The 72089-nt window shown below is 40.6% G+C and overlaps 1 protein-coding gene across 1 annotated transcript; it reads right to left on the bottom strand.

The window, feature by feature from the left end:
- Positions 1-17989: 17989 nt before the first annotated feature.
- LOC146625822 (uncharacterized) lies at positions 17990-44819 on the bottom strand. Its single transcript, XM_085363005.1, has 3 exons — positions 44743-44819; positions 42289-42885; positions 17990-18679 (listed from the first exon to the last, which is right to left on the bottom strand). Exons 1-3 carry the CDS (start codon positions 44758-44760, stop codon positions 17990-17992), a joined length of 1305 nt encoding a protein of 434 aa, XP_085219131.1. The 5' UTR covers positions 44761-44819.
- Between the last annotated feature and the right edge of the window lie 27270 nt (positions 44820-72089).

Below are 72089 nucleotides of genomic sequence, written 5' to 3'. Positions count from 1 at the left end.
CATGAATGTGGCAGAAACTCTTGGAACATTACACTGTCTTGAATTAAAGGTGGATGTTGGTTAGTTAACAGTTTGATTTTGGTCCTTTTCTCTCAGTTGAATTGATAAACGGCTTTCGTCTTAAAATCTACTACTCGTTGTCAGTTTCTTTGTCTCTCGCCACGGCATCTGACAAAGAGATGCTCTACAGTAGGGGTAGGGAACTCCAGGCCTCAAGAGCTGGTTTCCTGCAGATTTTAGATGTGTCCTTGATCCAACAAGGCTGAAATAAATGGCTAAATTAGCTGCTCAACATGTCTTGAAGTTCTCCAGAGGCTGGTAATGACCTAATCATTTGATTCAGGTGTGGTGAACCAGGATGAGATCTAAAACCTGCAGGACACCGGCTCTGGAGGACTAAGGTTCCCTACCCCTGCTCTACAGCCACAGACTCTGGTCAGGAGAAGAGATTTTCCAGTGCCTACTCTCCTGGGTTCAGGTGGGTGAAGTGGAACAGGTACATCCTAATGCAGTTTATGAACACATGACTGGTTATCATGTCTTCAACTCGCACTGAGCCTGACATCAGTGTGGTTGTTAATGCTGCAAAACAGGATGGTTTAAACAGATGCTTCGAAACCTCTGCAACAAACCACCTGCTCCAGCAGAGATACTTAAACCAGTTTTGTGTTCCAGTCTGTGAAGCTGCAAAAATGGCAGACTGGAAGACTCTGATGGCTTTCATCAATCAGAATCTCAACAGGTATGTACTCAGCATTGTTGCCCAATGAGCAATGTTCAAGTGAAATCTGGTGGCAAATTGTAGGAATGCAGCCAACGTGCAGAGTGTTTGTGTGATGCTATTCTGTATAAGAGTGAGCAATTTAGCCATTATTTAATTACTTTTTTGGTATCATTCAATGTTCTAAAGTGACTTGTGCCAAAGCATAACGGTAAATATTCTGACCCATGTGGACCATATAGTTATAATCATCCCTCCTTTTTCTCTTGTCGTTTTTTTTGTTTTTTTGTTTTTTTGTTTAGGCGAAGACTTGTTGTCAGAACTGAAGGAGGAAGTTTAGGAAAACCAGCACATGATGTAGAGAAATTTCAGCACTGTGGCTTGACAGGAGCAGGTCCTGCCTTACCTGAACACCTTTTTCAGTGATGGAGCTTCCTGTTTGTATCCAAACACTGGGTCAGTTAAAGAGGGTGGGGGGGTAGAGAAAGGCCACTTCCTCCCTTGTGTTGGTGTAGCTGAAGTTGTAGAAGTTAAATATTGCACAGTACTGTGTCAATATTTTCTCCTCTTGCCTTTGGTGCAGTTTATCCATCTAGATTATTTTGGTATGGACAACCCACTTTTGTAGTTTTTGCTGAGCTCTGTCTCTGAAAAGTAACGTTTCCATCCTAAAGAAATCCAGACTGTGTTACAGATCTACTGACCTTGTAGGAATTCTTTTCTTTCCTCTGAACTACATCTGCTAACCATATCAGTGTCCTAGAGGAAGCACGTAAAGGCTTTGAACAAGAAGCTTGACTTCATGACAGGCTTCATGCTTCTTTGTAGTTGGCAGGTGTAGACACTGCACCAGATTTCTGAGTTTCAACAAATTCATGCATTTCAATAATATTTGGTACTAGAAAAGGTGGCAGTCAAGAAACAGGCAGTGCTTCATTTAACAAAGTCAATATTTACAGCAGAAAAGATGCAGGTCTAGATCATTGGCTTTAAATATTTATTAAAAACCCTGGACTAACCTCCAGCCTTAAAACATGTTTAGCATAAAAATATTAACAGGTGTAATTAAGACATGTGTGCACAAAGTCTTTCAAATACAGCCTCTGTCATGTCAAGAAACATGAACAGAACATTTAAAATGGCTGTCAGATAAAATCCACAGCAAACCTGATATGCTGCCAGTGCCAGCTAGCTTCCATGTTGGAAAAACACAGATGATGTGGAAGTGCTTTAAATTTCTCTGAAAACCACCAGCATGTGGTTTCATAATCAGACCTCCACACATATTTCTGCCATGTTGTTTTTGAGACCAGTATAGCAAAAATCCTCATCTTGAGGCTCCAGAATGAGAATTCACAAATAAAAGGGGCAGTAACAGCAGCTACAGCCATCTCTATGCTGTTAGCAAGGCTCTCCACTTTGTGTAGAAACTTGCACTGTGAAGTCCGGGGTTGTTTACATTCAATGCGGTGCTGAAGACACTGGTGTTGCAATCATCATCTACATTATTTCTACAATTATTGGAAAATGAAACAACACATTTTCATCTCTTAATGTTATATAAAAAAACCTGTGATGGTGCTCTCTCTGATTTTCCAGTTTGTGTTTTGGATAGACTAAAATGTATTTACAATAGCCAGAGCCGACTGAATTCAAATATTTCTAAAATCTAATGGATTAAAAATAAAGGACCTAAAATTTACCCTGACTTCTATTTACTAAAAGAGATCAAATCTGAGACTCTGCTATGTTGAGCTACATAAAAGCAGAAATAGTAAAATTTAATACAAAAAAGCTGATATACATTAGTGTCTGTAATTAAAGGAGCATTAGCAGCTGGCAAGGCTCTCCACTTGCTCCTTCAAAACTTGTATTGTGAAGCCCGAATTTGTTTACATTCATACCAGTGTTTAAAACAACAGGGTTGAATTCATATCAGTTGTCCAGTGGCATCGACCAGCCAAACATCTGGTATGTTGTTGGTTTTTTTTGTTTGTTTGTTGTTGTTTTTTTTTTTTTTTTTTTTTTTTTTTTTGTGGAGGGTCCATTGAGGTCCAGGCACAACCTTGCCCACAGGATGATGATAGGGGCCCTGATAATTTGCACCCTTTGTGATTGAGTTTACCTCCAGGTGTTGGGTGTACTCCCTGAAACTGAATCACTGAAAGATGCAGTCAGTTCTTGTGTAATTATAGTCAATACATTTCACCAAATGCAATTAATTCCCAAGATAATGACTGAATTAAAAACAGTTCTGTTTAATAATTGGAGATACTGGCATGAAGTGGGACGCCCTGATTGAGATGCTGAGAATCTGGACTCCTCCTAAACTTTCTCCTTCTGTTTTGAACCAAGTCTTCACCTAAAGATGGAAGAAAACAGAAAATATTTAATGAGTACAATAGACCCAAAATTCAAAATGAATTCAGTTTCTCATGTTCTAGTAACCTTGAAAAACACTCACCTGTTTGTAGGTCAGTCCTGTCACCTCTGTCATCTCCCATGGGTCATGGTAACATTTTTGGTTAAAGTGATGGACAAGAGGTTTTTATCTGGCTGTCTGAGAACAGCCCCCGGGTCCTTCCTTTGACCACCTGGGTCTTTTCTTCATTCTCTCACACAGTGCTTTTGACATTCTGGTTCTGTGGGACAGCAAAACTGTTCCTCTGTGACAGAGCTGGAAACAGCTTCAGCAGCCTCAAAGATGTTGTTCCTCGTCTCCTTATTGAGAGCACTCCCCACCCATGCAGTGAGCTCTGCCATGGGGAGACTTCCTTCAAGGCTGCTGCCAGAACTCCACAAGTCTATATGGTCCACATGGCTCAGCTCATCTGTGGTGCCATGACTCACTGTAGAAAAGCCAATTATACCAGGGTAAACTGCTGAGTGGATTTTAAGGCCTAGAGTTGGTGTAGGCAAGAATGCACAGGACTGAAAAAATCATTTTTCCCTCATTGATCCGCATTCATTGATTCATTGTTTAGAAAACTTAAAAAAAAAAAAAAAAAAAAAAACATTTAGAAAGTGGTCAAATAAATGAGCTCTCCTAAAACCTTCCACCTTATCTTTCTGAATATTCATATTTGTTTGCAATTTATCATTTTAACCACTGATGTCTGAAGAAAAAGTGTAATCTCACAGATAATGACCTGTTTGTAGTATTGGGCGGCAGGATTTCAGTTTCTTTATACCAGTGATATCAAAGTGATGCTGCAAGAGGTCGTTTATAAATTTGTAATCAGCTGTGTAAGATGGTAGCCTGGTATCACCTGCATATTAACTCACCTCCACATTTACTGTGGGAAATGGCCACTGATGTGTGAGTGGGTTTGTTTCACAACTGCTGTGAGCCAGTGGCTGTGATTGGGCTGGGTTCACTGAAGGCAGGTGTATTTGATTGCACTCTAGTCTAGTCTACTTATACTCCAGACTACAAGTACTGCTGTTAGTGATGGCCAAATGAAGCTTTCTGAAGTGTTGAAGCTTGTATTGGCCAAAAGTATGAAGAGCAGCTTGAATCTACAACTTTGAAATGAACTGCTTCATTATCATTGCCCAGTCACAGCTTCTGTTTAACATCATGTGATAATTCTGTCTGATATCAGGCTAACGTTGTGGTGCTTTGAACCTGTATTTTTCTCTGTGTGACACAATTTTATGTCTGTCTCATGAATAAATTAGAGATGGCACGATACCACTTTATGTCCGATACCGATATCATAAATTTGGATATCTGCCGATACCGATATGAATCCGATATAGTGTTTTTTAATCAACAAAACTGTTTTTTAAAATATCTTGCTGCATTTTGCAAGTCTGCAAGTTCATACTCAAGTTTAAAACAACAACTACACTAAGGCTATTCTGTTATACCTGTATACAAAAAAAAATATTTCATAGTTCAGCAATACTGATCAATCTAACAAACTTAGACCTACACCATCCTCCCTATTCTGGTATTTTAAAGAGTACTTAGCGTAAATATTAAGCAACCTAACTAATAGGGTTCCAACTCCCAGCAACAACAAAAAGAAATAAATAAAAAATAAGGAACCACCCCTCACGCTCCACCTCATGATGCTTAATCGACGTAATCAACCTTAATTTGATGCAGTGTGAAAAAAAAAAAATGCACAGAAATCAATTATTTTTCAAGAAATATTAAATAGATTCAACATCTTTCTTCAACAAAATTGCAGACTGCACAGATGGTACCTTCCCAAAGTAAAAAGTACTATAGCTTACTAGGGTATATATTAGACTTAATAGTCACTATATACAGTAATTGACTTCTATTCATTTTACATCAAATTAAAACTTTGGGTGTCAGATAATTATTTATTAAAAGCTCGACATTTTAAATGAGAATAAGAAAGAAAAGTATGTCTTTGTGCCCCCTTTTCCCTGTTAATGCCCTATCGGCCCCCCTGGCTAAACTTTGCTAGATGCGCCCCTGCACAGTTACCAGCCTCAGCTACGTAGAAAAAGATCCTGGTGTAGAAAGAAATATTAAATAAATTCAAACAACAGCTTATCAAGCTTAAACGTTCTGCTGTTGTTCAGCCGCTGGTTTCCTCTTTCTGGTGCAAAGTGGGCCAAAAACAAACAAGAGACACGGACTCGCGACAGAAAAGCCGATCAGCTGATCATTTAAGCAGTTTCACGATTGAAGTAGCAGCCGGAGAGCGAGAGGCAGTCGCTTGTTAAGCTTAACGTGGGAATGCTTTACAAACATTCAGAGATGGACTTACACACTTGCTTTACTTCTCTCGGGGATAACTTTGTCGGAGATGAAATGCCAGGTTGCTAGCGAAGCTCCACATGCTATCCAGACCACCGACAGGTCCGGCATGCCACAGCTGCTCTATCACGTGATGCATACTGCTCCGACTGCTAACGTTCTGAGGTGAGTTACGGCGTGTTGCAAGTTTTGCGAGGTGCTTTCGTGATATTTAATGGATCGGATTACATTTTTTATTTTTCTCCGATATCCGATCCAGTAATTTAGGTCAGTATCGGACCGATACCGATACGTAATATCGGATCGGTCCATCTCTAGAATAAATGTGATGAATAAATTTGTTTAAACATGAACAATGGTGTGGTCTCCCTTTACTAGTAATTTAACATTTGTAAACATAACAGACCAAAAACATACAAGAATTTGCCTCCACTTAGACTTCTTCTGTTCTTTGGATTCATCATCAAACCATAAAGTGCTCTGCTGTGAGAATAATCTCTGAAGACTTGGTTTAACTACAATTGAATATAATAAACATACAATATTTGGGCCTTTGTAAAATTCAATCGCTAGTAAACTGATGATAAATAACATGGAAAAATATTTTTCTTTAATCCCTTGAACGGTTTTTATTTATTATCAAATGATGATGATATAGGAACCAAAATTGATTCAGCTAATAAAAGTGAATCTCATCCCATACCATTACCTGCTGGAATTAAGTTATACGGGAGCTTAAAAATGTGATTTATTAAAATAAATTATGGATTTTTTAGCAAACAAAACAGAATGCAATTAAACTACATTTTGGCTCCTGTTTAACTAATATTTGCATTACTTCTAAGACTTTTCCTGTAATATCAGTGCAAAGATGACAGTGTTAAAAGTGCAGAACTGTAATTTTGATTGGACGTGATGTAATTGTCTCAAACTGTACAATTCTGTGAGCAACAGCAGTTAATGATGGTCCGTTTGAAGCTGAAGACCGCATCACTGTGCTGCAGAAATACTGTGTCGGGGCTTGGTACGTCTGAAGTTTAATTCAGTACGTCACTGCTTTAGTCCTTGACTCAATGGTTTATAAGGAAGTGAATCACTGGTGGGATTTGTGGTGTGTGTTAGTGATTTTGTGCAAGAGATCAGTGTGCAACATATTGAAATACATTATTGGTCCAAGCCGTCATAAATAGTAAGTAGTGGGAAGAAAATGACCTTCAATGTTAAGCTTTTTGTTGACGTGTACAGTGTAGTATAAGCATTAGAAGATCTTAAATAAAACGGTAACAATTATGTAAAAGTCATTTTAATGAAAATGAACAGGAACTTTATAGATTTTCAAAGAAAGAATATGAAAACAACACTTTTTTTTTTAAAAACGGTGCTCATCAAAATAGAAAACTGAACTTTTAACTTCCATCCATCTGTTCATTTAACTTAGAAGGAAGAAATGTCCTGCTGGTTAGGTGCATGTGCTCCCCTGTTATCTTTAACTAAGTGAGTTCACTTTGTGGCTGGGTGTTGTCTCAGTGTTCTCTCAGTATTCTCTCATCACAAACCTGTTTTATTTGACATTTCTCTTGTGCGTGAGTTTAAAGCTGGTGCTCCACCCCGCCGCTGCTCTCTTCTCCTCCAGTGTCACAAGGTGTGCCACAGGCTTCATTCTAGTCCTGAGATGTGACATTGGATAATGGCCAGAAAAGAGTTTTACAGATTGTGATTTTTCCTGAGTGAAGTGAAATGGACTGGCATTTATGTAGCACTTTTCTAGTTTTGCTCTTAACTCATGACACTTTTTCATATATATTCATTCAGCACTTTCATAAATGTAAGCGCTTTAGTCGACTTAAATTAGGAGCTCTGGCACATTTTGAATAACCTTTTAACCCTTTAAAACCAGTCAGAGCGGGCACGCTCCGTTTTGCGTAACTATTTTTAAATCCCGGTAGCACTGCAACCACGTAAGCTAGCGAAAAAATTGTTTTTGCATATGAAACCGAAGGAGTTGTACTTACATCTTATGCCATCAGCTTGTCCTAAGTCAGTTTCCTTCCACATAAAGCTTTGCAAAAACTGCATAAAAAGCACTTGCAGCAACAAAAACATAATATTCCAGAAACACGCTTTGCCGATCCGATCAGCTGTTTGTAACACTTCCTACGTCCATCAGCGCGAACTATCGCATGTCCGCCATGACCTGCCCGAAACCGGAAGTGACGTCATTTTCGCGGAAATGTAGTTTTTTACCATCAAGGCCTCATGAGCCTATACTTGTGTCTTTAAAAGTTATCTTTGACTTTATGACTTTCCGTGTCGTTTCTGGGATGCTCAGGACTCATATTGCACTGCTGGAAATAGTTTATTTTGATGCACATGCTGTTTTTTTTGCAAATTTGGATTATAATATTTATTTTTTGTTTTTCCTGCAGTATATAAAAATTGGTGTATTTCAAAAATAAAACTATGAAGACACTTAAAATTTCCTGTGGTGGGAAACTGTTTTGTGCAACTTTTTTGTATTTACAGTTTTGAGGGATAAGCCTCTTAAATTTCTCTAACTAGAAATATATGTTAAAAAGACAAAAACGATTTTATATTTCGTTGTAGTTTATTGCACTTTTTTGCAATTTATGCAATTACTATTTATGCAATTACCATCAGACTGTTTAACTCCTCTCTGGAGGGGAGAGGGAGGGGAAACAGGAGGACAAAGGAGGGGGGAACAACTAAGCTGTAGTGCCTCTGCACCTCACTGTACAATACCTTTTGTGCAATACTTTTTGTAAATAGTCAACAGTGCAATAGACTCAATACTTGAAATGTGCAATTCACTTGTATTTTTATTTTTTATTCCTATTTATTCTATTTATCCCCTTTGTATATTTTATTTATATTTGTCTCTGTATTTATGTGTGTGTGTGTGTGTGTGTGTGTGTGTGTGTGTGTGTGTGTGTGTGTGTGTGTGTGTGTGTATATATGTGTGTATAACAGTTCTGTAACTGTAACTTTGGTCGTTGCTGTGCTTTTTTTGGAAGTCGAATTTCCCAGAGGAACCCACCCGAGGGATTAATAAAGTTCTATCTTATCTTATATTATTAAAGTTTAGGCTATAATGGTTGTATTGATGTATATCAACTTGAAATGCTCCCAAAAATGGCACTACAGCTGAAGGCTGTAAAATATAATATAAGCGCTGGCGGACTTGGTTCTATGGTAGGTCTTAAAGGGTTAATTAAAACCCAGTTAAAAACACATGAACTCATATAGCCCCTCTGACACCCTGTGTGTTTCCACACATAAACACGCATACCCCCGAGCACACCTGAACGCACATGCGCACACGCACGAAATCTGTCAAACAGGTTGTCAAACCGGTTTGGTTGGCCGCCATATTGGACAGGTAGCAACGTATTACTACTCATGGCCTAAATTTCTTCCCCGACTTCTTATTCCAAAGCCTTTGTCTGCTGGTTTGAAGACAATAAATAGCTGGATGAACATGAAAAACATGTCCATCACTGCGACTGGGGAGAGTGCCCACCCTATGGAAGACGTCCTGCATCGTCCCGGTCCCCAAAAAGAACCAGCCCAATGAGCTGAATGACTTCCGACCGGTGGCACTGACGTCACATCTTATGAAGACTCTAGAGCGGCTCTTCCTCAACCTCCTCCGACCACAGGTACAACATGCCCAGGACCCACTACAGTTTGCATACAAGGCGGGTGTCGGAGTGGAGGATGCCATCCTGTACCTCCTACACAGAGCCCACTCACACCTGGATGGGGGAAAAGGCACGGTCAGGATCCTGTTTCTTGACTTTTCCAGTCCCTTTAATACCATCCGGCCCTGTATGCTTCAAGAAAAACTGAACAGGATGGAGGTGGACCCCTGCCTGGTGGCTTGGATCTCCGACTACCTCACCGACAGACCACAGTACGTCAGGCTGAAGGACATCACGTCTGACACAGTGGTCAGCAGCACAGGAGCACCACAGGGAACTGTGCTGTCCCCTCTTCTCTTCACCCTGTACACCTCTGACTTCTGCTACAACTCTGAATTATGCCAATATTCAGAAGTTTGCAGACGACACAGCCATCATGGGGTGTATCTGGGATGATCAGGAAGAGGAGTACAGAAGTCTGGTGAGGAACTTTGTCGCATGGAGTCACACAAACCACCTGCAACTCAACACCTCAAAGACTAAGGAACTGGTTGTGGACTTCGGGAGGTCTAGAGCAGGTCCACTGCCGGTTCAGATAGAGGGGGAGGAGGTGGAGGTGGTCAACAAGTACAAGTACCTCGGGCTGTGGGTGGACAATAAACTGGACTGGTCATGCAACACAGAGCACCTGTATAAAAAAGCCCAAAGCCGACTGTACTTCCTCAGGAGGCTGAGGTCTTTTAACATCTGCAGGAAGCTCCTGAGGATGTTTTACCAGTCGGTGGTTGCTGGAGTACTTTTCTATGCTGTGGTGTGCTGGGGGAGCAGCACAGCAAAGAAGGACTCATCCAGGCTGGAGAAACTGATCAGGAGGGCTAGCTCTGTGGTCGGCATGAAGCTGGACACTCTGGTGACAGTGGCAGAGAAAAGGACATTAAAGAAACTGCTGGACATTATGAACAATGCTGGGCATCCTCTGCACACGGCCATTAACAACCAGAAGAGTCTGTTCAGTGACAGGTTGCTTCTCCCAAAGACAAGAACTAACAGACTTAAAAACTCCTTTGTCCCACACGCCATCAGACTGTTTAACTCCTCTCTGGAGGGGAGAGGGAGGGGAAACAGGAGGACAAAGGAGGGGGGAACAACTAAGCTGTAGTGCCTCTTCACCTCACTGTGCAATACCTTTTGTGCAATACTTTTGTAAATAGTCAACGGTGCAATAGACTCAATACTTGAAATGTGCAATTCACTTGTATTTTTATTTTTATTCCTATTTATTCTATTTATCCCCTTCGTATATTTTATTTATATTGTCTCTGTATGTATGTGTGTGTGTGTGTGTGTGTGTGTGTGTGTATTCTGTAACTTCTGTCGGTGCTGTGCTTTTTTGGAAATCGAATTTCCCAGAGGAACCCACCCGAGGGATTAATAAAGTTCTATCTAATCTAAATCTTCTTGAGAGTCACTAGAATAAATTCAACTAGACACACAAGACAAAGGCTACTTTCACACTGCAGGTCTTAATGCTCAATTCCGATTTTTTGATCAAATACGATTTTTTTTGTCTTCGTGTTCACACTACAAATAAAATGCGACAGCAAACGTGCTCTAGTGTGAACGCTCAAAGCGGCCCGCATGCGCAAAAGAAGACTTCACACACAACACGCTCTGCTTAGACCCAGAGCAAACAGTATTGTTTGACAGATGGCTGTTAATATAAAGACTTCGGACTTTACATTTCTCAATTTTTGCTTTAAGTTATTTTGTTATTTACATAATAATGTAAATAACCTAATAATTATCCTTATTGCTGTTTAAGAGAGGAGCGGTGCTTCAAAGGATAGCTGCAGATTTCTGTCAGAATCTGCAGATTATACAGTACAAATAAAATGTTCACATTTCTCCAACGTTGTCTTCCCAACAGTTTCACTGACATCTACACGGGATGGCCAGGAAGCGTTCGCGATGTCTTCTCGGGCGCTTCTCTGGCACTGATAATTGGCGTCTGTCTTGTGTCGGTGACGTAAAAGACGGATTTAATGCGACCTGACCGTTCAAACAGCAGTCGCTTTCTAAAACATAGGATATGTATCGGATTCAGTACCACATACGAAAGTGACCCAGATCGGATTTGAAAATATCGGATTTGCGCCGTTCACACTGTCATAGCATGATCGGATATGCGCTTTCTCCTGCAGTGTGAACGTAGCCAAAATACGTCCTTAAATGTCCTTTAAGTGGCAGAATAAATGAACAAACAGTTCCTCACTTACTTGAGATGAAATCAGCTCAGCTACTTTGAAAATAGCTTCTAATTGGTTCCTCCTTTAACAGGAAGGCTTCTCGGGGGTAAGGCCATCATACAGTCCAGCAGCCTTTATGGTTCTTCTTTGATTCAACAGGAACTGTGAGGAGAAAATTGTTTAGAAGATAAAGAAACTCACAACTCAGATATCTATTTTTTACATGCGCATGGGCGGTCCCGGTCCGATCTGCCTTGCACTGGCTTGCACAACAGATGTGACACAGAAAAACTGCCCAGGGCTTTCAGAGTATTCTTTATTTATACTTCAAGCAAGTTTCCACAGCAGTAGGAGTGGCATGTATGGAACTGATCATATCTCCTTAAAAGGAGAGACCTTTAGCTTGTCCGTTGAAACAGGAGATAACTTGGTATGTATAGAAAACAAAACATTCCCTTATAAGGAGAGAAAGAGAGAGAGAGACAGTTAACTTGTCTGTTAACACAGGAAGTAATATCGTATGTCACAGCATTCCTCTGCACATATGTTTTCACTCCCTTTCTCTGTGGTGGTTCCAATTCACAAGCTCTTCTTCCTTTAAATGAAGCTACAAATAAACATAATCTCAAAACTCAAAAATCTTTCATCAGGAACTGATAGAAAAGCCTTTCAGTGCCTCCAGCCTCCACTGAAAGACACAGGCATAAACACAAACATGAAGCTTAAAGCTGCCTTACCTTTTCTTCAATGGCCGCTCCAGATGGTTATGGTCCTTTCTGTCACATCCAAAGGCGTCTCCTGGATCCTGTTTTCTCCTGTCTGGTTCCTGTTGTGGGCTGAGGTGTCCATAACCCTGCTCGCCACTGTTTTTTGCATCTTGAGAGTCGTTGAATAAACCTTTTGAATTTCCACACATTAACGTGGGCTACACAGACAACTTCTACTCAGGCTCCAGCTCCAACAAGGGTGGCTCTGATAAATGTGAGGTTTTAGCAAATAAAGAGTTCATTATAAACAATTTTTTTTCTTCCAGTGGATTGGATCTGCTGTTTGTGACTGAGACACAGATGAGAGTGGGTGAGCCTAGCTTTATTTCTGAACTGTTACCCTCCGACTGCTCATTTCTTAATGCTCCAAGGAGATCAGGTAGAGGAGGAGGAATATTGACTGTTTTTAAGAAAAGAACTTTCACTACAAACAACTCCATGTACTGGTTTCCCCTCCAGTGTTGAACTTCTCATATCTGACCTTTGACGCTCTCAACCGGTTGTGTGTGCAGTAATCTATCAGCGCCTAACTTTAACAAAGATTTTTAAATGACTTTTCATGTTTTGGGCTGAAATTGTACCGAAACAGGATCGGATTATAATAGTTGGTGATTTTAATATTAATGTCTGTTGCCCTGATGGACTGCTTGCTCAGGAGTTTTTAAATCTTATTCAGTGTTTTGACCTTGTACAGTTTGTAGAAGGCCCTACACACCAGCAGGAGCAGACTCTTGACCTGGTGTTATCATATGGTTTATCTGTTTTATATTTGGAAATGTGGGATTCAGTGTTCTCTCATCACAAACCTGTTTTATTTGACATTTCTCTTGTGCATGAGTTTAAAGCTCGCGCTCCACCCCGCCGCTGCTCTCTTCTCCTCCACTTTTATAAAGAAAATCTTTACCGATCCCGAGATTACTTATTGGGCCCACCCCAGATGAGCTGCTTTTGCAGTTCCAGGAAACCTGTACTCAGACCCTAAACACTGTGAACCCATTAAAAACCAGGCTCTCAAAATGTGTTCCTCAGCCCTGGTTAAATGAATCCACCCGAGCAGTCAGGCGTCAGTGTAGGAGAGCAGAGTGAAAGTGGAAGAAAGACAAATGAAAATGAGAGAAACAGATATTTTTCTCAGATCATTGTGTTAAATTGTCATAATCGCCGTGTTCTCTTTAACACTATCAGCTCTACTCTAAACAACCCTGAAGCCTCCGCTGACACATGTAATCAGTTCCTTTATTTCTTTGTAAACAAGGTCGAGTCTGTCAGGTCAGCAATAGTACTTCCTACAAATGACCCATCAGTGTTTATTCTCTGCTCAGCTGTTTTACATTCGTTTGAGCCTGTTTCATTCACAGTTCTTAATGAGCTGGTTAGACAAATGAAACCCTCTGATTCTCCTGCAGATGTCAGGGCTCGCAAAATCGCTAGCCCTAGTGATATTTCCAGTCGGGCTACCAAAATCTATCTCAGCCCTGCCCGTCGGGCTATCATAGGAAGTAAAAATATATGACAATGCCTTTGCTTTCTTTTGCAAATGTAGCTGAGTAATTAGCTGAGTCCTCATCAAAGAACAGTGCTCTTTAATGAATGCAGCACATAACTTTACATCGTAGAGGTAACAGGGAGACATATCGAGTTATCATATAGCCGTCTTAACTATATTCTAACTCTACAATTTCCCGACTGCACTTTCCTCTTATTTCACGACACCACCCTCTAGTGGTGCAATATGGTATAGTCAGACAGGACACAACATCACTCACTAGCTTACTCTTCAAACGTGGCACGTGAAATCTTCCGCAGCAAGCTTAAACGTGCTAGAGGTTGACTGCGCAGAGAATTTAAAAAAAAAAAAAAAAAATCTCTGGCATGTGTAAAGACAGATGGATTTACGCAGGTATTTTAGTTCAGCTGAGCCAAAAAAGACAGGTCAGGATGAAGAAGGGACAGGCAAAGAAAGGCCTACCACAAAGCGGAAAAGTTATGATAAATCAGATTACGAGGCAAAAAGAAAGCGCAGTTTTTTGGATTCATGGACAAAAGAATTTCTGTGGCTGGAATATGACAAGGTAAATAACATGATGTTCTGCCGGGTGTGTCGTGAGTTTCCCTCTATTGCTGAGTCGACAAGCGCCTTTGTTACTGGGACCAGTAATTTTAGGAAAGACCCCATCAGAACTCATGAGAAATCTCTGCATCACAAGAAATGCATTGGCGCTCAGTCTGCAGCATCTGTCCCAGAACAAACACCAATTGCAAAAACCATACTAAAAATAAACCAAGCACAACAAGAAGTCCTGAAAAAGCTGTTTAGAACTGCGTACTATGTTGCAAAGAGTGAACTACCACTGGCAAAATTTAGCAGTCTTTGCAAACTTCAGAAAGCAAATGGCCTAGATCTTGGTTCCACTTACCTCAATGACCATGCTTGCAGAGAGTTTATTGGAACAATAGCACAAACTTCAAGAGACCAGATTGAAAAGGAAATTCAAGAAAGCAGGTTCTTATCCATTCTTGCAGATGGCAGTACAGACACTGGTATAATAGAACAGGAGTTGGTTCACGTCAGGTATGTGAGGGATAATGGTGACATAGCCACATACATGATCAAATGTCAGCCAGTCAAGAGTGCAAATCCTGCAGGTATTTTAGAGGCTATTGATGAAGCAGTGAACACCATGGGTATCAGAGAGGACACATGGAAAAAGAAAGTAGTTTGTGCAAATTTTGATGGTGCTGCAGTGATGATGGGTGAGAAAACAGGAGTAGCTGGGAGACTGAAACAGAGGATACCCCACATCATAACAATCCACTGTGTGGCACACAAACTAGAGCTAGCCGTGCTGGATAGCGTGAAAGGCTGTGAGTACCTGGTGAAATTTGAAGATACACTGAAAACCATCTTTAACCCTTGTATGGTGTTCGGGTCTGTGAGACCCGTGTTCAGTTTTTTTTCAAAAGAAAAATTAAACAATTAATTATTTTTTCACGTGTAAATGTGTTGTGTCTTTCCACTCACTCCACTTGATTATAACTGATTTATTTATAACATTTTATATAAAAGAAAAACGAGAAGCACATTAATTCATAAATGTGATCTAACAAAGGTAAAGGGAAAAAATTAACCATGTTTGCTGTTCATATGTCTTGTAATTGGGATGAAGTAAACATCTGTTGAGTAATTTAACATAAAATTGTTTGATAGTGTTAATTTGGAAAGCCAAAACTCTAGCGGGTCCACCAGACCCATAAACACTGGCTGAGTAACAAAAATACGAACACCACACAAGGGTTAAGATGTACTACTATTCCCCAAAGAAGCGAAGAGAGCTGACAGAAATAAGTGAACTGCTAAATGAGAGGCTGGCACATTTCAGTGGGCTGAAGAGCACACGGTGGCTTCTAAGCCGGCTGAGATGTCTAAAGGCTGTGGAAAAAAATTACACTCCCACTGTTGTTCATATGGAGAACATGGCAGAAGGAAGTGATGTCAAAGCCGAGGATGCAGCCAAGGCTAAGGGGGTGGTGCAGGAGATGAAGACTGAGAAATTTGTTCGCTTCCTGCATTTCATGTTGGACTACAGTACCATCTTATCCAAGTGCTCTACTGATTTTCAGCATGATAACCTAAACATCACACGAACAAATCAGTTAGTTGAGAGCACAACATCACGCTTACTCAGCCCAAAAACAAAACCAGGCGAATATCAGAAAACCTTGGACACAAAGTTCACAGCGAACCAGGATGGTAGCATTTGCTACTGTGGAACTCAGCTAACAAAAAGTCAGTGACCTGCTAGAAGAGGTGAGGGAACAGACAAAGACACCTTTGGTGCAGAGATCCAGAAGATTATTGACAACACAGTCAAGTACATGGACAACAGATTTAAAAATCTCCATGAAAAGCCTCTCTCTTGTTTCAAGGTTTTTGACCCTTCCACTCTTCCCTACCCCAGAGAAGAACTAGCAAATTATGGGGATGAAGAGGTGGATTATCTTGTCACACATTTTGCCTGTTTGCTAGATGCAGAAGAGAAAGAGAAAATTCCACAAGAATGGATGGATCTAAAAGTGTGGCTTGCAGAACGCCGGGGTCGCAAAGTAGATTGCTTGTACAGAGATCTCCTCTCTGAGAATCCAGAACACCTCTCTCATATCTTGTTGCTGGTGAAATTAATGTTGACACTTAGTCCATCGACAGCCATCTGTGAGAGAGGATTTTCTTGCATGAACCGAGTGAAGACAACACATCGTACCTCTCTACACCCTGAAACACTGAATGACTGCATGCAACTCTCCATTAATGGGGAAACAGTTGAATCTTTTTGCCCTGACAAGTCGATTCGTTTCTGGATGTTTTCTGGAAAAGGTTCAAGACACCTGGATCATAAAACCCCGACAAGAACAAAGAGCAGTGAAATGGAGGGCAATGCACAGGAAGAGAAAGCTGATGAAGGAGATGCTATGCCCTCAACGTCGAGTGGCATTTTCTCATCCGAGACTTCAGTGGAAATTTCAGATTCAGGATCTGACACAGACTAATTCATGTTCTACACAGTTCTAACAAGTTCACAGAAAATTCTGTTTAATTAGAACCAGATATTTGAGTTGATTGTAATGTTTACACAGTTGTTGTAATTTGTGTTTTAACAATTTTTTGATTGATGTTTTGTTTCCTTTACAATATTATACAATAAAAACAATCTTTTTTTATTCGGGCTACTCAAATTTATTTCGGGCTACCAAAAACTAAAGAGTGCCTGCCCGAAGGGCTACCAGGGATTTTAAAATTTTGCGAGCCCTGGATGTTATCCCTGCATGGCTCTTTAAAGAGGTTTTTCCCTCGATTGGAACCTCAGTCCTTGCTGTTATAAATAGCAGTATGACTTCCAGTGTGGTTCGCGATGGTTTTAAACATGCAATTGTACATCCTTTATTACAAAAAACTTTCCTTGAACCCTCAGTTTGCTCAAATTGTAGACCGATCTCAAAACTCCCAGAACATAGTATTTACCCAATTCAATACAATTTTGATACTAATGGTATTATGGAGGTTTTTTAATCTAGTTTTAAACATTTACATTCCACTGAAACAGCACTCTCACAGGTTTTTAATGACATTCTTATAGAAAATGAAATGATTTTTGAACTAAAGTGGACGATAGAAGATTGAAAAATGCTGCCTGGTCTGATGGGTCTCAATTTCTGCAACACTCAGATTTTAGTGCCAGAATTTGTCTTAAACAACAAAAGCATGGATCCATCCTGCCTTGTATCAGGAAACGCTGATAAATTGAGCAAGTGAAACCACAACTTTAAAAGATTATTCTCCAAAATGAATCTTTTTGACAGCTTAAACAGAAAATCAGAAGTTTTCATACCTACAGCAAGTTTGATAAAAGATAAAAGATTTTAAAGATCTTATTTTTCAGGACAGATTTTTCATAAGCTGCAGGAACCCTGTTCAGTGTGAGTAGAGAACAGCCAAGTCTCCTCCTCTGATAAACCTCCATCTGTGCCACTGAAAACAGATCATCAGACTCTGACTGTAAACATGTTTCCATTTGTCACTTCAGTCTTTACTCTGAAATACAGGAAATGACATCATGGCTCAAAATCTTTGTCATTAAATTATTCCTTTATTTAACATTTTTTAACTTCATTTAACTTTATTTAACAAAATTAATTCAATAAAAACTTAAGAACAGGGAACTGATTTTTCATTGAACTTTTGAGAAAGAAAACGGAAATCACTGAAAAAAAAGGTAACCACTGAACACAAACACCACAGAAGAACAGTTTACAAAGATTCAAATGGAACTACGGGAACATTTTCATTCATAGCTGCCTCATTAGATCTTTACAGCAGAGTCTATCTGAACTCTGTGGAGCCTGATCTCCAGGGTTTTAAGTTGGACTCTGAAACCAGAAGAGGATGTTTCTCTCTCTTCAGATTCACTCTGATCCTGTGATGGGAACGATTTCAGCCCTGCGTGATCCCGCTGATGTTTGCACAGAGCAGATAATGAAGTGAATGTTTTGGCACATTGGTAACAGTGAAACAGTTTATTAGTAACGTGGGATCGTTTGTGTGCAGAGTATGAACTGAGATTTTTGAAGCTCTTGTCACACTGCTCACAGCTGTAGTTTCCTTCCATGTGTGTACGTTCATGCTCGTTACAATTATCTGAACGTGAGAAGCTTTTGTCACAGTGTCTGCACATGTATGGTTTCTCTCCTGTGTGGACTCGTTTGTGTGTTTTAAGGTGACCTGCAGTGGTGAAGGATGACCCACACTGATCACAGAGGTGCTTTTTGACACCACTGTGAAAGAGTTTGTGTCGTTTTAAGTCACCTGATGTGGGGAAGCTTCTCCCACATTCTTTGCAGTATTTCAGTTTGTCTCCAGTGTGTTTACGTTGATGTATTTTTAGGCCGGCTTGCTGACTGAAAGTTTTTCCACAGATGTCACAACGAAAGTCTTTCCCACCACCACAGCGATGACAAGGTTGAGAAGTGGATCCATCTGTGTCGCTCTGCTTCTAAACAAAGACACAAAGACAGTGTAAGTCAGTCCTTCAACACTTTTATCCTGAACGTCGCCTGAAATAAAGAGCATCTCTGCAGACGTCCAATTATATTTAATTGTTTCAATTAACACACTCAGTTTACTGGGCTACGATAACTACAATACTACCACCATAATACTACAGTAATACTTCTTTAATATTATAGTAACATCTGACTTATGTGGGACTCATGTAATGGGTGGGCACAGATGGAAGTATTGTAATAGATATTGCCCCCCCTCCATAATCTCATGCATTCTTATCATTGTTATGTTATGCGTTCAGTTCTGTATTACTATTTCTGACACATACTGTGATAACTGGCAATATAGCTAGGATACTCTGATCAATGATGATTCCCACGGGTGGTGCTCACGCAGGCACTGAAACGGGCAGCTTCGGGCTCACGCAGGCACTGAATCGGGCAGCCTTGGGGTCCTGTGTGTTCTACTGCACAGATAGCCTGCAGAGCGCAGCTACGCTGAACTGAAGTGCTTGTGTTTTGTATTTGCAGGTGAGCACAAGTTATGTGTTGATAAACGGAATGATGTTGACGTATGAGAAATGTATTAGAGTATGGTACTGTCATTAATGGAACACACCGCTAATGTCGGAGTTTGTGATTTACATGATGTACCTGAACTGGTGTTAAACGGGATGTCACATCGCAAATGAGGGGATCGAGAGGGTAGTCTCCATGCGCAACAATACTAGTTGGAGGAGCATACGAGTGTGCAGAATATTGTAATATGAACATTGGTGGGAAAATACTGAGTAAATGAGTACTTTGTTAACACGTGTTCAGTAGTTATATGTAAAATGGTCGCGTGTGTTCTACTGCACAGATAGCCTGCAGAGCGCAGCTACGCTGAACTGAAGTGCTTGTGTTTTGTATTTGCAGTTGCAAAAGAGCAAGTAAAGAGAACGATTCTGAACTCATGCACGCCTGGAAGTGTCATTTGTCCAAGTGTGCAACACTTACACTTAAGTACTACCACACTAATGTTTTTAGGGTACCCACTAGAGGTGGGAATCACCATAAACCCCACGATACGATATTATCACAATACTTAACTCACGATACGATATTATTGCGATTTTTTTTTTAATATATATTTTTGCAATATTCTGGGTATTGCAATACGATATTTTGTGATTTATCACATATTTTTTTCTACTGCAGATTTTGTCCATAAAGGTAAACTTTATCCATATTCATTTTATCTAATAATAAAGTCTCACACTCAGTCTTTCATGTCAGTCAGTTTTATTGCTGACAAAGTGAACGGTTTGTATAACAGTCTAGTAACTAACTTAACTGAACGTAAATATCTGGTACAATTATAGCTTAAAACAAAATATAATTTTACATTAAATAAAAAAGTTTTAAATTTAAATAAAATAAAACATTTCTTAAATTAAAATAAGTAAACTGTCCTGTTTGTTGCTGCCCTAAAAAGTTAAACACATTTGGACAGTGAAGCAATGTCAGCATTCTTGCTCAGAAAAAGGAGCTGATCAACATGCTCTGAAGTCAGAGTGCTCCGTTTTGCTGTGATGATGTCTCCAGCGGTTGAGAAGACTCTTTCAGCCGAGACACTAGTACCTGGGATACAAAGGTATCTTTTTGCCAGCGTGGCCAGGAAAGGATAGACTTCCTCATGGGATTTCCACCAGCTTAGTGGGTCTTCTGTGAGTGCAAGTGACATGACCTCCTGGTATCTTTTCACCTCCTCCTCAGCTGTGGCAGATAATGATTTTGGTGGGGCTCCAACATCACCATAAGTCTGACCAAGCAAGTCTGTTAACCCACAAAACTTCCTCATCTTGGCTGGTATGAGAGGGGGTCTGGGATTTTGTTCAGTCTCGTCAGGTTTCTCATGATGTTCATGGGCTGCTGCCTCTTTTCTTCCTGTAGAAAACCCACACACATACAGAGAGAGGGAGAAAATAAATATTTCATATCTTTTAGTATGCAGTAATATGTTAGCAAATTATAATTAATGTATTTAATTGTTAAATAGAATATTACCAATATGACAAAAATATCACAGATCTACTAATATTGTACGTAAGTTATTTAAATTATAACACCAGAATGTTTGCTTACCTGAAGGGTTATAGCCTCAGCAACCACTCTTGCATAGGTTTCCTGTCTTTCCTCCAGTGACAGGAACGGCAGGGTTTTAAAGCGTGGGTCAAGAGCTGATGCTGTGTAGAGGGTGTTCCTCTCGACTATGCTGGCATATCTCTTCTTAAGATCTTGACTGATACTTTGCTTGATGTTTCTGACCAGCGCTGTGTCACCAATGTTGTCTTGGGTGTCGTGCAACAGCTGTGCTAGCAGCGGTGCTACGAGAGACAGAGTAGGATTCTTTTCCTCAGACATCACAGTAGTCACGACTTGCATTGACTTCAAGGCCCGGACAATTTCTTCAGTGTTCCCAATATCCGTCTCGTTTAGAGCAAAGATATCTGTGCTACTCTTTCTGACTTCAGGAGACAGCAGCACTGCACAAATCGCAGGTTGTTGTTCAAGGAAACGCTGGAGCATGTCATAAGCACTGTTCCATCTTGTGCAGACGTCAGGCTTGAGCTTGTGAGTCGGGAGCTGTAATATTTTCTGTTTTTGCTCCAGAGCGTGGTTTGCCACTGTGCTTCTATTGAAAAACCCAGTTATGCGCCGCACTCTCCCCAAGACCCTGGCTACTGCAGGCAGGTTTAAGGCTCGTTGTGATGCCTGGTTGAGCATATGGGCGAAACACTTCACATGCAGGTATCCCGCTAGCTGAGTGGCAATTGTCATATTAGAAGCATTGTCGGTGACAACCACCAGATTTTTGTCGGCAATCCCCCATTCCTGTGCTGCATTTTGCAGGAGATTTGCAATGTTCGCTCCGGTGTGACTTTCATGTAATGTTCGAGTTTGGAGAACGTAAGACAGCAGTTGCCAGTCCGCTGTGAGATAATGAGCTGTTATAGTCACATATGAATCCACAGCCCGCGAGGTCCATGCGTCGCAAGTTAATGCAACCCTTTCTGCTGTGCTCAAACTTTCCTCAACTTTATGCTTCACATCTATGTAGAGATTGGGTACGGCTGTGTCCATGAAAAAACGTCGTGATGGTATCACATACCTGGGTTCCAGCGTCTTGATCATGTAAGAAAAGCCCTCGTTTTCCACAATGTTGTAAGGACGCAGGTCTTTGCAGATGAAGTACGTGATAGATTGTGTTCTTTTCTTAGCTCGCTCTGAATTGGGAGATAGCTTTGCTAAGCTAAGAGTGTCCAGCGTTGGTTGATTTTTCAGTGGAGCTGATTCAAAGCTAGCTTTCCCGTCCGCGGTTAATGCTATTTTTGGATGGTGCCGTGTAAGATCGGCCCTCATGTTCGTAGTATTCCCAGAGCTTTATTTTCATACGACACACCTTGCAAATCCTGTGTGTCATATCCATCTCATTTGTTCCATCCTTGTTAGTGCTGGGCGATATATCGATTTTTTTTTTTTAAAAATATCGATATATTATACAAGACATAAGCTGTGACAATATCGTTTATATCGATATAGTCTATGTTGGTTATAATTACACTTGTGGAGCCGCTATTTTGCCTCTCTCTCGTCTGGGTTTGTTTGCCCCGCCTCTCACCCTCACTGAACACAAACCCCCTCCCCCATCGCTACACCTCCAGTTGGCAACAAGATGGACACAGGAGCTAGCGAAGAGGAGCTCGTCGGAAAAAAGAAATCCAATGGCTCAATTATTTGGAGATGGTTCGGGTTCAAAGTGTCAGATGAGCAGCAGAATACAGGGAGTGCAGAATTATTAGGCAAATGAGTATTTTGTCCACATCATCCTCTTCATGCATGTTGTCTTACTCCAAGCTGTATAGGCTCGAAAGCCTACTACCAATTAAGCATATTAGGTGATGTGCATCTCTGTAATGAGAAGGGGTGTGGTCTAATGACATCAACACCCTATATCAGGTGTGCATAATTATTAGGCAACTTCCTTTCCTTTGGCAAAACGGGTCAAAAGAAGGACTTGACAGGCTCAGAAAAGTTAAAAATAGTGAGATATCTTGCAGAGGGATGCAGCAGTCTCAAAATTGCAAAGCTTCTGAAGCGTGATCATCGAACAATCAAGCGTTTCATTCAAAATAGTCAACAGGGTCGCAAGAAGCGTGTGGAAAAACCAAGGCGCAAAATAACTGCCCATGAACTGAGAAAAGTCAAGCGTGCAGCTGCCAAGATGCCACTTGCCACCAGTTTGGCCATATTTCAGAGCTGCAACATCACTGGAGTGCCCAAAAGCACAAGGTGTGCAATACTCAGAGACATGGCCAAGGTAAGAAAGGCTGAAAGACGACCACCACTGAACAAGACACACAAGCTGAAACGTCAAGACTGGGCCAAGAAATATCTCAAGACTGATTTTTCTAAGGTTTTATGGACTGATGAAATGAGAGTGAGTCTTGATGGGCCAGATGGATGGGCCCGTGGCTGGATTGGTAAAGGGAAGAGAGCTCCAGTCCGACTCAGATGCCAGCAAGGTGGAGGTGGAGTACTGGTCCATCATCAAATGTGAGATTTACAAGGAGGGAAAACAGTACACCTCTCTGAACAGTGTCTGGGAGGCTGTGGTTGCTGCTGCACGCAATGTTGATGGTGAACAGATCAAAACACTGACAGAATCCATGGATGGCAGGCTTTTGGGTGTCCTTGCAAAGAAAGGTGGCTATATTGGTCGCTGATTTGTTTTTGTTTTGTTTTTGAATGTCAGAAATGTATATTTGTGAATGTGGAGTTGTTATATTGGTTTCACTGGTAAAAATAAATAATTGAAATGGGTATATTTTTGTTTTTGTTTTTTTGTTTTGTTTTGTTTTTTGCCTGTCCCATTTGGTTCTTTAGCCATCAGAATTGTTGTCTGAAGACCAACAAGGATACCCAATGGATTTACTTTGCCAAATGGATCATCGTGGCATTGCCGTATTGGTCCATTTGATCGACCTTTGTTTTTATTATTTATTATATTTTATTTTCAGATGTTACAGACGGGAGAGACATGAGTGAGGGATAGGAAAGGGAGAGAGAAAGAGGAAGGAAAAGAAAAACGGAAGGGGAGAGGGACAGTGAGAAAGGGGGGGAGGAAAAAAAATCTCCTGGATCACCTGTTGAGAGAAGAAGAATAGAAAACAAGCAAAAAAAAAAAAAAAAACCAAAGCAACATACTAAACACAACACCATCGCATTAATCTAGCTAAGTGTAAACAGCAGTAAATACTAAATATTCAATGTTGTTGTGCAGCACGCAGGACAGACAGCGCACAATGTGCTTTGAAGTAGCAGCCAAGAAAGGTGTAATTTAAGTCTACGAGCAGTGAACATCCGTGTGCATACCTGTGTGGATCAGCGCGCTTGTATTCAAATGGTTTCCACATGTAATGGTCTGCAAGATGATGTAGCGAGCCATAGCCCCGTCCCCCAGGGCATGAAGCAGGCATGGAGGAGATCCAGGCCCCAGACATCCAGAGGCCTCAGAGTGCGAGAGCCCAAGGAGGACCACCGGAGGGGCATCTGTGCCACCCTCATGGGAAGGGCTGAGGATCCCCAGACGAGGCGTCACCCAGTAGCCACCAAGCAGAAGCTAGAGGGGGCTGCACCGGCGTGCCCGCCGGCTCTGCCGGCAGCCAGCTGTGCCAGAGTGAACCGAGCTGCAGGCCCAGAGGCCGGAGGCCCGAGGGCCCCCCGCACCCCGGAGGAGGCCTGACCGAGCAACAGGCGCCAGGCCCCGCCAGGTAGCCACCGGGAGTGAGCCAGTACATACTTGAGTGCCCAGCCCCGGACACCAAGAACCACCAATGCACCGACCCCTGAGGGCATCAGTCACCGGCAGGGAGTGTGGTGAGGGGAGATAGGCCTTGGAGGGCCTGGGAGTTCCCAGAGAGGTGGAGTCTAAGACCCGACCTGACATATAGACACAGACAAACAAGCACACACAGACACAAACATGCATTCCCACCCTCATGCACACATATACAAACACTCAGCACTCACCCAACGTAAGGAACCCAGACCCAAGAGATGTTACCCTTCCCCCCGGGGTGGAGGCAAGCAGACCGTCCCAGGCTCCGCAGCAGCAGGGAGGCCAATCGGACAGCCAACATCTCCTCCCAGCCCCCCCGCCCCGATGACTAGCAGAGAACGGGGGTGTGTGAAGACCCCATACCTCCCTCCTCCCGCTCATGTGTAGTGTTGCTGCGTGTTGTTCTAAAGTGCATTTAAAACAAGGGAGAGCATGGTGCTGCTGCTAGAGTTAGCACGGCCCCTCCCGAGAACCCTCAATGTCTACATGGATTTAAAATTGAGAGGTGGGCACCAGCGCCAGAGGTAGGTTTGAGTACACAGACCGTCCACTGGAGGCCGTTAACGTGCCCACCCTCAAGGCCCTATATATATGTGTGTGTTATGAGAGTGTAAGTAATGTGGATGTCTAAGTTGTGAGATAAAATTGAGGCACAGGTGGCCAGAAGGGGACAGAGGGGGGGGGGGGGGAATGTCTCCCCTGCACCCTCGTGACACACCCGCACCCCAAGGCCCTACCTGTGTGGGTGAGTGTGGTGGAGCGGGAAGAGGGAGGTAGCCGGGGATGGGGAGGAAAAGGAGGGAGGGGAGGATGCCCCTCCCTAGGGCCAGCTCCCCCGCTGACCCCAGTAGGCACCCCCGTCCTCTGGTACCCACCAAGGCAAGGGAGCCCAGGTCCATCCAGACCGGGCCTACGGTAGCACTGCCAAGCCCCACAGGACCCGGGGCAGCCCACCCTACCCCACCGCAGAGGAAACTGTACGCACCCCAACATTCAATCGTCTCCCAGACTACACAAGACAACAGACACCCAGGTTAAGTTTATTCTCCACCTCTCCTATGTCTCTCCCCCACCTGCAACGGAACAACCTCCCCGCCAGTTGAAGAGCCCCCCAGTTAGGCCAATGCACAAGAGGCCCCCTGCGTCAGGGCTGAGCCCCCGTGCACCCACCCGCTCACAACCTCGGTGACACACCGACGAGGACCGAAGCCCCCAAGGCCCAGCCAGAGCCCCAGCACGGAGGCGAAGCACCCCCGAACCCCAAACCCCCACGCCTGCCCCGGATCCACTCAAGGGCAGCCAGGCCACCAGGCCAGTAACCTACGTCCACCAGTACAGACCATCCTCCAGCCCCGCTGCACGCAGCCACGAGGAGAACAACCTCTAAGAGTGACCAGAGCCACTAACCAGGTTATGAACAAAACCCCCGGGTTAAGCCCTCCAGGGATAACGTCTCTAGGGGTCCTCCAGGCACCCTAAGCCCGTCCCAACTCCATATCAACCACAGTAGCTAAGGCGGGACCAAACCACGACCCCCTACCCCCGCTAGGTGATGGAGCCGATCAAAGGAGCCCAGAGGGATTGATCTAATGTGGTGGCAGAGGCTATATCGAGACTAATGTGATCTATTAGAAGGTTTCTATATTGGCTAGAATTAAGATTATTTTTATTTTTCCAGTTCATGAGGACCGTTTTCTTGGCGATGCATAGGGCAGTAAAAACCATGTGGACTGTATTAGTTTCTGTAGTGACCTCATCCAGTTTTCCCAACAAGCATACTAAAGGGGAGGTTAGAATTTTACATTTCAGACACTTTGATAAGTCTTCACATATCTCGTGCCCAAACTTCTGCACTGGTGGACAGAACCAAAGAGCGTGAATGTAGTAATTGTCTGGTGTATTGCCTTGACAGTGTGAGCAGTTGTTGGAAGATGTAAAGCCCATCTTGAACATCCGATGACCTGTATAGTGCACTCTATGTAGTATTTTGTATTGTATTAATTGCAGACTGGGATTTTTAATCAATTTAAAGGTTTTTAAGCATACCTGAGACCAGAAGTTTTGGTCTAAGCTGACTGATAAATCTGCTTCCCACTTTGCAATAGGAAGGGATATTGATTCATCTAATTTAGAAAGTGTTCTGTATATATTAGATAATAATTTGGGGGATTTAAGAGTAAGGAAATGTGCCGCACTTGGTGGTGTTTGTAATTCAACTTGACTGAGGTTAAATTTCTTTTTTACTATGGATTTAATTTGTTGATATTCTAAAAATCTTTTCTTGTTGATCCCATATTGTGCAACTAGTCTGTCAAATGGAATAAATCCTGTTCCCTCTAATATATGTTCTAAGTATTTAATTCCTTTACAACTCCATTCTGGGAAATTAATCATATTATTGTTTTGTAATATGTCAGGGTTATTCCAGATAGGTGTACGTTTGCATGGGATTAATGAAGACTCCGTTATTTTTAGAAACTCCCACCATGCTGTCAGAGAAAAGCTGATGTTGATACTTTTAAAGCATTCATGTCTTTTGATGTTTGAGCTAATAAATGGTAGGTCTGAAATCTCTAGATCCTTGCATAGTGCCTGTTCAACATCTAGCCAGGGCTCATCTAAGAAGGTATGTTTTAACCATTCTGAGATGAACTGAAGCCTGTTGGCTAAGAAGTATTGGTGAAAATTAGGCAGATCTAATCGTCCTCTATCCTTGGTTCTTTGTAGCGTTTCTAAGCTGATACGCGGGGGTTTATCTTTCCAAAGGAATTTGGAAATATATGAATCCAGAGATCTGAACCAATCTTGTGATGGTTTGTTAGGGATCATCAAAAACAAGTAATTTATTTTTGGCAAGATCATCATTTTTATAGTGGCGACCCTTCCCATGGGTGATATGGGTAAAGATTTCCATCTAGTCAGATTGCCTTCTACTTTCTTTAGAAGTGGGATGTGGTTTAATTTAGTTAAGTCTGAAAGCTTAGGAGAAACATTAATACCTAAATATTTAATATTTCCGGATTGTAGTGGGGCAGAGGAAGAATTATGGAAGGAGCAGTTAATGGGGAGAACTGTAGATTTTGGTCAGTTAATTGAATAATCTGAAACTCTTGAAAACCAGTTTATTAGAGTAATTACCTCAGAGAGGTTGGTTTGTGTGTTTTGCAGAAAAAGCAACACATCATCCGCATAGACTGATTTTATGTTCTATGTTCTTACATTTTACATATTTGTTTTTTGTTAAGTTGCCTAATAATTATGCACAGTAATAGTCACCTGCACACACAGATATCCCCCTAAAATAGCTAAAACTACAAACAAACTAAAAACTACTTCCAAAAACATTCAGCTTTGATATTAATGAGTTTTTTTGGGTTCATTGAGAACATGGTTGTTGTTCAATAATAAAATTATTCCTCAAAAATACAACTTGCCTAATAATTCTGCACTCCCTGTAATGTATTCTGTAGAGAATGTCGAAAAAGCGTCGCAACGAAAGGTTCGAGCACCACTAATCTTTTCCACCATTTACAACTGCGCCATAAAGTGCAGTATGAAGAGTGTGTGAAATTGCGTGCTGTAGCCCAGACCGCAAAGTCTTCCGAGGTTCCTTTTTTTTTTTTTTTTTTTTTTTTTTTTTGGCCTGTCCCGTTTGGCTCTTTTGCCATCAGAATTGTTGTCTAAAGGCAAAGGAAGATGCCCAACAGATTTACTTTACCAAACTGACCATCCCAGCCTTGCCGTAATGGTCCATTTGATTCACCTTTTATTGTTTATTTTATTTTCACTTAATGAATACGGGACAGACGTGACTGGGGGAAAGAAGGGGAGAAAGAAAGAGGGAAAGAGAAACAGCTGAGAAGAGGGACGGGGGAGAAGGGCAAAAGACAAAAACCAACAGAACGGGCAGAGAAAAAAACAATGCATATATCAATCACCTGGATCACCTGCTGAGAAAGAAAAAAGAAAGCAAGCAGAAGAGAACAAGAGTAATAGAATAAACAACATCACAATGATATATGGGAATATGACAGTAAATACTAAATGTTAAACATTATTGTGCAGCACATAAGATCAACAGAACACAGTGTGCTTTGAGGTAGGAGCCAAAAAGGGTGTAGTTTGTGGGTGTGATCACCCGTGTGTACACCTGTGAGCATGGACGCGCTTGTTTTTTGTTTTTTTAAAAGGTTCCTTCATGTAATAATCTGCTAGAGGGTGTGGGGGGGCCACAGCCCCGTCCTCCAGGGCGTGAAGCAGGTGTGGAGGAGATCAAAACTCCAGACATCCAGAGGCCCCCAGAACACAAGAGACCAAGGAAGACCAACAGAGGGGCAGCTGCGCCATTGTCCCGGAAAGAGCTGAGGAGAGTCCCAGATGAGGGCTCACTCAGCAGCCGCGGAGCAGAAGCCAGGGGGAGTTGCAGTGACGCGCCCGTGAGCTCCGCCGGCAGCCAGCTGCGCCTGAGTGACCGAGCCCCAGGCCGAGAGGCCGGGGGCACCCCACCTCCGAAGTGGCCCGAGCGAGCCCCAGGCTCCAGCCCCCGATAAGCGGCCGCCAAGGAGTGAGCCGGTGTGTACCTGGACGCCCATCCCCGGACACAAAGAACCACCAACGCACCGATGTCTGAGGGGGTCCGCCACTGGCAGGGGAAGTGGTGGTAGGGGGAGATAGGCCTCCAAACCTTGGAGGGCCTGAGATGTCCCCAGAGAGGTGGCGCCTGACACCCAACCTGACATATAGACACAGACATACAGGCACACACAGATACAAACATCCATTCCCACCCTCATGCTCTCATATGCACTTACTCCACACTCAACCAACGTGGAGACAGACATAAAGAGACGTTGTACACACGATCACACTCCCCAAGCGTACTCTACAAACCGGGTCTAGGTGCCCCCGCCCCTGGAGGGGGGAACTGCACCCAGACCCAGGTGGTGTTTCCCTTTTCCCTGCGGTGGGGGGAGGCAGACCGCCCCGACTCCGCAGCAGCAGGAAGGCTCCACACTCCAGACCGCAGTCGGACGGCCAACTCCTCCTCCTAGTCCTAGCCCCCCTGCTCCAGCAGGTCGCAGAGAACGGGGGTGAGAGAAGACTCCGAACCTCCCTCCACCCGCTCATTGTAATGTTGATGCATGTGTGTTCTAAGGTGCATTTAAAACCCAGGAGGGCTTGGAGCTACCTGCCAGAGAGCAGCAGGTAAGCGCATGGTCCCTCCTGCTAGCCCTCAATGTCTACGTGTATTTAAAATTGAGAGGTGGGCAACGATGCCAGGGGTGAGTAAGGAGGATAGGTGAGTAAGGAGGATAGGTGAGTAAGTGACGGAGCAGGTGAGTAAGTGACGGAAGTGACGGACAAGGTAAGCGACTCATGTTGTAACTGACGTCAGACGCCGGAGATTTTGGCGGAAAATTAAAGCAAATGGTAGTTTAGATTTGAACAAATTCATTTAAGCTTCAGCATTACCAAATACACTTATCAATTGTCTTATAACTAACACTATTTGTCTAAATAATCTCCAACACCCTGGAGAACAACGAGGAGAGTTTAGAGACTCTCCAAGATTACATCGATCAGTGCTTTCAGGATCTCGTGATGAAGAAGACCCCGTGTGCAGCTTCCCCGGCCAAAGCTGAGACGCCGTCGTCGAAAAGACAACGCCCGGCAGATTCCCCCGGCTCAACATCGCCAGCCGGCAAAGATATTGCCGACATATTGGAGTCAATCGACAAGCGATTGTCCAGTTTCGACGCAAGGCTGTCCTTGGTGGAGATTCTTCACCGAGAATTTAAATGCTTGCGAGAATCCCTGGAGTACAGCCAGCAGCAGGTGGAAACGCTTGCTGCTGAAAATGCCACGCTAAGGGAGTCGGTGAAATGTCTCACAGATAATGTTACCCAGCTCAATAGAGAAAATAAAAAAATAAAAGAAACAGTTATCGATCTACAAGCTCGTAGCATGCGTGATAATCTGGTATTTTCTGGTATTCCAGAAGCCGCTGGAGAGGACGCGGAGACCACGGTAAAAAGCTTCATCAAAACCCACCTGAAGCTGCCGGAGGACACTGTGAAGAACATCGTCTTCGATCGGGTACATCGCCTCGGCCCCATTCGGGCTACGGCCGGGAGACCACGTCCTATCGTGGCCAAATTCGGCCACTTCAAACAAAAGCAACATGTGAAAAGCCGCGGCAGGGAATTAAAAGGAACGGACTTCAGCGTGAACGACCAGTTCCCCAAAGAGATCTTGGAACGACGCAGGGTCCTCTTCCCAATCCGACGCGGCTTCATCCAGAAGGGCTCCCGCGCTGTCATCGCTGTGGACCGGCTGTACGTGGACGGACAGCTCCACCGCGACCCCAACATCACTCCGTGGCTGTATTAACCTCACACCAGATAAGAATCAGCTACACCATTTCCCTATCCACTCACACTAACTTGCATTAACATCTGTTTAACTTACCAGTATCAAATCGCATCTTAAAGTGTGATTTCATAGCAGAATTAACACCGTCACTCTCCGTCAGTGATTTAATTGGAATGTTTACGTTTTGTTTCTGTTTTTTTTTTCTTCTCGTTTTTTTTTTTTTTTTCCTCCTCTCTTTTCCCCCTCTTGGTTTTATGCTGCTCACCCCTGTCCTTGGTTTCTTTCTTTATTCCTTTCACTGCCTCGATCACCTGCTTCGACACTCATCCACAAACATCCTTTATTTCGACACATACGCACCATGCGCTCAACGGCAGCACATTTACATCAGTCAGACAGCGCACACAGTCATATAAGATACACACACACTTAAGCCAAGCCTACTCATATTAGTAACTATGCATACACAAAGTCAGACTCAGGGAGCATCTCGCCACACATTTTTTCTCTCTCTCCTTCTCTTTATTTATGAACAAGTGACATATTCTCTCCACCTGTCTAAGCAATGCACACAGCATACATCCCTAGTTATACACAAACATCTATGGGTACACTGAGGTTCATTACATGGAATATAAATGGAGCTGGCTCCAGAGAAAAGAGGTTAAAAATATTTAACCAACTCAAAAAACTACAGGCAGATGTTGTCCTATTACAAGAGACCCACAGACCTCTTAGAGGTTCGAATGAACTTAAAACACCTGAGTTTCCTAATGTGTTCTCAGCTTGTTATAATTCTAGACAAAGGGGAGCAGCAATTTTAATACATAAAAATATTAATTTCACAGTACTCGATACAGTTATAGATCCAGAGGGCAGATTCTTAATCATTAAACTATCTATACGTGATAAAAAGCTATGTATTGCAAGTGTATATGGTCCAAATGTTGATGATCCCTCATTCTTTCACGGTTTTTTCAGTGCACTCTCTGAACACTTAGATGGCACACTTGTTCTTGGAGGTGACCTCAACCTTGGACTAAATGAAGACATGGATAGGCTCAATACAGCGGGAACTCAGCGTAATTGGCAGTCCACAAATATAATCAAACAGTATATGAGCGACTTTGGTCTTTGCGATGCATGGCGCTCCCTTCACCCCACCAGTAAGGAATATACTTTTTTCTCACATGTCCATCACTCCTACTCTCGTCTGGATTATTTTTTGGTCAGCAGCTCACTGCTGAACGACATTTCAGACACTGAGATTCACCCTATAGCTGTCAGCGATCATGGTCCTGTATCTTTAACACTAATGCACAAGAATAATACTACGCCAAGAAAAAACTGGAGATTTAATATATCACTACTTAAAGATGAAGACTTTATTAAATATTTTAAAAAAGAGTGGACTTCATATTTGAACTATAATGACACTCCCGAAACATCAGCTTCTGTTCTATGGGAAGCAGGGAAAGCTGTGATGAGAGGTAAAATAATTTCTTTCTCATCACATAAAAAGAAAAAAGAAAACAAAAATATTCAGGAATTAGAAAAAAACATCAAATCACTAGAAGAAGCCTACGCGTCCCACCAAGATCAGGAAACATTGAACAAAATACGCAAAACAAAACTAGAATTAAATGAGATAATTGATAAAAAAACAAAATTCTTAGTACAAAGACTACGCCTACAAAATTATGAACATGGTAATAAATCCGGTCAATTTCTAGCAAACCAGCTAAAAATAAATAAAGAAAAAACAACTATATGTGCTGTTCAAGATTCATCTGGGAACACAATATATGATCCGATACAAATAAACAACATTTTCAGGGATTTCTATAAAACGTTGTATTCACCACAAATAAACCCATCTAAAAAAGAAATTGATCAGTTTTTGGACAACATAACTCTTCCAAAATTATTGGACACTCAAGCAATGGCACTGGATTCACCACTGACACCAGGTGAACTCCAGGAAGCCCTGATAAGTATGCACAATAATAAGGCTCCAGGTCCAGATGGCTTTCCTGCAGAATTCTACAAAGAATTCTGGTCGATTCTAGCACCAGTTTTCTACAGAACGTTGTTGGAAATTAAAGAAAAGGGCAGACTTCCATCAAATATGAATTCTGCAAACATTAATCTCCTGCTAAAACCAGGCAAAGACCCTGTATATCCCTCAAGCTATCGTCCAATATCCCTTATAAATGTAGACCTTAAAATAATCTGCAAAGCTCTCTCAAAGAGACTGGAGAAAATAACCCCCCTCTTAATTCATCCTGACCAAACTGGTTTCATAAAAGGTAGGCACTCATCTATGGAACGCCAGGACTGCCATAATGAATTAATTAAATACACCATTAAATAATTAATTAAATGTGGCAATAATTAATTAAAATTGGAATTAATTAATTAAATAAATAGTTATGACACATGTAATTAATTAATTATTGACACATTTAATTAATTATTTATGTATGTCACATTTTAATTAATTATTGACACATTTAATTAATTAATTATTGACACATTTAATTACTTATTTATGTATTTCACATTTTAATTAATTATTGACACATTTCATTAATTATTGACACATTTCATTAATTATTTAATGATATATTTATTTATTTCATTTTGGCAGTCCTGACGCCTGGCTCTCATCATGAACTAATTTTATCTGTCAGCCTCACCCATCAAACTCAGGGGGCGGGGTTAACGCTGATCGAGTCAAAACCATTGCTTTGGCCTGGTGGCCATTGTTTCTAGCACACAACAACCGGCATGTGGAAGCTAACAGAACTGAGCTTTGAAAAACCCTGTTTGTGTGTTACCAAATACCGTTTTAATATTTTTTTAGCCGAGAATGTAGTGGTTTAATCTTCATGTGTCTGGTCGGTTTGTCAAGATACAGCCTCTTTGCAAAAGTGTTTCGATGATTTCGGAGATGTCTGCCCAGTCTCACGGCAAAGCGTGGGATAGACCCGCTCGCCTCGCAAGCAATCCCACCGACAAAGCGCAGGCCCCGGTACACAGCTGTAGTAACCCCCGCTGACTTCTTTTACTGAGGTTATATTTATCGATGTTTTATTTCCTGATGTTCTTATGTGTCCTACGTGTTTCAGTCGCCAATTCTGAATTATAACTAACATTAAAAACATGTTTAAGGAGGAGAGAGAGCAAATAAATCTGTTTAACATCTGATCTTTGGGTTTTTGTTCAGTAATCAGCGTGACCTGTGTATAAACACATAAAAGAGATAACGTTGGTGTTTCCGTCATGTAGTAACTGCTGGCTTTAACTGTACAAAGGTTGTTCGACACTATGAAACACATACAGACTTCATGATGTTCGGCTAATATTTTTATTGTGAATATTAATCATGCTGACCTCGCTCTGTACACCACGCAGCGAGGTCAGCATATCCACGATATCCTCAGCTCCATGAGTTAACACAAAGTTTCCCAGCTGACTATCTAACTGCCAACTATTCCAGAGACGTGAAAATATACAGCATAAAGAAAAGTGTAAGAGACTCAGCAGCAGATTAGAATAACAGTTATACATTTAATAAATCACCAAATGAATCCAAGAAACGAGCAAACCTGTTCCGACAATTTGAATTTGTATTCCCTCAGCTGCAGACTCGCTGCTGTTTAAATGTTTGAAAAGGAAGATTAGATATAAAAAACGTCAAACATAGACTCAGTCTGCCTTCACATTTGATATGAGGCCAGCACGTATAGTGGCCTCAGCAGGCTATTACTGAAATACACGTGCTATATCATAAACTATGATATAAATAGGGAGGTCCTATTAACATGTTTAGTTTTAAAGGACACCTTCCTGCCTTTAGTCTCATTCATGAGCAGTATTAGTTTTCTTCTAACATCCAGAAGTCTGCACAATGTGTTTCATAGTTTGTAACAAGCCTTTGACAGGTAAACATAACATGACCGAAAAAGCAAAAAAAAAGCAAAAAAAAAGAGAGAGAGTGTTGACATAAGAAGAGAAAATTCTCTCAATTATGGAGACAGACAAATGGTTCATTTATGTTTGATGTGTGTTTATTCCTCCCTAAATATCGTCGGTGAAGTTCGCCATGCATGTCAGATTTTCCTGCGCATTTTTATACCTCTGCCAACACAGAGAGAAAAAAAATCACATTCTAACAGACAGCTGGTGCTTAGAATACAGTTGAATAACTATTAAAAAACAGATGATATTTAGATGATAGTTCAGTCTAACACATGTGCCAGTGAACCATTAAACGTCTGTGAAACTATGCAGTTATGAAACATAACTTTAACCTCAGCCAAACCGATTTGCTCAGTTGTAAATAAAACAGCGAAGTAAACGTGACCCGACAGACAGAACCTGAGTGAATGAAGTCCAGCGTTTAACCACTGAGAGCTAAAACTCAGCTGAGGTTTGAAAGCTGTGTGCCGGTGATTGGACATCAGCCGCTGATAAAGCTGTTCGCCTATAAAGTGCTCTGTAAGGAAACGAGCTCCAGCAGCTCTGCGCTCGGGGAAAACACTATATTTACTTATCTTGTGCAGAAAAATGCGCTGACATTGCGTTATATCGAGCACCGGCTGCCCAGTTAAACTGTGACTATCACCAGGTAACTAGGCGTGTTTCTTGAATTAGCAGCAGGTGTTAAACAGCTGACAGATGAGGAGGAGGATGCATGCAGGTAAACTGAGGGTCTGTTGAGCTGATCGCTGGTTTCGTGAGAAAAATGTCAGCTCGTTCTTTATGTTACAGAAGCACAGAGACACAAGACCAGGCGGAAAGAGACGATCGTTCGGTGAAAATGAGAATCTGCGAATGCAACATGTGGAACACGGAGAGTGGAATATGTAAACAAACCGGTTAACGTAACCCCCTCGGTGCACTCTGCATGCTAACTGTTAGCAGAGCTAGTGAAATCTCTGAAACCATCTGAGCACTTTTGCAAACATGTTCTATATTGACAACCTGACCAGACATACGTCGCGACATTCGCGGCTAAAACACTGTTAAAAGTGTAGCTGGTGACAGAAAAACGGGGTATTTTAAAACTACACCACCACCATTGCTGCTTGTGATTTGATCTGCATTCTGGGATAACTGGCTGCCCCAAGTCTACACAAGCAATCGTTTTTCCAGGATCGACCTGTTTTGACTTACTTTGCACGGCAACCAATCAAATGTTAGAGAAGCTGCATGGGCAGCGTTAACCCCGCCCCCTGAGTTTGATGGGTGAGGCTGACAGATAAAATTATTTCATGACGAGAGCCAGGCGCCAGGACTGCCAAAATGAAATACATAAATATATCATTAAATAATTAATTAAATGTGTCAATAATTAATGAAATGTGTCAATAATTAATTAAAATGTGAAATACATAATTAATTAAATGTGTCAATAATTAATTAATTACATGTGTCAATAATTAATTAAAATGTGAAATACATAAATAATTAATTAAATGTGTCAATAATTAATTAATTACATGTGTCATAACTATTTATTTAATTAATTAATTCCAATTTTAATTAATTATTGCCACATTTAATTAATTATTTAATGGTGTATTTAATTAATTCATTATGGCAGTCCTGGCGTTCCATACTCATCAACAAATACACGTAGATTACTTAATTTGATAGACTACTCATACAGTAAAAACCTAGAAACTACAATATTCTCTTTAGACGCAGAAAAAGCATTTGACAGAGTTAACTGGAAATTTCTATTTGCAACTTTACACAAATTTGGTTTTGGATCCTCTTTCATAAACTGGTTAAAAATATTATATAATTCCCCAACAGCTTGTGTCAGAACAAATGACCAGACATCCTCCAGCTTCTGTCTCTTGAGGGGCACCAGGCAGGGATGCCCACTCTCCCCTTCACTATTTGCAATTTTTATTGAACCACTAGCAGCAGCAATTAGACAGAATTCAGTAATTAAGGGCATAAAATGCAAGAACGTGGAACATAAAATCAGCCTTTATGTGGATGATGTGTTACTCTTTCTCCAAAATTCACAAACCAATATCTCTGGGGTGATTGAATTGATAAACTCTTTTGCAAGAATATCAGATTACTCAATTAACTGGTCAAAATCTACAGTCCTACCGATTAATTGCTCCTTCCATAATTCCTCTTCTACACCACTGCAATCGGGAAATATAAAATATTTAGGTATTAATGTTTCTCCCAAGCTTGCAGATCTAACTAAATTAAACCATATCCCACTTTTAAAGAAGGTAGAAGATGATCTGGCTAGATGGAAATGTCTACCCATATCACTCATGGGAAGGGTTGCCGCTATAAAAATGATGGTCTTACCAAAAATAAATTATTTATTCTCAATGATCCCAACTAAACCGCCACAAGATTGGTTCAGATCTTTAGATTCATGTATGTCCAAATTCCTTTGGAAAAATAAACCCCCACGTATAAGCTTAAAAACACTACAAAAGACCAAGGATAAAGGAGGACTAGAACTGCCTAACTTTCAGCACTACTTCTTAGCCAACAGGCTTCAGTTTATCTCAGGATGGCTAAAACACACCCTCTTAGATGAACCTTGGCTAGATGTAGAACAAGCACTCTGCAATAATCTAGAGATCTCAGACCTACCATTTATCAGCTCAAACATCCAACGACATGAATGCTTTAAAAGCATCAACATCAGCTCTTCTCTGACAGCATGGTGGGAGTTTCTAAAATTGACGGCGTCTTCATTAATCCCATGCAAACGTACACCTATCTGGAACAACCCTGACATATTACAAAACAATAATATGATAAACTTTTCAGATTGGAGTGATAAAGGAATCAAATATTTAGAACATATACTAGAAGGAACAGAATTTATTTCATTTGACGGACTAGTTACACAATATGGGATCAACAAGAAAAGATTTTTAGAATATCAACAAATTAAATCCATAGTAAAAAAGAAATTTAAACCGGGTCAAGTTGAACTACAAACACCACCAAGTGTGGTTCAATTTCTTACTCTTAAACCCCCCAAATTACTATCCAAAATATACTGAATGCTTTCTAAAACAGATGAATCAATATCACTTCCTATTGCAAAATGGGAAGCGGATTTATCAGTTAACTTAGACCTAAACTTCTGGTCTCAGATTTGCTTAAAAACCTTTCGTCTTCCGAGGTTCCTGCCGTGAAACAGACCACCTTACAACACTCATATACTCGTGCTGTGGGGGGAAATTACTAAAGCAGTGGCCTATCATATAGCTAAAGACATGGTCCCCATCTCAAATGTGGAACAAGAGGGCTTTATACAGCTGCTAAAAACTCTTGACCGAAGATACCAGTTACCTAGCCGGAAATACTTCACCAGAGAAGCACTGCCAAAAATGTATACTGAAGTTAGACAGAGTCTCGCTGCCCAGCTCACCAAAGTGTCTCACTTCGCACTGACAACCGACATGTGGTCCAGCAGGACGTGCGAGCCATATATGAGTGTGACTATAGATTTCATGGAAGACTGGGAACTGAAAACTGCCTGTCTCCAGACCAGCTACTTTCCTCAAGACCACACCGGAGAGCATATAGCTGAAGCCCTGCAGGATGTGCTCAAAACCTGGAAGCTCAACCCGACAGGACTGGTTGCTATAACAGCTGACAACAGGGCTAATATTGTCAAGGCGGTTCAACTGAACAAGTGGCCGAGGATCCAGTGTTTTGGTCACAGGCTTCATCTGGCCATTGGTAAGTGCAATACTGAATTTGTTGATTTGAAAAAAAAAACGCTAATAAATGAAAAGTGTATAGAGTCTCTTGTAGAGCTAAACATGCCTATGGACCACAAGACAAATATTTTTATAAGTCATAGCCAGCATATACATCTATCACTTAGAAATCGAAAGTTAGTTGAATAAATAAATAAACTATCCCTATTAAATCCAATAAACGTATTGGGGTGTATTTGTCTTTGTATTAGATTGAGTTGTGACACTAAATGAGGACCACAGCTGAGACAAGACAGGGATACATTTTTAAATACATAGTGAGATTAAAAGGTGTTTAAAAAAAAAAAAAAAAAAATACATGTTCTAATCATTTGGTGATCTGGTGATTTTACCAAGATAGTTTAACTAGAACCATTTCTAGGTTATACAATACACGACACATTTTGCAAATATTGTTAAGTCTTATGCATCACATTCTATACAACTGAGATGGATGTTAATTTGCCTTTGAGTGATTTGCATCTTAACATAACAATTAAAGTGATTTTAAAAGTTTGTATTTTGTGTGTCACAGGACATGCTATGGATGATGCTCACATTACCCGGGCTATTTCTCTGTGTAAGAAAGTCGTCAGCAGCTTCTCCTACAGCTGGAGGAAGAGAAGAGAGCTGGCTGAAGTGCAAATACAGGTGGGTCTTCCAAGTCACCAGCTACTCACAGAGGCAACAACTCGCTGGGGATCAAGGCTTCTCATGATAGAGAGAGTTCTGGAGCAGCAAAGAGCACTTTCTAAAGTCCTCTCTGTCGACATGAAAACCAGACCTCTAGTCCCTACTTGGCAGGGCATAGAGGTCCTGGATGCAGTTCAGAAAGCTCTCAAACCCTGTCAGGACTTCACTGATGCACTTTCAGGAGAGAAGTATGTGACCTTGTCCTATGTCAGACCTGTGCTACACCTGTTTAACACTAGTCTCCTGGCACCTGGAGAGGAGGATAGTGAGCTGTGTAAATCCATCAAGACCCGCATTGTGGATTACCTCAACAATAAATATGCAGATCCATCCACCAGTGACCTGTTGGACATGGCTTCTTTTGTGGATCCACGGTTCAGGGCGAAATACATCCCTAGTGAGAAGATTAATGCACTAAAACATAAACTCATCTTGGAGGCAGAGTCTCTGCTCAGCTATCAGGGTACGTGTTTGTCTGAGCTGACTGATCCAGCCGTGCCTGAGTCTGCAGACCGAGAAGAAGCAGCAGTAGGACACACAGCTAAAAAAAAGAGATCACTGGCAAGCTTCTTCCAGCACAGCACAGCCACCAACACTGGTTTCACAAAAAGGGAAGCAATCGAATTTTCTAGCTACCTGTTGTCAGTTTGTGTAGAGAGTGATGCTGACCCTCTCAAATGGTGGGAACATGAAGTTGCTTTTCCAGCACTGAGCCTCCTGGCCAAGAAATATCTTTTTGCGCCAGCTACCGGCTCCGAACATTATTAGCAAACAAAATATCGTGATACTACGCAGTATCGATTTTTTTTCCCCACCCCTAGTACCCACATAGGCAAGGCAAATTTATTTGTATAGCACAATTCAACAACAAGGTGATTCAAAGTGCTTTACAGAGACATTAGAAACAAAAACAAATAAAAAGCATGATTTAAAATTGATTAAAACAAGCAAACAAACAAACTAACTAAACACACACATTTCACACCTGTTCGCGCGACCTGTTCGACACTTATCGTAAGGGGAGCTACCAGTCCTTCTGTGGACGAGCTACTTTCTATTTTAAATTCCCTGAATTTAAAATACTCTCTAGACCCAGTCTAGACCCAGCTGGGGAGCTACCCAGAGCTCTAATCCCACTTAACAAACAAACAAACAAACAAACAAACAAAACAGTATATAAAATCAAAACAGATAAAATCAGAACAGTAGATAAAATCAGTAGTTAATGTAAGTTTTAAAATTTAAGCTTAACTAATTAACAAACAAACAAAACAGTATATAAAATCAAAACAGATAAAATCAGAAATAGATAAGATCAGTAGTTAGTGTAAGTTTTGAAATTTAAGCTTAAAAGTGTGGATTTGGTGCTTTATTCAAATGCAGCTGAGAATAGGTGAGTCTTCAACCTGGATTTAAATAAACTGAGTGTCTCAGCTGATCTGAGGCTTTCTGGGAGTTTGTTCCAGATATAAGGAGCATAAAAGCTGAATGCAGCTTCTCCGTGTCTGGTTCTGACTCTGGGAACTGATAAAAGACCGGATCCAGATGACCTGAGGGATCTGGAAGGTTCATACTGGGTTAGGAGGTCACTGATGTATTTTGGTCCTAAACCATTCAGCGCTTTATAGGCCAGCATCAGAACTTTAAAGTCTATCCTCTGACGGACAGGCAGCCAGTGTAAAGACCTCAGAGCTGGACTGATGTGGTCCACTTTTTTGGTCTTAGTGAGGACTCGAGCAGCAGAGTTCTGAATGAGCTGTAGTTGTCTGACTGATTTTTTAGATAGATCTGTAAAGATGCTGTTACAGTAATTAAGCCTACTAAAAATGAATGCATGGACTAGTTTTTCCAGGTCCTGTTGAGACATCAGATCTTTTATCCTTGAAATATTCTTGAGGTGATAGTAAGCTGACTTTGTTATTGTCTTAATGTGTTTTTCTAAGTTTAGGTCTGCATCCATCACTACACCCAAATTTCTCGCCTGGTTTGTGGTTTTTAGATGTATAGATTGAAGTTCTCTGGTGACCTGTAATCGTTTTTCTTTGGCGCCAAAGACTATTACTTCAATTTTGTTTTTGTTTAGTTGGAGAAAATTGTGGCACAACCAGTCATTAATTTCCTCAATGCATTTACCAAGAGCCTGTACAGGGCCTCGGTCTCCTGGTGACATTGTGATATATATTTGTGTGTCATCTGCATAGCTGTGGTAGTTTATTTTGTTGTTCTTTATAATCTGTGCCAGTGGGAGCATGTAAATGTTAAACAGAGGGGGTCCCAAGATGGAACATAGTGCTAAACTACTGTAACACTGCAATAATACTAATTTAATACTGCATTAAAAACACTGTAATTGTGCAGTTATAACACTCAGCTGACTGGGACACAAAAAAACACTATTACCCCCAATGACACTGCAATTATAACATTAAATGGCTATTTTAACACTAAAAGTACTAAAGCTATATGAAAGCAATAATACTACAGCTACAATACTACGAAACATTACGTAACGATACAACTTTGTTAACCATATCAGAAGATTACTGAATGGTTTGGTTTTGTACTTAATTTATGTTTTATTTTATTCCATTTACACCTGACAGAGGAATGAGCTGCTGTAAACCAAAGGCCATTTATACAGAAATAACACCATGATATACCACGAAGCTGCCTGAAGATTAAATAACAGCAACATATCAATTTTCAGCATTTTTAGTTTTTCATGATCGTGTAAACAAAAATCATAAGTGAAATGAAACTCTGAATAATGGCTCAGAGCTACTCTTCGGTGCAGTAGAAGTGCTAACATGCTAACACAATTTAATGAGCAGGCTTGTTCCAAACAGTCAGACTGAACTTACAAGAATAAAATAAAAATACATACCTCACAGTAACTGCACTTGTAGAGTCTCTTTCTGGTGTGGATCTGTTGGTGTTTTCTCAGGTACTGTGGAGTTTTAAAAGTCTTCTCACACAGGTCACATTGATAAGGTCTCTCCTCAGTGTGGGTAAACATGTGGCTTTGTAAGTGTGTGTCTGTTGTAAAGTATTTGCCACACTGATCACACCAGTACACATCTTCTCCGGAGTGAATGCGTAGGTGTATATTTCGGCTCCGTAGCTGGCTGAAGGTTTTTCCACAGAAGTCACAGCTGTATGCCTTAACTCCAGAGTGGGTAACTAGATGTCTCTGTAAGCTGATCTTTTGAGTAAAAGCTTTGCCGCACTGATCACAGCTGTACGCTTTAACTCCACTGTGGATGACTTGGTGTGTTTTTAGGGCTTTCTTCCAGGAAAACGACTTTCCACACAAGTCACAGCTGAACGGTCTCTCTCCAGTGTGGATGAGCTGATGTTGTTTTAGTTTAAACTTCAAAGTAAAACCATTCCCACACTCGTTACAGGTGTATTTTTTCTCTCTCTTTCTTCTGTGAGGTTTGTCGGCCTCCTGAGAGCGCTGACTTCTCGGTCCACGTTGGTCCTGCAGTGACAGAGATACAAACAGAGGCAGTAAGTGAAATGCAGTCATTAAACAAACTGAAGCTTCAAACTCCCTCCATTAACACTAGTTTTAATCCTGAAGGTGGAATGTGGCACCAAACACCTTAAAGGTCTCTTATCCCCACCTACTGGTAGTAGTAACACATTACATCCAACCTGCTGTTAAAGATAATTAATGACTGTAAACACTCTAAAATCATGCCCATCCCTCCTGCTTGTACACAAATATTAATGCTAACACACTCAGAATAGTAATAAATGTTTACCAGGTCTGTACTTTTTTATATTTCCTGTTGCTGATTCTTATTATATAATTCTGTAATTGTCTAATTTATTCAATGATAATGAATCAAATGTAACAGTTACTAGCTTGGTTCAGTGCAGGATGATGTCAGAGTCTGATTGTAACCTGAGGGGTTTTTTTTTTACTTTTACTCTCTACATTAAAAAAATTATATCTGTATTTTCTACTCCTTACTTTTTCAAAATAGGCTTGTTACTTCTGGTTTAAGGCATTTGAGGGGAGTTATTTCATCACTGCAGGTATCAAAGATCAAATTGATTTGAACCTAAACAGTAACATGTGAAATCCAATCATGATAATGTACTAATCATGAGAGATGAAAGAGGCAAAACTGTGTGCTTTAGTCAGGGGTTAAATTGGGCCGGTGTTTGTTTTTTGGCACAAAACCTGAACGACTGCAGGTGCTGATAAGGTGCAGTCGCGGTATTTCAACATCTAGCAATACAAAGACAACAAAGAAAAAATGGAGTAATATTTTTTATGTGGCAGCGTTTCTATCAGCTCAACAAATATCAGCAAACACAAAACTCTTTATGTGCATTTTGTCTCAGTGTGATTTAAAGACTGCTGTAAAAATCCTCTGCAGGTTAGTGCAGGATAAGCAGGTAAGTTTACTGTTTACTGCATTGTATTATTACATTATTATTACATTACATTAATATAGCACAAGGTAGGGCTGCACGATTAATCGTTAGAAAATCGCGATCTCGATTCATACTTATGTGCGATCTCATTTCCAAATGACAACGATTTAAAAAAAAAAAAAAGATGACGACGACGACGACGATTGTACCGCATTTTGATCCGGGACGTAATCTGCATGAAAACAAGCGCTCACTCTTCCTGCTCAACAAATGACAAGGGCGGAGCCTTATACCACGTGATACAGAAGCTGTGCCGTGTGATGCTAAAATTAGCAGGGAAAAAACAGCGGAGAGCACGTCAGGGATGACGAGAAAGTGACAGGAGAAAATCCGTCCCAGTCAACCACCCAAACATCAATAACGGGAACCTTATACAGCGCTTCCCTATACACGTCGAACTTCCGCAGGCACAAAGAAATTACGGAGGCTATTACTTATCACCTGACCAAAGATATGGCTCCCATCAACACTGTGCAAAACGAGGGATTTAGGAAAATGATCAACACCCTAGACAAACGCTATACAGTGCCGTCCCACAACAATTTTTCTATTGTTGCACTGCCTGCTCTATACACGCAGTGTCGAGCAACGGTGGAGATGGAATTTCAAGCAGTACAACATTTTGTGGCAACGACAAAATGTGAGACATTTGTTGTTTTTATGTTTATTTATTGTTTTTATGTTCAGTCTCAACTGTTACGAAGTTGATGTGCAGTTAATAAGCGCAATAAATATTTATACTGGAAAAGAGAATCGTGAGAGAATCGTGATCTCAATTCTAAGCCAAAAAATCGTGCAGCCCTAGCACAAGGTTCAGTTAGTTTAGCATAAAACATATATCGGTACTTCAGCTTTTAATGGAGTATTTCTTAACACTAGTTTCTGTCACCTTCTGTGTTGAGCTCATTGTTTTCTCTGCAGTGGCTGAGCTGAGTCCAAGTAGCTGTTGTTCCTCTGCTGCTCCGTCAGACTCTTCTCCTTCTGCTGATCAGCTGGGACACAAAACAGATCTTTGTTAGACTCCACACTGCACTGAAGTGTCTCATATGTTCATTTGAGAACACAAAGAACAAATATTTAGCTTCCCTGGGTGGGCAACTTGGTTGAAATAAACACAAAAGGTTTGAGCACCGATACCAAATTTAGCAGTATGGCACACCAGTACCAGGAGAGCAATTCCTGTTTAAAGAATGTCCTGGCCAAAAACAAACACAAAACAATCAATGGAGCTGCAAAAACTAGTACAGTGTTTCCAAACCACTGTGCCGTGGGGCACATACGTGTGCCGTGAGAAATGATCAGGTGTGCCGTACAAGATTATCCTGTCTGAGTGGGTGTAGAAATCTGAGCCATGATCTGAATAACCCTCATCACAGTGGGGTCCACTCACACTTGGATTCTATACATGGATCAAGTCCACTGCACTACTTTCAAGTATTCTGAAACCTGTCCTCTAATGTGTGCCTTCCTCCTCTTTGTATTTACTCCTCCTCTCTGTCATTTATTCTAGCTGTCTTACTATTTATGTTTTCCAAGCACAGTTGGTATGGAGCACCCACAATTTAGTTAAATATGTACAATGAAAATAACAAAAACTATTCTATTGTATTCTATTCTATTTATCTTTGTTCCTCCATTTCAGTTTTGTTTGCAAACATGAAAATTATCTCACCCTCCAAAAAATTATGGAGCTTAAAAAAATCAGCAGTACTTCTAAATGTGATAAAATTAGAGCACAGATCCCCTCTTAGGGGCCGAGGCTGTATTTGTTTTAAAAATGCATCTCTGGTATCTCTGGCCTATCATTATTATTTTGCTAACAGTTAAGCAGACTCACTCGCTGAATACTGATCAGTATATATCAAATAATCTTTGAAATGATTCTAATAACAGGCCTCTCACAATGAGGCCAGTTTTTACAATCACATGCCCTGTGGGCCGACACAACTTTGCCCTGATAAGAAAAAGGCAGCTGTGTTTTAGCCTGGAATACATTTATTTTTATATTTCTCATAAATGTATTTTATTATAGCGCTTTTAATGCCAACATGTCGGAATTTTTGGAATTTAAGTTACCTTAAATGGATGAAGGGTGGCGCTAGCTAGCTTGGTTAGCTAGCTGCATTCAAAAACTGTGCAGGTGCCACAGAGATGCTAACTAGCGCTTAGTAACAAACCAAAAAATAATAGAAGCTTAGCTCATTTTAAAGATTTTTTCTAATATCACCACTGTTTTCTTCTCTGTGTTTCATTAGCATTTGTTGATATTTTCTTGTAAATTAGTTTATAGCAGCTTGACTTGATGTAGAGGCTTTTTCTTTCACAGGGTTCACAAATAACTGACAACAGAGACCAAGGAGAGCAACAGAAAACTTCACTCAGGAGCTAAACTCAAGATTGACTGAACTCACATCAAAGTTACCTTAGTGCTTCTCTTTAGATGAGCCAGAACAATAAACTAAAACACAAACGCAATCAAGCGGGAACTGTGTGGCTTCTTCTTCTTCTTTTGGGTTTTTCTTTGGCGGTTAAAGCTTTAAGGTGCATTACCGCCACCTGCTGGACTAGATGGTTAATATCCTAAATGTCATCATTCCTTTTTTATGGCTTAAATTGTTTCTCATGAAAGAAAAAAACTAATTGAGTGTCACTCTTTGTGAGCTAAAACTAGAGATTTAAAAGTATTTTAATAAACAATAAAAACTAGGACAAAATGTTTCAGTGTGTTTTATTCATTAACATAAACATCAGATGTCTTCAGCTTACCATTAGCTCCATTTCTTTAAGAGGTTTTGCTTTCTGCAGGCCGCCACAGCATACATGTTGTTTTTCCTGATTTAATAAAGGTTACACTGACTCACTTCTCTATCATCAGATCCAAGTGTGACATTAGCCTTAATTTCCCAGGAGGGTACTTGGGTTTGGAGTCACAGCACAGTTTTCAGGTTTAATTAATGGGTTTGAGTACAGCCTGATAATTACAGGCATTCAAACTGTTTGCTGATGAACTTTGGAGGTAAAATTATAGACAGCTTTAGAAGGTTTTTCATAGGAGAAGTATAGATTGATACTTGTTCCCACTGAATAAGGTTAGATCTTTAACTGGTTGATTGATGAACCTCACAATAACTTGTGTTGCTTTGCAGATAAACTCGGCCTGGTTGGTGCAAAAAGTCATTCATCAGCACCATGAAGCCATGAAATCTCTGAATAACAAAGACACACGAGACAGGAACATTTCTTTTGTCTTCCATGTAACAATCCCTAACTCTGTAATTAACCAATGTGACATTTTATCTTGGATGTCTAAAATGGCTCATCCCAGTGTGGCTGTTGCTCAACATTTAGCACAAGTCACCTTCTGATCAGAAGCTTTGTGGTTTGATCCCTGGCTGCTCCAGTCTGCAAGCCACATATCCTTGGCCAAGATACTAATTCCGAGTTGCTTTCTGATGCATCCACTGGAGCGTGAATGTTTTATGGAATTTGTCAAACAGTTTTACGTGTGGTCACATTGTTTTGTTTTTGTGTTCGGATTGAAGCGCACGCTTGTGAGTCCTCAGAAGTTACACAACATTCACTGAAGATGAATACTTTTTAAAATCTTAGTTTGCACTTGTGGATCATACTGTGTGCATTTGTAACACTTTTGAAACAGATTTCTAAATGAGCAGTGTTCCCTGAATGCGTCTCATACAGCTGCAGGACATTCAGTCAGCTTTCAACACAATCTTTCATACATTCTTCTCCCGTGTTGCATTTTGCGCTACGGGAATGATTCTCACTTTAGGTGTGAGAGGTCCCGGGTTCAACTCCCGGACGAGCCCATGTGGTGTTATATAAACTCTATGAACATTAGATCTTACATATTTCTTGGTCAGGTGCCATTTGAACCACATTCAACTCTTTAACAATAAGTCTGCACCTGCTTTGTGGAGGCAACTAATTGATTTGATAAGAACTTTCCAAAAATCTCATCCAATTAATTCTCCTTTACAGATTGTATAACTGTCACTTTTTACAATAAGAATTCTCCAACAAACTTTTGGAAGAAAATTATTTTTCTTTCATTTGTTTTGACCCCAAACTAACCAAATGTAAGGCTTCTTTTCATCAGCACAATAGTTTTCAATTTCACGTTGGTCTATATTCCCCACATCCTGTTATGTCCTTATTCTCTTTGGGAATCACAGATATGAATATAATCAATTGATTAATTAACCATTGAATTCCACTGATGTGTTCATCCACAGCCTCAGGTCTTTGTTACTGTTGGAGGTGCTGGATGGCCCGGTTCTTCTGGATCCATCTGTGTCTGCCGCTGGCTCCTGGGGGCTGTTATTGCAGCTTCCCACCCTCATCAAGTACAATGGTGACAAAGAAACACACATACTCTCTCTCTCCAACAGACACACCACAAGATGATTGCTGGTTTATGTATCTGTGGATTTATCTTCATGTGCAGCAGTTCTTTGTAAAAAAAATAAATAAATCAGCAGACGTAGTGAGACGTAGACTGTGACAACATGAGCTTGACACGGGGTCTCATACTGTGATTGTGAATATAGAGGATTGTAGATCAAGTTAACATGGAAAGATAGACGTCTAAGGTCTCTAAAACTTTCGGATGTTCAGTCTCTGAAGAAGGTTTGGAGACATGTAGAAAGTTCAGTTTTGAATTGGTGAAACAAATATTTTATTTAGTTTCTCATACACAAGGCAGATAATATTCTTCATGGACATTATTTTTACAAATACTGGAAGATATAACAAAATCAAACAAAACACAATTTCATGAATTCATCTCTTATTATATAGAAAACGTCGATGGTGTTCTGTCTCCCAGTAAGTATTTTGGATCGAACAAACTGTATTTACAATAGCCAGAGTCGACTGAATTCAAATATTTCTAAAATCAATGGGTTAAAAATAAAGGACCAAAAATTCACCCAGTTCCTTTTATTTACTGGAAGAGATCAAATCTGAGACTCTGATATGTTGAGCTACATGAAGACAAGAAGATTAAAACCTAATACAAAAAAGCTGATATACATTAAAACATTTGTAATTAAAGGAGCATTAGCTGCTGGCAAGGCTCTAATTTGCTCCTTCAAAACTTGTATTGTCAACTTTGGAGTTGTTTACATTCATACCAGTGTTTAAAACAACAGGGTTGAATTCATAATGTCCGTTGCCTGGTGGCATCGACCAGCCAAACATCTGGGGTGAGGTGGGGAAGGTACATTGAACATTGAAATAAACCTACACTAAACACAAGGGCACAAGACACAAAACCTGAGAACAAAACCATAAACTGAAACACAGGATTCTAAAATTCAAAACAGGATAACTAAAGAACCAGAACATAAACCATAATACAGATAAATACCAAAATACAAGAAACTGAAGATGCTGGGAGAAATGAAGAGAGGATGTTCTGCCTATTCCCAAATAAAATAGAATAACTTCATATGCTTTGTTCACATGTCAACAGTTCATACAAATTTTCACTATATTATAAGTAATTCAGTCTCTAAAATATACATGAGGAATATATCATAACATATAAAGTGTATTTTGTATACTGGGTTGTAACTGGTCCATTGGTGAATTAAATAAGCACGTGGGGAAGCAGCCTCACAGCAGAAGCATACTCCCAACCTATAATACGATTGTGTCATTCACTATTATATATAATGTATTTTATGTTTATGTTTGTATCAGGGCTGTGTTGGGATCTGTCAGGGGATGTTACGGATGGATGGTGGCTGGAGGTTGCCAGGTTTTTGCTCACAATGCCACCGATGATCATGACTGGGAAGCGTACCAGCAACCGGGTGCCTTGCAGCAGGAGCACGGTGGTGTCCAGCAGAGCCTGAGTGGAGCTGTCAGAACAGAGGAGCTGCAGAAATCAAAAATCAATAAATGAGCAGCACTGAGTCTAATAATCCATGTTGCCTTTGAGAGTTTCTGAAAAGCATTATGCCATGAGGTGTTTTTCAATCTCCTGAATGTGAGCAAAGAAATTCAAAGTGAATACAGATTAATGAATAAATCATTAACTGAATGAACGTGGATTGATATTGTACATTCAGCTATTAGATGATGATAATACACCAGAGGTGCCCAACCCAATCTAACACTGTATATCTGAAACTATGACAGGCACGAAGTCATTCACGCCTGCTCAAATACTTTGAGTTTATCATCTAAATGTTACAAATAAACTTGGTGTGTTCGACTACAGAGCCGTCAACCTCTGAAGAAATTACAGCCAAACTTTCTGCTGATGATGTCACATTTTTAAGAAAATAACTTTTATACAGAACATGGTCTTTCAACTTTATTAGTCACACTTTGGTAGCACCAGGTTGGATCTTCTTTTGCCTTCAGATCTTCTTTGAGTCATGATTTACATTCAACAACAAGCTGAAAACACTCCTCAGACATTTTGGTCCTTGTTGACATGACAACATGGCACAGTTGCGGCAAATTATTTGGCTGCACATCAATCATGTGAAACTTCTGTTACACCACATCCTAAAGCTGCACCGTTGTATTTGAGTGCAGTGAAGTCATTGTGATGTTGAAGAAACCAGCTCCAGATGGTCAAAGCTTTGTGACATGACTTATCCTTCTTGGAGCATTCATCAGAAGATGGTACACAGAAACTGTGTTCAACATGCACACACTTCTGAACCTGCACTGCTGCACTAAAACAAATACACAGTTACAATATCTACACAGTGCTAGTCTATATAAGACAGTTTAGGGATCTGAGGCTGACTTTGTGCTTCTAGCTGGAGTCCAGCCTGTTTAATCAGAAGAAGACTGACTTGGGAAATAATGAACAGTAGATGGCAGTAACACACCAGTGATGCATCTAGCCTGCCAAACCCAAAGAAGAAGAACATGGCAGCAAGATTTCGGAAAGATTCACTCACTTTTTAACAATCCCACCAAATATTGTAGATCATGATTGTAAGAGGCCTGTCTGAACTTAATATACAGATTGCATGCTGTTGTTAACTGTGTGATTTCTGATGGTTATGTTTAAGAGGTTTGTATTGAAAGTATTTTGTGATAGTTTATGGTGGGTCATGTGATTTGGGCGGTATTGATTGCTTATTTTAGGCACCTGTTCATGCAGTGTCAGTTGGAGTTCTGCGGAAGTCTAAATTGTCAGCGCCAGGAAATGATCAGGTATGCTATACCATGTTGAACCAACTCAGTGAGTCAGCTAAAGAACTTTTGTTAGGGTTGTATAACAGAGTTTGGGAGGGTGGGAAACTGCCGCGAAGCTGGGGTGGTACCCATACGGAAACCTGGAAAGGATGTAACAAATCCAGGAAATTTTAGACCTATAGCGTTAAAATTGCACGTTTGAAAAGTGATGGAGCGTATGATAACTGAAAGATTGACGTACTATTTGGAAACTAGAGGATTTATCTCTAAATTTCAAAGTGGGTTTAGAAGAGGGAGGAATACTATGGATCCAGTTTTATGTTTGGAACATAAAGTTTGGAAAGCACAAACAAACAGTGAGAGTGTAGTTGCGGTGTTTTTTGATATAGAAAAGGCTTATGATATAATGTGGAGAGATGGCCTACTAATTCAACTCTGTAAATTGGGGGTTAGGGGGAGGATGTACGGGTGGATAATGGATTTTTTTAAGGGGGCGACATATTCAAGTGAGGGTTGGGAGGGTTCTTTCTGAAAGGTTTTTGGTGGAAAATGGTACACCTCAAGGGAGCATAGTGAGCCCTATGTTATTTTCTTTGATGATAGATGATGTGTTTAATGATATGGAGGCAGGGGTGGGGTGTTCACTTTTTGCTGATGATGGAGCAATATGGAAGAGAGGGAAAAATATAGAGTATGTTGTGAAGAAACTGCAGGGAACGATTAGCAGAGTCGAAGAGTGGTCTTATAAGTGGGGTTTTAAATTTTCGGTTGATAAAACCAAGGTGATGTTTTTTACGAAGAAGAGAGTTGGTAAAGACATCAAGCTTAAGTTGTATGATCACGAATTAGAAAGGGTGAGTAAATTTAAGTTTCTTGGATTGTGGTTTGATGAAAGGTTGACATGGGCTGCGCATATTCAGGTGGTGGACAAGTGTAAGAAAGTGTTGAATGTAATGAGATGTTTAGTTGGGAGGGACTGGGGAGCGGATAGAATGTCTTTGAGGGCCATATACACTGGGTTGGTCAGATCACTGTTGGATTATGGGTGTGTAGCATATAACTCAGCAGCAGACACAACTCTGGTAAAGTTAGACCATATTCAGTATCAGGCACTACGAATTTGCACAGGTGTATTTAAAACGACTCCAACAGCAGCTTTACAGGTGGAGATGGGAGAGATGCCGTTGGGACTGAGAAGGGAGCAGCTCACACTTAATTATTGGGCTAATTTACAGGGCCACAGGCAGGATCATCCCACGCATGAAGTACTTAAGCCTTGCTGGGAGAAAGAAAGGAGGGAAAAGAAGAGCTTTGGATGGATTGTGGGGAGACAAGCGACAGCAGTTAATCTGGATCAGTTCGACATTAGTCACAGAGTGCCGTCACCGGCAGTACCTCCATGGCTACTTCCTGGTGCTACGGTAGACTTAACATTGTTGACCAAGAAGAATGAGGATAGGGCATTTCCTTTGAACTCTCATGCGGTACAGGTTTACATTGACCAATATTATAGTTATGTTCAAATATATACAGACGCCTCGAAGAACACAACTGGTCAAACTGGTGTTGCAGTTGTGGTCCCAGAGTTTTCGGTGGAAATGGGTAGAAGGATTAGTGATGGGCTTTCTGTGTACACTGGGGAAATGATCGCAATATTATCGGCTGTTCAGTGGGTGGAGGACGTGAGACCTTTACATGCTGTCATTTGTTCGGATTCAAGTTCATCGTTGGTCAGTCTACAGCATAATCACTCAGACAGTAGAGCAGATGTTTTGGCGGAAAATCAGCAGTCACTTTTCCGGATACGAATGATGGGACTTGCTGTCGTGTTTTTGTGGGTGCCAGCACACTTTGGTGTGTGGGCGAATGAAAAGGCAGAGTAGCAAAGGAGGCCGTAACTCAACATGGAGCATGGCATCAAGGATGCAGAGGAATAAAGTCAGCAGATATGGATCCAGACACAGAGGTAGGCCCTGACTGTTAGATGATTGCTGAAGTGAAGTTAGAAGCTTCATTTACTGGTGGATGTGCACAAGTTTTACTATGCATGGCCTGTTTGGGGCTGTTTGTCTGCAGGAGGATTCTTTGTTGCTGATTGCTGAGAGTTGAATGTGCGTTTGCACAGATGATTGTGTTTATACTGAAATCTTGACACTGCTTTCTCCCTCCACTGTTTAACAGGGAGTCCACTTCAGTCCAGTTTGAAGAAACTTGTTTAAGCTTTTGGGAAGCGTGAAGCAGATGGTTGGGTGTAGAGCATCTGTTCAAATCTCTTTACAATATTGATGTTGAAATGTGCTATAGATCCAGTCAGATGAAGTTGAAACAGTCCTCAGCAGTCACACTGGTTTGGTCAAGAAAGTGTTGAGATTGACCCACAGGCCTTTAAAAGAGAGCTTCAGCTCTCCCTGCAAGGACCTGGTGGAAACTCTTAAAACGGAGGCAAAAATGTCCTTAATATTTTGGGAAATTTATTCCACATCAACACGCGGCAAAACTTTTTTTCCTTATGGGTGCCATTTTTGTTGTGGTATACTTTTTCTTTTAGGGTCATGATGATGCAGCATACGTGCCCTTACAATGAAACGGTGCCTCCTTGTGGTGACAACTAAAATACTCTCTCTCTCTGTTAAACAACAGTAACCATAATGCTGTTAAACACACTGTACAACCTGAGCAATGTTCCCTCTAAGCTGCACGCGTGTGCAATTGTGCAGTTGTGCACTGCTGGCACAGTCTCTGCACAGAAAAAAAATCTGCGTTGCGCACAAAAAATCTAACCTGAATTGAAATTGAAATTAAAACTTTTACAATTCTGTTTTGCAGTGTTAGTCAGTAAATTACTGGCTGCTCCCATATGGGATTAGAATGATGACACCTTATCCCATAGTCCAGCCAATCACGCGATTCATATACACAGCTAATCAACGTCGTTGACAGGCTATGACAGCGTCCTTATGTGCCGACGCCGGTGTTTTAGATAGCAAAGCGGCGTGGCTGATGTGGAGTGAAGCCACGTTAATGACAACGTAAACAACCATTAGAGATGTGAGCAGGACAGATGGAACAATTTTGGGTTAGTAAAGTGGACTTTATACCAGCTTTTAAATTGTGTTGATAGGCCACGTAAAACCAGAGTTGTGATTAAAAAATATCTGCAATGTTTGGTTTTCTTCCTGAATACTATCGTTGTTTATCACAGGAGCTTGCAAAGAAAAGCGTCTGGACTTCTTTAAGTTACTTGAAGACGTTTCACCTCTCATCCGAGAAGCTTCTTCAGTTATCGGAAGAAGCTTCTTCCTGAAGTTTAGCACAAATCTTGTTTAGTTAGTGTGTAGTGTAGTCAATAGTTTTGTTGTGTCAGAACAATGAGGCGACTGCTGAGTGTTACAGGTGTTACAGGAGTGATGCATCTCCTGTTGTCAGGCCTGCAGGTATCAGGCTGTTGTTCTCCTTTATCTCATAGTCTCATAGAAATTATTTTTTGGAGTGGCACAAATAATTTGTGTGACGTTAAATTTGATGCAGAACAGCTGATTGTTGTGTAAATAGTTTAAAATGTTTTTAAAAAACGCCTTGGCTGCGTTTTTAGGTAAACGGCTGCAAAAAACTTTGTTTGCAAAACTCAGTTACTTTTTCAAATAAGTAATTATATAATTAATTGCCCAACACTGGTATTTATACACTGTATTTTGCAGACAGAGTTACAAGACTCTCTCCCAGACCACAGACTCATAATACAAGTCAGAGCTTTATTTAAAAAAAAAAAAAACAAAGTTGTGTGTTCAAAATTGGAGTTCAACTTATTTTTACTTCCAATAGTGTTTACATACTACACAGGTCATGAACAAGATTGTTTTTTCATTTTCATTGTGAGTGGGCTAAAGCAGTATTGAAAGTAGTCTAACATAAATGTAAATGCTGTAATTTGATTATTTTAATAAACCATGTAACTTGTATGTAACGTAATGCTTACATATACACACACAGTTACTGTCCCTCCACACATAGGACTCAGTTCTGCTTCTATGCGCCATCTTTGTTTACTCTTTCCCACCCAGGCTTACAGACTTCTGATAGGCCAACATTTCTACACTGTTAGGAATATATCGCCCCCTGCTGCTTTGACATGTTCCTAGCAGCGTTTTCCTTCGTTTTTGGCTTTTATGTGTGGACTGGATGTTTTGTCTGTTTTTTTTGTTTTGTTTTTTTTATTATAAACGAAAACAGAAAATCTCAGTTTTCAAAAATACTTGTGTACATGTAGATGTAGCCTAGAGTGCAATCAAATGCACCTGCCTTCAATGAAACCAACCCGATCACAGCCACTGGCTCACAACAGTTGTGAAACAAACCCACTCACACATCAGTGGCCATTTCCCACAGTATATGTGGAGGTGAGTTAATATGCAGGTGATACCAGTCTACCATCTTACACAGCTGATTACAAATGTATAAATGACCTCTTGCAGCCTCACTTTGATATCGCTGGTATAAAGAAATGGAAAACCTGCCAGGCAAGACTACAAACAGGTCATTGTCTGTGAGATTACACTTTCTTTTCTTCAGACATCAGTGGTTAAAATGATAAATTCAATCATCCGGTGAACTGTGGTTTACTTGGCTACTTGCTAAGTGCTTTTTTTTTTTTTTTTAAGTTTTCTAAATGATGAATCAATGAATGAAGATCAATGACGGATCAATGATTCTTTCAGTCCTGTGCATTCTTACCTACACCACTGTAATCAAACACACCAATATTTACTGTAATGTTTAGGTTATAAACTCAAAGTATTTCAGCAGGCATGAATGACTTCCTGCCTGTCATAGTTTCAGATATAGAGTATTAATATGTGTCGGGCATATCTGGTGTATTATTGTTTTATCCAATAGCTGAATGTTCACTCAGTTAACGATTTATTCATTAAGCTGTATTCAGTTTGTATTTGCTTGCTGAAAGTCTTAGGAAGATAATCACAGAGGCAGAAACTTTCCACGGTATCATCTCAGGTTTCTTAAAATGAAGTCTGAGGTAGGGTTGTTATTTGAGGTATTCCTGGAAAATCTTTGAGGTCCATTTGAAAGCTCCAGATTCTTTAGATTGACTGTCTCATACTTTAATTGTGAATATAGAGGATTGTAGCTCAAGTTAACATGGAAAGATAGAGGTTTAAAGTCTCTAAAACATTTGGATGTTCAGTCTCTGACAGGTTTGGAGACATGTAGAAAGTTCAGTTTTGAATGGGTGAAACTAATATTTTATTCAGTTTCTCAAACACAAGGCAGCTAATATTCTTCATGTACATTATTTTTTTACAAATATTGGAACAACAAAATTAAACATAACACAATTTCATGAATTCATCTCTTAATGTTATATCCAAAACTCTGATGTTCTCTTTCATGACTTTTTAAACTACATCAATTCATCAACGTCAAAGACTTGATATGTTACATTAGTCCTTACTACCAGCTTGCTGAACATAAAGATTCCTTTCAGGTCCTGTTATGATCAAGTCCTAAATGTTATGTGTCAAAGATTTTTGTTGCTTTATAAATTATGTGTAGACTTCTGAGGTCAACCAAGTCTTTACATTAAAGAGTATTTAATAAAAAGGCCAAAAAAGTGGATTTGGTGATTCCTTTGAAGTGGTTTTATTTAGGAACCTAATTGCGCTTTTTTTTTTTTTCTTTTTTTCAGTTCATTCAGAAGTTGTTCCATGTTACTTCCACAATAACTTTGTGTTACTCTGCAAACAATATGACTTCTGTGTCTTTAAAATTACTTCAAATCAAGACATGTCAACACAAACACCTTTACCCTCACTTATCTCTCATGGCCCTGGTGCCATCTGTCTGCATTGACTTGATAATTAATCAGAGGTAGCAGGGTGTGATACAGGAACTCTAAAAGACACATTAGCGCATGTTTAGTGGTCACTGGGTGAACTGGGTGCGTCTCTAATTCTGAATGAGCCAGAGGAGGCCAGATGCATGTGTCTGTGGGTTTATGACGGGCGTTGATGTGGATCGTTAGCCTCGCTTTTGTCGACCTTGGCTTATGTGGTTGTTTTAATTTCACTTCTCACACTTTTACAATGTAGAGGTGAAACTACCATTTGCTACCTTATAAACTCAGTAATGTTCTCCACATGATCACAAAGATCTAAATTAGAGGTGTAAGTCATTATTTGTATGTAATATTGGTTTAATTTGGCTTATTTTGAAACATTTTTATACATATCAGTTTTCAACAATCATTGAAATAATTCAGATTTCATGCAAAATATATTTAAAGAGCAGCTGTATTTGCTCTGAAACATTTGAAATTATAAACCATGTGCACAAATCTTCTGATAATAGAAAGTAAATTAATCATCGGTGCAAAGATCAAACTGGTTGCTTGTCTGAAACAACCAGAGCAGGAAGTTAAATCAAAATCATCTAACACAGATCTAGTTGACATGAAAGCAGAACAAGCTAAACTGTTCTCAACTCATCAGTGAGAAATATCCATAAAAATCATGATTTACACCAGCTGCAGCTCTCAGTCAGCAACTCATCAGTTTTGGTTTTCTTTACTAGATGAGAATTTGTCACATCATAATGTCCACCATGTATTTCAAACACACGAATAAAGATGCAGAGTTTATTTAATTGATTGAATTTCAGTTGCCACTTTCAAAATGTTTCACTTAATAAAGTTAATAAAGACAAAACGAGTGGTCAGCGGTCTTCGTGATATTCAGTGTCAGATTTATTTTAATGATTTGTCCGAGTATGAAAACATTGTTTTGACCTCAACAAGCTGCTGTGGGGGTTTACACAGAGGTGCAACTGAACGCCTGCAGGTCAAATTAACATGAGGATGCATTTGCAAAAATGCTCGATGTGAGTGGAAAGTTCTTTGGGTGATCTAATACTGTGTTAATTGATGCAAACATGGAGTGAGTTCATTTCAGTAATTAGCTGCTAAGTGCTGCTCAAACATGAGCACACCAGTGAGGGAGCCAGTGATGTCCTCACAAAATAATTCTTGTGAGCAGTTTTAACATTTTTATGTGTGAAAACAGTGTGGCAGTTTAGGTCAATTAAAGGAGGCTGAAGAGGAATCGGGGTGGTGTGGTAGAGGACTTCATGTGTAGCTGACTGATAAAGTCCACTTCATTTAAATGTTGTTATAACTTTCAAAGTCAGCAACACATTTATCTGCAATGACTTTTCCTCCAATGAGGACACTGGTATGAAATAAAGCTTCTGTTAAATACTGTTAAAAAAGACTCAGAAATCTCGCTGTGTCATGTCACACCCACCAACTAAAGAAGAGTTTGACCTGTTTTGAGCTCAGGCCTCTCATCACAGGCTGATGTGTGCTTCCTCCTGCACACTGACACAGCTGGTGGATGTAGTTCAGTGGAAAGAAAACAGTTCCTACATTAAAATGTTAATAAAAGTTTGTGGATTTGCATTTGAGGCAGGCATGATTTCTAAAAACTTTGCAGCTGAGGAAAACCTTTGTTACTCTGAGAAATACATCAAGTCCATCTCGTTCCAATTTACTGTAGAGACTTATTTAAAAGGAGTCACCAGCCCCTCACCCCACACTTCAAGCCCGCTTGAGTAGAAATTCTGTACCCAGGTTGGAGATCACACTGTGTCATTTCTTGAAGCATCAGGGATTAAAACGATAAAATAATTTTAGGCATTAAGTGTTTCATATTTTATAAAGTGTGAGGTGGAAGGATTTGGTAAAGCTCATTTGTACGGCTGCTTTCTAACTGTACTTTCTTTTTTCAGACCTGAGAAACAGCATTTTAAAGAAATGTAAATGATGCCAGTTGGTAGAAACAGCCTGACTGCTTGTAAAGAGACTCACAAAAGAAGCTCAAGCCCCCCCCCCCCCCAACATTCCTGCCCACACCCACAAACCTCCTTAAAAGCCCAGGACAATTGCTCTTAAGTCAGTCTTAGCAGTCTTAGGACAAATAGCACCTTCCTGCCTGGTTTGAAGCTCTTTCAGCAGATATACTTTCTCCAGCTTTCCTGTTTTAATCACTGGGATTTCAAAGACGGAAGATTATGGGATGCACTTTTCTCCAGGTATGTACTCAGCATTGTTGCCTGGTGAGCTAATATGAACAGAGTTGGCAAACCTCTAAGACAACTTGCAAAAATACTCTTTTACTCTGTGTTGTAAGTCCTGATGGCAGAAGTCACCATTTCTCCCTCCACAGCTGAACAGAGAGTCCACTTTAAATCATTTTTGGTTTTAAAGAATGTACAAATATTTTTTTCTACTTTGTGGGAAACCTTTGTGTTTAAGATTCATTGTGTTGATGCTCAGTCATCAGGTAAGTAAATCCCTGAAGGTTGATTCAGTTCACCTGGATGTAATGTTTTCAATGGAAGAAATGTTTTGTGACTTCTTCAGTCTGAGACCTTTTGGGATTTAAGACTCATCAATTTAACCTTTGTTAATTTTTTCTGTTAGAAAGTCAGTCGTGCCAAAACATATCAGCAACTGACCCATGTGGACCATATAGACTTGTGCTTACTTGTCCTCTTGTCTCTTTACCCTCACAGACTCGTGGAGTTCAGGCAGCGGCCCTGAAGGGAGTCTATCCTTGGAAGAACTCGCTACATGGGCGGAGACTGCTCTAAAAATGGAGATGAGCAAAAAAACCGCTGATACTTCTGAGGCTGTTTCCAGTTCAGTCTCAGAGCAGAAACAAGATTTTGCTGTCCCAAGAAGCCAGGATGGCAACATCACTGCCACTCTGCACCATCCCAGCACTGCTCCAGAGAAACCTAAAGGAAAGGCCCGGGTGGTGTTCACAGAGAGGCAGTTGAATATTCTTGTCCATCACTTTAATTTGAAACGTTACTATGAGCCAAGGGAGATGAAACAGCTGGCAGAGATGACAGGTCTGACCTACAAACAGGTGAGTGTTTTTCAACTTGTTAGAATCTAAGTAATTGAACTTTGGGTCCATTGTACTGATTAAATGTTTTCTGTTTTCTTCCATGTTTAGGTAAAAACTTGGTTTCAAAACAGACGGAGTAAGTTTAGGAGGAGGTCACATCCTCAGCATGTGAATCAGGATGTCCCACTTCATGTAAGTATCTCCTATTATTGAAAAGCCCTGTTTCTGATTCTGTCATTATCTGGGGAATTGATTGTATTTAATGAAATGTAATGTCAATAATTTAAAAGAAGTATTCTGGTTTTACTGACAGTGAATCTGTGGTTCAATTTCAGGGAGAGGGACAGCCCCCACTCAGGGAGTTGTATACCCAGCACCTGGAGGTAAACTCAATCACAAATGGTGCATATTATCATCATGCTGTGGACCATTTTGCAGCTGGACCTCAATGGACCTTCCCCACCTCGCCCCGGATGTTTGGCTGGTCAATGCCACCAGGCAACGTCAATAAAGGAGGCTGGAAGTATGACTAAACACTAAAGTTCATCTGAAGAATCTGGACCTGGATCAAAGATTTTCCCAGGAATACCTCAAATAACATCCCTAGCTTTGAATACGTCATCTTAAAAAACCCGAGATGATACGTTGAAAAGTTTCTGCCTCTGTGATTATCTTCCTAAGACTCTAACTGTTGGGTTTGCTTTTAATTATTCACAAGTCTGATGTTTGGAGTAAAGCCTCCAAAAAGCATTTTGTCACCTTTTCTACTGTCTGCCCTATGAAACTGAAGTCTTGAAATGAAACGTGCAATATTATTAAATCTTCCCCTTACTGAACACCTGAAATCAGCTCAGTTAAAGTGTAGGATGCTGCTGATGGGCATGTATGTTTGTATCAGGGCTGTGTTGGGATCTGTCAGGGGATGTTACGGATGGGGCATGGTGGCTGGAGGTTGCCAGGTTCTTGCTCACAATCCCACCCATGATCATGACTGGGAAGCGTACCAGCAACCAGGCGCCTTGCAGCAGGAGCACGGTGGTGTCCAGCAGAGCCTGAGTGGAGCTGTCAGAACAAAGGAGCTGCAGGAATGAAACATCAAGTCAATAAATGAGCAGCACTGAGTCTAATAATCCATGTAATGTTGTCTTTGAGAGTTTCTGAAAAGCATTATGCCATGAGGTGTTTTTCAATCTCCTGAATGTGAGCAAAGAAATTCAAAGTGAATACAGATTAATGAATAAATCATTAACTGAATGAACGTGGATTGATATTGTACATTCAGCTATTAGATGATGATAACACCAGAGGTGCCCAACCCAATCTAACACTGTATATCTGAAACTATGACAGGCACGAAGTCATTCATGCCTGTCATATATCATCCACCTGGTCCTTACACAGTTTCTCTCTGATTTCTCAGACTTTTTATCTGATTTAGTTCTCAGCTCAGATAAAATAATTATTGTGGGTGATTTTAACATCCATGTAGATGCTAAGAATGACAGCCTCAATATGGCATTTAATCTGTTATTAGGCTCAATTGGCTTCTCTCAAAATGTAAAAGAACCCACCCACCACTTTAATCGCACTCTAGATCAGTGGTTCTTAACCTTGTTGGAGGTACCGAACCCCACCAGTTTCATATGTGCAGTCACTGAACCCCTCTTTAGTGAAAAATAAAATATGATTTTTTTTTTTTTTTTCCAAATTCAAGACACAGATATGTTTTTTTTACTGGTGCACAAAATGAGCCGTGCATGTCAAGGCGGAGGCTCTGCCGAACCCCTGAGACTGACTCACCGAAACCCTAGGGTTTGATCGAACCCAGGTTAAGAACCACTGCTCTCGATCTTGTTTTAACATATGGCATAGAAACTGAACATTTAACAGTGTTTCCTGAAAACCCTCTCCTGTCTGATCATTTCATGATAGCATTTACATTTACAATAATTGATTACACAGATACTCTGGATACTGTAGCTCCTGTGAAAACTAAGGTCTCAAATCAGAAGTACCTGACTCCGTGGTATAATTCTCAAACACGTAGCCTAAAGCAGGTAACTCGTAAGCTGGAGAGGAAATGGCGTGTCACAAATTTAGAGGATCATCATTTAGCCGGGCGATCGTGGCTCAAGAGTTGGGCGTTCGCCTTGTAATCGGAAGGTTGCCGGTTCGAGCCCCGGCTTGGACAGTCTTGGTCGTTGTGTCCTTGGGCAAGACACTTCACCCGTTGCCTACTGGTGGTGGTCAGAGGGCCCGGTGGCGCCAGTGTCCGGCAGCCTCGCCTCTGTCAGTGCGCCCCAGGGTGGCTGTGGCTACAATGTAGCTTGCCATCACCAGTGTGTGAATGTGTGTGTGAATGGGTGGATGACTGGATATGTAAAGCGCTTTGGGGTCCTTAGGGACTAGTAAAGCGCTATATAAATACAGGCCATTTACCATTTACCATTTAGCCTGGAGACATAGTTTGCTGCTTTATAAGAAAGCCCTCTGCAAAGCCAGAACATCTTACTATTCATCACTGATTGAAGAAAATAAGAACAACCCCAGGTTTCTCTTCAGCACTGTAGCCAGGCTGACAAAAAGTCAGAGCTCTTTTGAGCCAACAATCCCTTTAACGTTAACTAGTAATGACTTTATGAACTTCTTCACAAATAAAATTTTTATCATTAGAGAAAAAATTACCAGTAATCATCCCACAGATGTAATATTATCTACAGCTACTCTTAGTACCATTGATGTTAAGTTAGACTCTTTTTCTCCAATTGATCTTTCTGAGTTAACTTCAATAATTACTTTCTCCAAACCATCAACGTGTCTTTTAGACCCCATTCCTACAAAACTGCTCAAAGAAGTCCTGCTATTAATTAATTCTTCGATCTTAAATATGATCAACCTATCTCTAATAATCGGCTATGTACCACAGGCCTTCAAGCTGGCTGTAGTTAAACCTTTACTCAAAAAGCCATCTCTAGACCCAGCAGTCTTAGCTAATTATAGGCCAATCTCCAACCTTCCTTTCATATCAAAAATCCTTGAAAGAGTAGTTGTCAAACAGCTAACAGATCATCTGCAGAGGAATGGTTTATTTGAAGAGTTTCAGTCAGGTTTCAGAGCTCATCACAGCACAGAAACAGCTTTAGTGAAGGTTACAAATGATCTTCTTATGGCCTCTGACAGTGGACTCATCTCTGTGCTTGTCCTGCTAGACTTAGTGCAGCGTTCGATACTGTTGACCATAATCAAATCAATCAATCAATCAAAATGTATTTATATAGCACATTTTTAAAGCCCGAAGTACACCAAAGTGCTTTCCAGTAAAATCATGATACAGATAAAAATCACAATATAAAATATAAATTACAGATATAAATAAAATATAAAATAATTACATAATCTAAATGCAAAGCCAGATGTAAATTATCCTAATTCGCCTTGAATGCCAGGTTAAACAAATAAGTTTTTAAACGTGATTTAAAAGACTGAATGGAATCTGATGCGCGAATATGAAGAGGAAGAGTATTCCATAACCTGGGTGCAGCAATGGCAAAGGCACGGTCTCCTCTGGTCTTCAGCCGAGACCTAGGTTGCACTAAGAGCAGTTGGCCCGATGATCTTAGTGCTCTCTGAGGGCTGTACAGACAGAGGAGATCAGCTAGGTAGTCAGGTGCCATATTGTTTTGAATTTTATAAGTAAACAATAAAATTTTAAAATCAATTCGGTATTTAATAGGAAGCCAGTGTAAATTTGCCAGAACGGGTGATAGAATCGTACTTTCTAGTGCCGGTCAAGAGACGTGCTGCGGCATTTTGGACCAGCTGCAAACGCTGAAGAAGAGAAGATTGTAGGCCCAAGTAGAGAGAATTACAATAATCCAGTCTTGGAGTGATGAAAGCATGAATGAGTTTCTCCAGATCTTTGTGTGGTATGTAAGGTTTAGCCTTAGAAATTAGGCGTAGTTGGTGAAAGCTGGTTTTTACCACAGTAGAGACCTGTTTATCTAGTTTGAAGGAACTATCCATGAAAACTCCACGATTCCTAGCAGCATCAGTGAGGTGGTTAGCAACAGGCCCGAATGTGCCAGTCAGTTGTCCCAGAGGCATATTTCTATCAAAAACAATAATTTCTGTCTTCTTTTCATTTAAAGTAAGAAAGTTACGTGATAACCAGTCTTTGACATCGCTCAGACAATCAAACAGAGGATGTAGTGAAGATGAAACATCCCCAGTCAGGTGGAGGTAGATTTATATCCTATTAGAGCGATTAGAACATGCTGTAGGTATTACAGGTACTGCGCTGCAGTGGTTTGTATCATATCTATCTAATAGACTCCAGTTTGTTCATGTAAATGGAGAGTCCTCTTCGCACACTGAGGTTAATTATGGAGTCCCACAGGGTTCAGTGCTAGGACCAATTCTGTTTACATTATACATGCTTCCCTTAGGCAGCATCATTAGAAGACATAGCATACATTTTCACTGCTATGCAGATGACACCCAGCTCAATCTGTCCATGAAGCCAGATAACACACACCAAACTGCAGGAATGTCTTAAAGACATAAAGATGGCCGCTAACTTTCTGCTTCTTAATTCAGATCAAACTGAGGTTATTGTACTCGGCCCTGAAAATCTTAGAAATATGGCATCTAACCAGATTCTTACTCTGGATGGCATTACCTTGGCCTCCAGTAACACTGTGAGGAACCTTGGAGTCATTTTTGACCAGGACATGTCCTTCAATGCACATATTAAACAAATATGTAAGACTGCTTTCTTCCATTTGTGCAACATCTCTAAAGTTAGAAATATGCTGTCTCTTAGTGACGCTGAAAAACTAGCTCATGCATTTATTACTTCCAGGCTGGACTACTGTAATTCATTATTATCAGGATGTCCTAAAAACTCGCTGAAAAGCCTTCAGCTAATCCAAAATGCTGCAGCAAGAGTACTGACAGGGACTAGAAAGAGAGAGCAGATTTCTCCTGTTTTGGCTTCCCTTCATTGGCTTCCTGTTAAATCCAGAATTGAATTCAAAATGCTGCTCCTCACATGCAAGGTCTTAAATAATCAGACCCCATCTTATCTTAATGACCTTGTAGTACCATATCACCCTATTAGAGCACTTCGCTCTCGCTCTGCAGGCCTACTTGTTGTTCCTAGAGTATTTAAAAGTAGACTGGGAGGGAGAGCCTTCAGTTTTCAGGCCCCTCTTCTGTGGAACCAGCTTCCAGTTTGGATTCGGGAGACAGACACTATCTCTACTTTCAAGATTAGGCTTAAAACTTTCCTTTTTGCTAAAGCATATAGTTAGGGCTGGACCAGGTGACCCTGAATCCTCCCTTAGTTATGCTGCAATAGACGTAGGCTGCCGGGGATTCCCATGATGCATTGAGTTTTTCCTTTCCAGTCACCTTTCTCACTCAGTATGTGTTAATAGACCTCTCTGCATTGAATCATATCTGTTATTAACCTCTGTCTCTCCTCCACAGCATGTCTTTCATCCTGTTTTCCTTCTCTCACCCCAACCGGTCGCAGCAGATGGCCCCACCCCTCCCTGAGCCTGGTTCTGCCGGAGGTTTCTTCCTGTTAAAAGGGAGTTTTTCCTTCCCACTGTCGCCAAAGTGCTTGCTCATAGGGGGTCATATGATTGTTGGGTTTTTCTCTGTACCTATGAAGCGCCTTGAGGCGACTTTTGTTGTGATTTGGCGCTATATAAATAAAATTGAATTGAATTGAATTGAATTGCTCAAATACTTTGAGTTTATCATCTAAATGTTACAAACAAACTTGGTGTGTTCGATTACAGTGCCGTCATTCTCTCAAGAAATTACAGCCAGAATTCCTCCTGATGATGTCACATTTTCAAGAAATGTTAAACAGAACATGCACTGTAAAAAAAAAAAAAACTGTCAAATTTACGGTAAAATACCGGCAGCTGTGGTTGCCAGGAATATACGGTGAAAAAAATGTGGAATCTGTAAAAGACAATACGGTATACTGGTTTTGTAACCCTAAATTTTAAGGTAGACAACGTATTATTTTACCAAAAATCATGATAGAAAAAAATATATATATTTGTCAATTATACAGCAATTTAATGTAAAAAAAAATGCAACTTTCCATAGCTTTTTACGGATATTTGCAGTAAAAAAAAAAGTTATAATGTAATATTATTTACAGTAATTTGTTGTTAATTTAACAGTAATAGGATAGACCCTATTATTGTAAATAACTGTACAAATAACAGAAATATGTTAAACCTTATTAAAACCTTTGACAGTAAAAGACACAGTGAAATTGTATAACAAATTACAGCATTTTATTTTGACCAGATACATTTTACGGTAAATTCCTGGCAACCACAGCTGCCGGTATTTTACCGCTAAAAATACAGTACAATATGAGGAACATAAATGGTTTACCGTACATTTTACATTTGCAACCGCTAAATATAGAAAAATCTAAAGATGCTCATATACAACCAAGGTAGTGAATATTACTGATAAACAATGAGAAAATTTGACATACCATTTGAAAACAGACTAAACATATCATTTTCTCTATTCCTACAAAACAGCATAGATCCTGAGAATACAGCATGTGTCCATATATATGGCTGGTAATCCATGGAGGAATGAATAAACATGAAACAAAATATTACCTGCCCCTGACCTATCAACAGTAATGAGTCACTGGGTCCTGCCTTGGTGAAGGAAAGGACTCAGTGGAGTTTCTAATGCGCATGGTGTCGAAGATACAAGCTCTGCAGGAGTACTTCAATGTCCATCAGGAGTTCACTTTGGACTGGCAGGATCCCCTCTGCAGCAAAAAATGGACAAAGTTTGATCAGTGCTTGAGCACAATGCACAGAAATGAACAAAACGTGCTGCCAAAAACAGATCTAATGATAAATGATTTCTTAAGTGTAAAATATACAGTTCTTAAAGGATAGCTATTGTCAAAATGCAACTTGGGCTGTTTTTTTGGTTTTTTCTACTGTAAACGAGACAAACATATATCTAAAAGCATAATTACGACAAACGAGCCGTTTTTGAGATTGACCGTGATTTTGTTTTGTGGTCAATAGCCAGTGAATGGGAATACTAGGGGGCCGGGGCATAAATTTGAGCGCATCAAAATCGATACAGTAAAAAAAACAGCCCAGGTTCCATTTTGGCAATAGTTATCCTTTAAATCTACTTATGTAAAAGTGATACATGGACAACGCAGCCCTAATCACAATCATAATTTGTTGGAAAACGTATTTAAGTTTCCTATTGATTTATCATAGAACTTGAACTTAATGGCAGAATGCATGGTGATGAGACCTATCATTCAATCTACATTTTATAGTGTATGAAACTGCTCACCTGGACATGAACCTGAGCTTGGCTGATTAAGATTAGTGTCTCCTGTCCATCTTTCTTTAGCAAAACTTGAATAATACCACTGCTTACCTCTTATTGAAACTTTGGGTGCAGACTTAATTGAAGAGCCTCGTATAAACAGGCAGAGTGTGATGTTTAGGGAAACCAAAGAATACAGGCGCCATCATTTCTGCCAGAAGACTCATGGGGTGCAACGAAGCTTTCATTGTGGACTGGCTAGATACCTTCTGCATTCAGAAAGAAAACAAGAAGGGCATACACCATAAACAATAATAACTGACAAAAATAATGAGACAAGAAATTAAAGTAACAAAATAAGTGCAAATCAAGTTTCCCTGTGTTGCAGTGTAGCTGAATGTTTTTCAACAATTTGATTTACGGTAAAACACATACCAAATATTTTCAGCCAAGGTTTGTTTCAATCTTTAGCATGTTTTTCCTGCCATTGTCTTGAAACTGTTTCATCTGTCCCTCTCATTTGATGCTGTTTACAAAAACAAAACATCAATATTGTAAAGGGAAAAAGGAAAATGAATTTAATGGAGAAAAAAGATTATGACCTGAAATCTCACCATTTCCTGAGAGTCACAGTGTCAGGGTCCTGGGACTGGGCGACCCAGGATCCCTGAGCAGTCATGTATTATTATTATTATTATTATTATTATTATATGTATTTTGGTATTGCTGCTGCTCTCCTCCATGATTGTAGATGTGAGTGTGTGTGTTATGTCTGCGGGGATGCTTGGAGGATGGAGCTCAGCCACCTGCAGGCCTGAGGGGTGTGGCCCTGCGGAAGGACTGGCCACACCCGAAGCCACACACCTGCCGCTGATCAGGGCTCGTCGGGGGAGCTACTTAGGAGAGTCTTGGAGCTCCCACCGACGCGGGATCATTGCATGAGACTCCACGTTAGTTGTCCTGTTACAGAGTGTGTGTGTGTGTGTGTGTGTGTGTGTGTGTGTGTGTGTGTGTGTGTGTGTGTGTGTGTGTGTGTGTGTGTGCGCGTGCGTGCGTGCCCATGCCCATGCCCGCAGTTGTAAGTGTCCTGACGGCTGCGTCTTTTGTTTCCCGACATTTCTATCCACGGGAGCAGCGAGCACCGGGGGGTGCTGACACGGGAGCGGAGAGCACAGAAACACGGACTATTCACGGGGAGACACGACACGGGAGTCTGGGAGAACACGGGGATTTATTGTTACTTTCTACCATCACTGTAAATAAACGCACTGTTTATACACAGAGTACCGCGCCTGGGTCCTCCTTCCCCACTCCTTCCACGGTGTGCCATGCCATACCGTGACACACAGGTCCTTTGAGTATCCTTATGGTTTCTGCTCAAATTCAGTGTCTGAAAAGGGCAGGAACAAAACAAACCTTTTTAATCATAATAAAGACAAAATAAGATTTAGAGACAGACAACAAAGAAATGTGTAAAATATCTTCTTGAATCTGTTTACTTTACTAACCTTGAAAGAGACTCTTGGGTCTTAGCTGTGCCACCACCCTTAAGCCTTAAAACACATGCATCAGAAAACCAATGCAACAAAATTTCAGATGTCCTTCACTGACATTTTTATTGTCTTGAACATATTTTGACCTCCACACACTTGCTGCTAGTCAAATATATTGCTTTAATCAAATAAAGGCAAAACAAGCATCTAAAGCTTCTCCTGGCATTATGAAAAGAAGAAAGCCAAAACTGCTTAAGCTCTACACTTAAAGTCAACTAACAAATGTATATTAACCATTGTCAGGAAAACATGAATTTGACCAAGCACATAAGCTTGTGACATCACTTTTGCAGAAACGTACAGCTACAAAATGCTATAATAACAGTTAAAGTCAAGTAATGTTTGTAACAGACAGTGCTGTTTAAATTTCAATGTTAACAGTTCAGTGCAACACTTAACTTGTTTGCTAATTAGGGCAATACAAAATTCAAATAGTTTAAACTCTGTTGTATAGAATATAGAACATCTCTGAAACATCAAAAGTACAGTTCTCAGTAACAATCACTAGTTAGAGGGATTGTTTAAAGATGTATGGTCAAAACCTCTGAAAAGCATGCCTGTGATAACAGAAATCAGGTAAGAGCACAGTACTCAATATCAGCTGGGATAACTGAAAACATAAACAACACAGTAGTTCCCAGTCAAGGTACAGTTAAGCTGACTGTACCGATCTGTTCAAAATGTCTTTAAACGGTCTCTCGCCACTCGTGATCAGAGAGATCGGCGATGAGGGTGAGTACTCTTGGGTTCACATGCAGTGTCTTCTTCTTAGTTTTTTCAACTTTTGTTCCCTTCTCTGGGTTAATGTTGAAGAAACACCTTGATAAACACAATAATCCATAATAAAACACTATACAATGAAGAAAAAAAAAGGGAAAAGTAAAAGAATTACCTCTGAAGAAATTCAAGTGTGGAGCCAAGTTCCAGGGGATAGTGGATGTTCAGGCAGTAGTAGCTACCAAGCATAAGACAGATTGCAGAGATGAAGTCAGTATTTGGTCATTTACAACTTTGTGGTCAATGCTGAGCATGAACAGTCTCGATGCAAAGAAGGAGGATCCTTGGAATGAAATACAAGTGTAAAAAAATTTAACTGTAAAACCCCCTTTACTATTCAAATGTGTCTTAAAATAGTGAAAGTGCAGACATTTAATATAGCGTATCCTTGCATTAGCTTAGGTTCTGTGCACTTCTGTGCACACTGTACTGATTTTCAATTCACCACAAACAATGATACATGGTGTCACAGGCAGGCTTTCCACTTGGACTTCTTTTGCCAGACATGTTTCATCAACATAGTGGAAGAGGGTCTCCTCTTTTTCATCGAAATAGGAGGAGCATTATATCTTTCAGGTCTTCTGAGCAGCCCTTCAGCTGTCCCCTCTGCATTCGAAGCTTTATGACAGCCTCCAAGACACGCTTGCTCTTGTCTGCACAAGTGGCTTTCAGAAAGTCCAGAAGCCATTTTCCCTTCTTTTCCGGACTGGTGAGGAAAGTTTCTTTCAGCGGTACCCCAGTAAGTTCTTCAAAATGGACTGTCATTCCAATCGCCTGAAACAAAAAAGGCTACTCTTCTTTGAGGGTTTGCTGTTTATTGCTTTGCGCTGAGAGTAGTAGGTGCATTTCATTAGAGTTTTTACTTCTTCATGACTGAAGCTTGTCTGTTCACTGAGAATCTTCATACGTTCTTTCTTCTGCTGGGTTTCCAGTGTCTCACTGACTGGCAAAAACTTCATGTCCCACTTTATGCAGCCATATGTGTCTTGAACAGATGCTCGCTTTTCAGGTGTCACTTCATCAGTGTCATCTGATCCTCCCTGTTTGCGCTTCTGTAACACTGGTGAAGTAGACCTCTTCACATTTTCAATTCGTGCCTGAATCTGTTTTACCAAAGAGTGGTACCCCTGTCCTACCACATCCCCCTCTATGACATCCTGCAGTGACTTGGGATACATCGCAACCAGTTTTTTTGCAATTTCAGTCGAGGCTCTTCTACTTGGAGAGGCACAGGCTTTCATCATCTCCTTCACAATGATGCGGATCATCTCCCTCCGCAATCGAGGCGTTGGTTTTTTCTCTCTCTGAAGACACTGGATCAAGTCTTCTGGAAAATCTTCACTTGGAATTCTAAAGTTATCTACCCAGTCTAGAGAATATATTGGACTGGGTGAGGGGGAGGCAGAAAATGAGGAGCAAGAAGATAGAGACGATATGCTGGCCTGGCTTGAAATTTCCATATTTGGTGCTGTAAAACAATATCACAAACAATAGATTAATTGTACTTTTTGGACCTTGGCCAAAGCATAATAGAAAAAACAGAAAGCCCTTCGTGGCTATTGTGCAATGAAATCATAATACTTACTGGTTTGTTTCCAGGCAGCCAGCAGTTTTCTTGCCTGAACTGGTCTCAGGACAGAGTTCAGATCAGTCTCACTGATGAACTGCAAGTCCTCAGATGTCTCCACTCCTAATGATTGTAGTGCCTCCAGTACAATTTCAAGGATTAAGGCCGACAGGTCCGGCAGCACCTTAGTAATGGAACTCCTTATGCTGTCCCCCATTTCCGAGATGTCTGATAAAAGAATGTGAATAAAGGTCAATTTACACCAAGTGGTACCTTTGGTCTTAAAACATGAAGCTGATCTTGCTTGATACTACACTTTTATACAGTGTTTCGTAAGTACCAAACTAACAGCACCATTATTGTGACAGCACACTGTGTTTCAATGGAACCATTTGGTACCCATACTTCATGTAAGATGTTAATGGATAGAAATCAATTAAGTCAATGATGTTCACACACTGCATCTTTTCTTTTTCCTTTCTTACTGAGTGCAGATGATACTGAGAATGGTATTCTGTCACGTGCACCGACACCAGAAAATAAACACTGTCATTCTTAATCAAAATGAGAACTACTTCACCAAACTCAACAGAGTCAGAGCCCCCTGTGACAAGGAAGTGTCCTTTCTTGTACTGTGTTCCCTTGTACATCATTTCTACTGTGACCTTTGTATTGGTTTCAGTAAAGTCCAACATTTGAACTGCTTCTTGAATGGCTTTACTGTACAGCACTGAGTAAAATGGAGAACCATCTTTGACTTTCAAGACAGATTGACACAATGACCCTGCTGCAAGATAGGCTTGAAACATCTGATGTCTTTCAGAGAGTGTATGGCAGAGGTTTTTGAAATTTTTCAGATTTCTGGCACACCTCTTGAAATAAC

The sequence above is a fragment of the Diplotaxodon limnothrissa genome, linkage group LG9, assembly GCF_057381915.1.
Source record: "Diplotaxodon limnothrissa isolate DT_005_m linkage group LG9, D_limnothrissa_male_GT1.1, whole genome shotgun sequence".
Classification (NCBI taxonomy): Eukaryota; Metazoa; Chordata; class Actinopteri; order Cichliformes; family Cichlidae; genus Diplotaxodon; species Diplotaxodon limnothrissa.
Note: the sequence above shows the minus strand (reverse complement) of the source record. Positions and strands in the feature narration are given on the sequence as shown.

What these genes read in the sequence shown, in the direction of transcription:
- LOC146625822 (XM_085363005.1), bottom strand. An exon ending in ACAAGTGCAGTTACTGTGAG is followed by an intron (nt 18,680 to 42,288) that starts GTATGTATTTTT and finishes GTCTTTGTTTAG; the next exon opens with AAGCAGAGCGACACAGATGG.